This window comes from Salminus brasiliensis, chromosome 17 (genome assembly GCF_030463535.1).
Source record: "Salminus brasiliensis chromosome 17, fSalBra1.hap2, whole genome shotgun sequence".
Taxonomy (NCBI): Eukaryota; Metazoa; Chordata; class Actinopteri; order Characiformes; family Bryconidae; genus Salminus; species Salminus brasiliensis.
In genome coordinates, this window is record NC_132894.1 from 7,152,648 (window position 1) to 7,213,595 (window position 60,948).

Consider the following 60,948-nt stretch of genomic DNA (forward strand, 5'->3'; position numbering starts at 1 on the left):
AAGCAGGATAAAGCTTATTTTAATAGGCTTGACTTCGGAAGAACAGTGAATAAGCAGGTGTCATCTTGTGAAAAAACTGTGGACTGATTAGCAGTTTAGTCCATTGCGGCATGGCTGTGGAAAAACATAGAGAGATCTATTTCCATTACGATCTCCTAAAAAGCTAACGCAGCGGTCAGAGTGGGTGACCAGTTATACTGCACTGGGGATGGTTGGGGAAAGTAAATGGTATCTATAGAGACTTTGATTATCTCATACTGTGATATTACCTCATATTTAAGGTACAGGTTACAGCATACCAATGAATGAAGATGACTGAAGACTGTCGTTGCAGTTAGTAAACAACACATAACAGGACCCTAAACGTCCTTGTACTAGGATGATGTAAGGTCAGAACGTCTAGGTACAGGGGGGGTGGGCGACCCCACTGTTAGGCAGTGGCCGACATCCAGATCAGTGCTGTTATTTAAAGCTCTGTCCTTTCAGATGCCAACTCAGTTCAAGCTGCAGTGCTTCTGGTCAACAATGCAAATTCATGTGTCCTAATTCACCTCAGTGGAACTCGATGTAGTCGGTTTCAGAGCTGACACCGGTCAAAAAATATTTATTGATTTATATGTTATAACGTATACAGTTTTGCTATTCATATTACTTAATATATATATATATATATTAAAGTAAGGTAATATATTTACAATTTACAATTTGATCAATTTTACAGTAAAATTAATTAGGGAAATTTTACAATAAAAAAAAGTATAAAAATAAGAGATTTACAATTTCGAAAAATCGCAGATATAGAACTATAGTAGATAGTAGATATTAAAGTAATAATAGTAGTATATTAAAGTAAAACATTTTTCAGCATATATAAATTGTAACCTTGCATGTGTGTAATGATTTACCAACTAGTAAAACACACACACACGCATGGGGTGTATTTTCATTTTTCTTTCGGATTAAAAAGGTAGTGGGACTTTTCCAAACTGGCTCACTTGAACCTGACTAAGTCGGCTGATGAATAACTCACACCACCTGAGGACATTCAAACCAGAACCAAATCAGCTCCTGAGAGCTCCACTCAAAATATGCACACATACACTGAATGGACAAAAGTATTGGGACACCTGCTCATTCATTGTTTCTTCTGAAATTAAGGGAATTAAAAAAAAAAAGAGTGTAACCTGCTTTTGTTGGAGTAACTGTCTCTACTGTGCAGACCACATCTCATCCCCAACTCCCCAACTCATCCCGAAAGTATTGGATAGAGATGGGATCAGTCCAGAGAACACAGTGCACATTTGCACACCTCAGTGCATTTGCACATCACGCATCAGGTAAAGTAACAATCCGACCCAGTGTTTCTTAGGCTGTTTACACTATCTTTTGAATGTGACCTCTATCCGACGTTCATCTGAACAGTTCATGCTCCTAAACTGACACATATGCGCTCAAAAGCTATGCCTCACATGAGACTTCGGTTTCATCTTCACCAGCATCACAGGAGCCATCAAAGAGTTCCAGTGGTCAACAGCTGGGCTTATTACTCAGAATGTGTTCGAGCTTGCTGTAAAAAGGGCTTGTCATTCGTCAATGGCTATTTTTTTGTTCTTTTCGTCAATGTTCCTTTGACGTTGCAGCAGCTCCCTCCTGTGGCTGCGTTCAGTCGTTTCTTTAGGAATTTCGATATGTGCCTTCTAATTTATTTTGATCAGATTGTCACCCCAAACATTTATGGGGTCTGTTACCTTGCTATCCTGCCACTAAAAACCTCCCTTATTGCCATCTGTCTTCCATTTCCCGTTCTCCTTGGATTGATGCAAAGGTTGCATGAATTCTGATCTGGCTGTTCAGACTAAGTCGCATTGCTGCGTATCGGATATGTATCGGATTTCAATAGCACGTATTGCTATTGATTCAGACCGCAGGCAAATCGGGTTTGTTTCTAAGATCAGCATTGAGATCGGATTTCCGTGTCTTGAAAATCAAAAACCTATCTGCATGGGTTGCTGTGGTAACAACTTCAGCGTCAGTAGCTAACATGTGCCGCTCTTCTTGGATCCCCCCACTTCCGTCACTCTGGAATTGATGCGAGACTATCTGTACAAATCTGATTGTAATCAGATTTCATGTGGTTTCTGGCTGTTCAGACTGTCAAAAATGAATCCGGATACAGAAGATATGGCACAAATCAGATAATTTGGACAGGCAGTCTGAACATAAACATAAAAAGGCCTAAATTGGAATTGAAAATGTCAGATCCGATTCACACTGCCACACAGAGAACACAACCGTGTCACATATGATGAACAAGATGGGATTTGAGCCACTTTTACCTGCTGTGTAAATGTAGCCTAAGCAGGCCTCCATTCTGAAGAGTCTTATTGATTAGCTGCAGCTTATTCTGTCCACTCGACGATGTTTTATCTGAAAGCACTGCTGTATCTGGCTAATGCTACGTGCTGAAACACAAGGTTAGCAAAGAATGATAGAGAGAGATGCTTGAGGATTGATAATAATTTCCTGAAGCAAAAATGAAAATCCAGAACTCTCTTTATCAGAACTTTTTGTGACCTACATCATTATGATTTGAATTGGCAGCAATAAAAGGAAAAGATGCAAATTATTTAAACATCTGCAAATGACTTCAGTAAGCATCACTTATACGAGAACATTCTTCTGAATGGCATCATCTTCATTATCATCACCACCAGTGTCGAGCTTTACATGCAAATTGGGTTCGGAACCGGTTTAGAGTAAGCTGGGTGAAAGTGGCATGGAAAACTCCATCAGGGATGACCAAGACTTAAGAATCCACCTTCCTCTGGTCACTCACACCCAGCCAAGATGCTGGGTAGGTTTCAGGTGGGCATAAGCTCTATTAGGGTTTGTACATATGTTTGTACTGGGATCCCTAAATAGGCCCTATCATTACAGTCCACCCTAATCACACATGAGTTCCATCCAGATAGGGCCTATGTTTAGCGCCTCCTGGTCCCCTCACTGACCCTGGTGGGCCCAACATGGAAGAAACAACACCACACTGAATTGGGACTGAAGATCTCGTTACTAATCCTGCAGAAGTATTATTAAGTGACAGCTCACGTATAGAACGAGTTCAGTCTCACAGGTGAGTCATCAACACACTCAGCATGTACTCACACTTAGCATGTACACACTCAGCACGTACACACACTCTTCTCAAATGATTCTGCTGCTCTGCCAGAATTTAAAAAAGGATATGAACTCAGAGCTCAGAGCAAAGATGTTTATGTGAAGCATCTTTTTTAAAATTGCCACTAACGCAAAGCCACTGATATTTCTCTTCTGCATCATGCTGAGTGATGCTAACATGGGGAGATCCTACCCACTCAGAGAAACCAAGGCCAGTTATGCTGTACTGTGGCACTGCTGGGGATGGAACTTGCAACCTCCTGGTAGACAGAACGTGGACGACTGTGCCATTTGAGAGAACCTTGCTTTTAATCTTCACCATCTTGATTCTATCTTAAACCTCACCCTTGAAATCTTCACCCTTTTAACAATCAGCCTCTTAATTCTAATCTTTAATCATAACCCTTATCCACTAAACTCTAACCCTCTTGACTTAATACTCATTGTCTTAACCCTCACCTCTTTATTCTTACCCTCTGAATCCTCACCCATTGAATCCTGACCCTGTTAATCCTCACCCTATGAACCTTTACCCACTTAATCCTCATTCTTTTAAACCTCATCCTCTTAATTCCCACCCTTCCAATCACCCTCTAACCTCTGAGCCTTTTAACCCTCAACATTCTGAACCCTGACCCTTTTAACCCTCAACATTCTGAACCCTGACCCTTTTAACCCTCAACATTCTGAACCCTGACCCTTTTAATCCTCACCCTCTGAACCCTGACCCTTTTAATCCTCACCCTCTGAACCCTGACCCTTTTACCCTCAGCCTCTAAACCTTGACCCTTTTAAGCCTCCCTCTCTGAACCCTGACCCTTTTAACCCTCATGATTCTAAACCCTGACCCTTTTAACCCTCAACATTCGGAACCCTGACCCTTTTAATCCTTACCCTCTGAACCCTGACCCTTTTAAGCCTCCCTCTCTGAACCCTGACCCTTTTAATCCTCGCCCTCCTTATCCTCACTCGCTGAACTCTGAGCCTTTTAACCCTCAACCTCTTAATCCTCACCCTCTTGAGCCTTACCCTCTTAATCCTCAACCTGTAAACCCTCACCCTCTGAACCCTGACCCTTTTAATCCTCAACATTCGGAACCCTGACCCTTTTAATCCTCACCCTCCGAACCCTGACCCTTTTAATCCTCACCCTCTGAACCCTGACCCTTTTAACCCTCAACATTCGGAACCCTGACCCTTTTAATCCTCACCCTCCGAACCCTGACCCTTTTAACCCTCAACATTCGGAACCCTGACCCTTTTAATCCTCACCCTCTGAACCCTGACCCTTTTAATCCTCACCCTCCGAACCCTGACCCTTTTAACCCTCAACATTCGGAACCCTGACCCTTTTAATCCTCCCTCTCTGAACCCTGACCCTTTTAATCCTCACCCTCTGAACCCTGACCCTTTTAATCCTCCCTCTCTGAACCCTGACCCTTTTAATCCTCACCCTCTGAACCCTGACCCTTTTAACCCTCAACATTCGGAACCCTGACCCTTTTAATCCTCACCCTCTGAACCCTGACCCTTTTAATCCTCACCCTCCGAACCCTGACCCTTTTAACCCTCAACATTCGGAACCCTGACCCTTTTAATCCTCCCTCTCTGAACCCTGACCCTTTTAATCCTCACCCTCTGAACCCTGACCCTTTTAATCCTCCCTCTCTGAACCCTGACCCTCTTAATCCCCACCCTCTGAACCCTGACTTTCTGACCTTTTGAACACTGTGGTTGGTTTTCTCTGAAGCTTGATTATTGTCTCTGTGAAATATACTGTAACGTGCATTTCATTCACATTTTCCCATCAGCCCCTGTCCCCCAAAATGTCTGTCCATGGGACAAAACACCTTCATCAGCACTGTGGTGAAACAATATAGAGAACAGAGAACCTCGGAAACACAGAGAACCCTGCTGTACAGGCCATCATTAAAACTGAATCAACCCTGATTTAATAATTAAATCAAATACAACATTAAACCAAAACGGACATGTGAGCGAGGTTCTGTGTGTCCGGAACTAACAAGCACATAAATAGCAACAGATAACCCGGCTGCAGAACAGAACAGACTGACGGACGCCTTACCAGTGATCATCATTCAGGCTGCATTTCATTCTGAGCTGATAAAATGGTTTGATTTCTAGAGAAGCTTAAAGGGACGCAGCTTAGAGACGCTAAACTAGAATTACTCGAATCAAATTACATCGTTTCTTTTCCAGACAAGGACAAAATACTTGCAAACAACTTCCCCAAAACCGAGATCAAAGACCAGTCCAGAACTTTTTCCTCTGAACAGGAAGGGAAGATGCTTTCAGGGGAAGCTTGCTAAGCACACATCACCTGCAAAGGTAAACAGCAGACAGGTGCGTTTACTGTTAAGTGCTGTAACGCACAGGTTTTTCCTGATTCCTGAATGTTTCAGCTACTGTGTGTGTGTGTGTGTGTGTGTGTGTGTGTGTGTGTCATAATTCCAGAGTGTGTCCATGTTCCAGAGAATTTCCTTAAGAAAATGTGTTGCAAACCTGCCAGTCCTCTAAAAATCGGATTAAATATAGATTGATGAGTCGATCAGCTGCAGCATTCCCTCACTGAGAGTTCACTGTAATGCATTTACCTGATGTCTCCAGAAGACCCGCAAATCTGATCTCAGAGGCTAAACTTGTTATGTTTACTTTATATTTCAGGGAATTCTTATCCGTGGAAAACCTGCTCCAACAGAGACGCTTCACAGCAGCACTGACAGCCGAGGGCGCCCAGCACAACCACTGCAGCATGTTAGCATTTACGAGGAGAGCTGAAAGCCCCTTTAATGAAAACATCAAGAAAGTAAAAAAGCCCTGACAGTACTGCCGTCACCGAGTTGAGTGTAGCTAATCCTCTACCTTGTTGACCAGATCCTATAAACACTCCAATAATACGACATTGGAGCAGAGCAGATATCATAGTTTTTTCGGATTGGGGATCAGGTTAGAATCCAGGTTAGATTTTAGATTAGAATTCAGATCAGAGCTAAAAATTAGGGTCAGATTAAACTTCTAATTTGTTGCAGATTGGGGTTCATTTTAAATTCTAGATTAGATTTGAGGTTAGAGTTCAGATTAGATTTGAGGTTTGAGGTGAGTTCAGATTAGGGTTCAGATGAATTGAATACAATAGAATATAATTCAAAATGGTGTACATATTAGAATTTAGATTAGAGTTCAGATCTAATCTAAGAGCTTAGTTTGGGTAAATTAGAGTTTAAATTGGGGTTCAGAGTAGAGTCTAGAATGTATTTAAAGTTAGAGTTGATATTATAATCCAGATTAGAAAAGAGGTTAGATCTTAGTTTGGGGTCATGTGATTAGATCACAGAGTGGGGTTCAGATTAGAGTTGTGATTAGATCACAGATTGGGGTTCAGATTAGAGTTGTGATTAGATCACAGGTTGATGTTTAGATTAGAGTTGTGATTAGATCACAGATTGGGGTTTAGATTAGAGTTGTGATTAGATCACAGATTGGGGTTTAGATTAGAGTTGTGATTGGATCACAGATTGGGGTTTAGATTAGAGTTGTGATTGGATCTCAGATTGAGGTTCAGATTAGAGTTGTGATTAGATCACAGATTGAGGTTCAGATCAGAGTTGTGATTAGATCACAGATTGATGTTCAGATTAGAGTTGTGATTAGATCACAGATTGAGGTTCAGATTAGAGTTGTGTTTAGATCACAGATTGATGTTCAGATTAGAGTTGTGATTAGATCACAGATTGATGTTTAGATTAGAGTTGTGATTAGATCACAGATTGGGGTTTAGATTAGAGTTGTGATTAGATCACAGATTGATGTTCAGATAAGAGTTGTGATTAGATCACAGATTGGGGTTCAAATTAGAGTTGTGATTAGATCACAGATTGGGGTTTAGATTAGAGTTGTGATTGGATCTCAGATTTGGGGTTCAGAATAGGATACATATTAGAATTCAGATTAAAATTCAGATTAGAGCTCAGTTTGGGGTCAGATTAAATTTCAAATTAGAGTTAAGACTGGGGTTCAGATTGGAATCCAGATTAGAATTTAACCAGATCTGAGTCATTTTATCTAAGTAAAGATAAAATACATTTTTAGAAAATGTATTATTTCAATCAAAGAAATTACAAGATTAAATAAACATTAGTTAGATTAGTTAGATTAAAGAGCCTATAAAGGGTCTCTCCTCACAGGTTTCAGGTCTGAATGGCTGTAATTAACAGACCTGAGGTTATTCCTGTTACCCTGCAGAACAGCATGTACCACACTGCCCCCTGTCAGTCAGTTCTGGAAACTAAAGGCCAAAATGTGTGTGTATATTTATTGTTATTTATTTGTTTATTTGTTTATTTGTTTGTGTGATGGTTGGGTTGGTGTGATACTAAAGAGACAGTCTTTCTGGCTGTGTCTAAAACTAAAGGTAGTGTCCAGCACCTTCTTAAAAATTGTATAAAATATGAAAAATATTTTTCACCTTCTGTAAAGTACGTAAATACACAACTGCTCTGTGGAAACGCCGACTCCAGCATTCACTGAGAACCTGACAGCAGACGGCTGATATACAGTCAATCTGCAAAGGGTTCTTTGAGCAGTGCCTTAGAAGAACCACTTTTGGTTCCATTAAGAATTAAAGATGTCTTTACATCTAGCGAAGCGTCTTTTAACCTTTCATCAGTTCTTACTTGTAGAGATATAAGGGCACATCTTAGGGACCTTGGGGAATGGACCACCCCAGGTGCTCAGTGTTTAAGAAATATAAGGGCACTGTTTAAGGACCCTTTGGAACTGAACACCCAATGTTCAGTGTGTTAACTGTAAGGAAGACTTCTTCTTAGGGACACTGCGGATTAGAATGCAGCGTAGGTCATGTGTGTGCCCTAGGAAATATAAGTGCACAACATATCTACCTTGCTGATTGGATCACACATAGTGCTCAGTGTATAGGCTGTAGGGATATAAGGGCATTTCTTATGAGAAATACACAGCACCCGGTGCGCTTGTTTATAGTCCATAGCAATGATCACTTCGCTTGGTAGGGACCATGCAAAAGGGAATGCAGCCCAGTGCCCAGTGTTTGACTAATGTTAGGGCACTGCTTCGGAATCCTGCTGAATGGAACACACCCCGTGCTTAGTGTGTAAGCTTTAGGGATATAAGGGCACTGCTTAGAGACTCTGCAGAATGGAACACAGCCAGTGCTCAGTGTGTAGACTGCAGGTACGATGTGTGCACTTCTTAGAATGCACCCAGTATGTATTGTTTAGGGAGAGTAAGGGCACTCCTTAGGGACCCTGTTGGATTGAACACACTCAGTGCTCAGAGTGTAGACTATAGGTATGATGAGTGCATTTCTTGGCACTGTGTAGCCCAGTACTAATTGTTTAGGGAGTGTTAGGGCACTCCCTACGGACCCTGTGGAACTGAACACATCCAGGCTACAGGTACGATGCATGCACTTCTTAGAATGCACTCCAGGTATGATGACTATAGGTATGATTATAGGTGCATTTCACTGGGACCATGTAGCCTGCTACTCAGTGTGTAGACAGTAGGGAAGAAATGCTAACTGCTACTGAATGCTATGCACCAAGTAAAAGACAGTAGGGAATATCAGTGGATATGTGCCCTTCTTAGGGAGCCTGCAGAATGGAACACAGCCCACTGGTCATCTTTAAAGGATTGCAGGAGCACGGCTAAGATCCTCGTGCCCGTGAGAACCCTTAAGTGCACTTGTTGGAGGCGTGGAACACACCCCTGGCTTTGCTGAGCGACCGCGCACGCGCAGATCGCTGTTACCGGAACTCCGCACCCAGCCGCTGCGTGCCCGGTAGCGCATGCGCACACAGTTGGAGCCCAGCCTGTGGTCGGGGCGCGTGCGGGTGTGTTTGATTTTGCCAGACGCGCAGCGATTCATCCACTACAACTTCTTATCTCCTCCATCTTTCACACTTTAAACCTAGACGGCTTTAGTTTCAGACAGGCTGAGGGTCACCATGGGCTCCTGGCAGATTTATGTGGATAATCTGATGTCCGACGGCTCGTGCCAGGACTCCGCCATTGTGGGCTATAGCCCGGACTCCAAGTACGTTTGGGCGGCGCACGAGGGGGGCACGTTCAGCAGCATCACGGTAAAGAGCCGGGCACTGTGGAGGGCATGGGGTTCAGGGGGCTGTGGGTGTGTTCCGTACTAAAAACATCAGATATGAGATTAGATCTTAGGACTAGCCGGCTGTATCACAGCTCTTTGTGCTTCAACTAATCGGAATTGACAGCAGATCTGAATTAACTGTTCATTTTTGTAGCAAAGCTGAATTTGGCTCCTAATTCGAATTAGCGATCCGGTCCAGCTTAAATGTGTGAAATGGTGCCGCAGCTGCAGTCCGGCGCCTTTTTCATTCGGATAAGGAGCAAAACTTTAGGGTTTCTTTTGTTTACTGTGTTGTTTGTCACTCCTCTGCACTCTTTCTGCTCTGCCTGCACATCTGTCCTGTTTAGCTTTAGCACAGCTAGCCAGCACAGAGGACAACAACCCGCCGGTGATGTCATTTGTTTTAATACGGGAAAAATAAACCGGTCCAAATATGTGTTTTGTTAAAGGGGAATCCCACCGATGTTCCTAAATTCTCCTAAATTCTCTGCATAATTCAGAAGTGGTGTAAAGTGTTTTTTGGGTGTGAAACGGGTGTAGAGAAATATACCGAGTGGTATTAATAATGATGGGTGATTTTTTTTTATTATTATTATTATTATTATTAATTATCGTGATAAGAGAGATTTTAGCTGTTTAAAATATTAAAATCACTTGAAATCCTAAGGTATAATTTAATAAATATTAAAATATAAAAAAGCTGTAGGCTGAATGGGCCGGGCTAGACTGCTGTACCGTGAAGGGGCGGGGCTAACTGGCTGTAGGCTGAAGGAGCGGCAGATGTGGGACTCTGCAGGTAGCAGCAGTGGGCGTGTCGAAAGGAGAGTGGGTGTGTCAAGTCTGAATAAGTGTAGAGCATTTCTTCCACTAAATGTAAAAAAATAATAAATTAAGATTTGATTATTAATATCTGCTCATGTAATTATAGATATAGGCTGAACGGGCGGGCCTTAACTGCTGTAGAAGAAATAGGTGAGGATAAATGGTGCTAGACCCTAATGGGCGGGGCCAAATGGCTGTAGCCTTAATGGGCGGGGCTAAACAGCTGCAGGCTGCATGAGTGGTCAGTGAAGGTAAAACAGCTGCAGGCCTTTTCTTTTTTGTTGTGTACAGACTCACTTGCAGTGGTAATGTATAATAAATAATTGCAGTAACTACAGTTTAAATGACTTTTTAAATACATCCCACATCTAAAAAATAATAATAATAATAAATGATAATTATATGTCAGTATTAGTCTGATTAGGTGCACTTTTACACCTGCCTTGTTTGGTGCAAACCAGTCGGTTTGTGTTTTTGACAGGCGTGGTCCCTCCAAAGAGCTGAACTATGGGCCGCCAGGACTCCCTTGGTCAACATTTGTCTTTACACACCCTCTCTTTATACCTTAGGCCTAAACATGACATTAATTTCTAATAAATTACTGATATATGTATGTGAGCCTTGTTCAGATTGGCTTGCCCTGTATTGTGGTCTGGGCTAAAGCACGCCCTATAACTTCAGTCTGAATGGGCACAGCAAAACTAATGTAGACTGGAAGGGTGGAGCTATACCGCTGTAGACTGAATGGGCAGGCCTAAATGGCTGTGTGCTTAATAGGCGACCTGAACTGCTGGCTTCTGAATGGGTGGGCCTGAACTGCTGTAGACTGAATGGGCTAAGCTAAACAGCTTTAGGCTTAATGTCACAACATTACACTCATAGAGGGCTGCCCAGGAAACTCAGCTCATGGGGTAACTGATAAGAACTGCTTGGACAAAGACACAGAAACACAGATAAAATCACAAGCACAGAACATCCGACTCCCGTAAGGGCGTATGTGTTATAATGAACTTGCGACGGGGCACAGATGTGATCGTTTAAGCCAGTCATTGCTCTCCGGACATGGTATTTATAACAGTTAAATGTGACCTACCTTCTATCACTGAAATGACTGGTTTCAGTTATTCTCCCTACATGTATTGGACTTTTTGTATAAGACAATCAGTGGACTAAAGCTCATTCACCCAGTTCTTCTTCTTTTTTTTTATTGTGGTTGGTTATTTTTATTGAGCAGACTTGAAAAAAATGCCCAAATATTATCAGTACATGAACTTCTCAACCCAAGGAGAACAGGCAGACTCTTGATTACTGCTCCTCTGCTCTCAAGGACAGCAACTCACTCCCCCCACCAAGCTGAAAAACCCTCAAGTTCTCAGACCAATCTATCAATGGAGTGAGGAGGCTGTGTAGGAGTCTAACACCTCAGGACTGCTTTGAAAACCCAGACTGGCACATATTTCCTGGTGCTGCTGGCTCTAACCTCAGCGGATACACTGACTCCATTGCAGGCTAGTAAATCAGTAAATGCATTGCTGACATCTTTCTAAAAGGTCAAGGTAAGAGCTCAGATCTCTGCCTACAGCTTTAACAACCTGGTAACCCACAAGAAGGCCAGATTTGACCTTCAGATGATTATCAGGCTGTTTAAAAGGGACTACTGGGACTACCAGACTGTCATACTCTGCTCATTTCGTTGCTGTAGAACTCCCAGTGACTGCACACTAACCATTTCTGTGCCTGAGAATGCCAGATCCTTTAGTGCATCTTATCCATGCAAGATACTTGGTCATGATGGCGTCTATAGTCAAGTCTTTAGCCAGCTGGCAAAGGTTTTCAATTTATTTTTAACCTCTAACTAAGATGATCTGATTCCCACATGCTTTAAGAGAACCACCATTGTTCCAATTCCCAAGAAAACCTGCCATTACCTGCCTGAACATCTACCACCCTGTTGCACTGGCATGAGCCTCCATGAAGTGCAATGGGTGGCTGGTTAAAGCCCATATCTCTTTCTTCCTCCAGCTACCATAAACCCTCCCCAATTTGCATACCACTCAAATAGATCTACGGTCGACACCGTCGGCCTGACCGTGCACACTACCCTCACTCACTTGGACAGGAAGACTACAGCTCAGCATTCAACACAGTCATCCCTGATGTGGGTCTTAACACTCGTCTCTGCAGCAGGATTCTGGACCCATGGAAACGGCTCCTCCTCCACAGGGGTTCCCCAAGGCTATGTGCTTCCCTGTTTACACATGACTGTATAGCCAGACACAAATCCAACACCATCTACAAGTTTGCTGATGATGCGACCATCCCAGGCCTCCTCACAGTCGGAGATGAGACCGCCCACATAGACGACGAGGTCAGTGCTCTGTCAGAATGGTGCAATGACAGCAATCTCTGCCTCAACATCAGCAAAACAAAGGAGATTACGGTGGACTGCCGGAGACTGCAGAGGGCACTCTCTACAATACATCAGTGGAGCTAAGGTGGGCAGAGTCAGCAGTATATACCTCACTGAAGTCCTCCCCTAGATTCTCCACACCAACACAGCTGTGAGATCTGCCAGTCAGCGCCTCAAGATGTTTGGTCTGCATCCTGACATCCTCACCAACACTAGTCTACAGAAAGCATCCTCACGGCCTTACGGGACTTACTGTCTGGTGTACGGCCATTTATGGCTGATCGATGTGTGTTCATCGGGTTTTTCCTGCGTATCAGGGGTTTATTGGGTTTTCTGTATTTCTGGCCCTCTGTTGATGATGATCTGTGTTTTTTTTTTTTGTAGCCCACAGAGATCGACGTGTTGGTGGGGAAGGACCGGGAGAGTTTCTTCACTAATGGCCTCACGCTCGGCTCTAAGAAGTGCTCTGTGATCCGGGACAGCCTGCTGGTGGATGGCGATTGGACGATGGACATCAGGACAAAGAGCCAATCGGGAGAGCCGACATTTAACGTTTCTGTAGGCCGAGCAGGAAAAGGTGACTTTCTCTGACTTTCCTAAAAGCTGAGCATCTAAAGCTAGGATTTTATTTAGAGCGGTGACTTTTAGCTGAAATTCAGCCTGAATTTATTCATTTCATTGTTTTAGTCTTTTTACAGAAGTCGAATCTCCGGGTTTGTGTCAGTTTAGTAGATCAGCTGTGAGTTTTTGGGGGGTTTCTATTAGTTTAGCTTCACTAAACCAGACCAGTAGCCGACAGTTCATCTGCAACCCAGGTTTAGATGCTAAGACTAGAATTAGTTCTCTAGATAATCAGTAAATCCTGCACCAAAAGAACGGGTCAGTTTGATGATGACCGTTTCTCAGAACGTCAGACTTCTGAATTTTGTTTATAACCATGCCTGAAGCTCCGCCCTCTCATTTCTTACCTCCTGTACATTTTCTTCATTCTTCTTTTATTTCCTTTAACGAAGCCCCCCTTCCAGTTAATATCTGTTCTACAAGCGAGGGTCTGGCCTCTACAGTCTCTGAAGATCAGTGTCAATCCTGTCAATCAAATTAATAAGAAACTTGTCTGATTTTATTAAACCTCAAATTAAACCTAATATATAATAAAACAGTATTACTATTTTTTGTGCTTTACTGGATTAATCCAATCACAAATGTATTTTTGTCAGATTCATGATAATTGGCTCTCTTCTGGCTCTCCTCAGTATGGACAGCGCCCCCTAGTGTATGTTGGCATCTAAGCTGATGTTTAACCCTCTGGAGTCTACGAAAGTGCCGGCTCCTCAAAATGTTCATCAGCGTTTCTATTAACATCTTTGCACTGATACAGTGCAGAACTACGGTTCAAACATTGCCTCACTCTGTAGAGCCCGTCCTTTCAATCGAAACGTGACGAGTGACCAGTCTGTGAGGACGAGTCGAGATGCTCGTCTCTGCATCTCGCCGTGTCAGACTGGTGAATATGTAATTGTAATTGGTGGAATCATGCATTCGTCTATGGGTTTGCGTGTAACTGACCAGTTGACACTCTCAAAGTCGTCTTCTGCCTCTCGCCGTTTGTACACTATTTTATAATATTTTTATATTTACATTTTTAAATATAGTAAAAAAAAAAATACATATATTTATTTATACATTTCACTGCTTTTGTAAAGCTCTGGTAAACACACTTCAAGCAACATAACATGCTGCCCACATGAGTAAAGGTATGTTTTAACAAGAAATCTGAAGAATTTCTGAAATCATACTCAGATTTTGGGTCAGAGTATCTCGTCACACGGTGCTCTAGGTCACATTTTTATGTAAAACGTGGGTACTATCTCATACGCTTTTAAAAGTGAAAGTAAGAAGACATGCAGAACTCAAGACGGAAGGTTAAATGAATCAAAATGACTAAAATAGGTTCAATGTTAAAGACACTTTCATGTCAAAGTCTCAAACTAAAACCTCTGGGACAAATTTATAGATTTTCAAAATGTATATTTATTATAAATTTCTGAAAACGAGCTTCTCTGCTGTATTCTGTTCTGCTGATGTATTGATCTTTGTCTTGCTGGGATCTCCTGACTGCACTGCTAAACTGTCCTGCCTTTTCTCTCTGTCTTTTCTCTTTCCCTTTCCTTCCAGTCTTGGTTCTTGTAATGGGGAAGGAGGGGGTCCACGGAGGCGGACTGAATAAGAAGGCATATTCGATGGCGAAATACTTGCGGGATTCGGGATTCTAGTTTAGTTTCACAGCTGAAGAAAAAAAAAACCACACACACACACACACGAATGCAGAATCAGAGTTTGGGACGTTTAGAGACGCAGGAGGACGTAGTTAATTCCTGTAGCGGGAAAGTTTGTTTTTGTTGATTGGCTGTTTTTGTTTGTTCTTTGTTCTCCGTGTACTCCAGCGTTGGTTCTAGTGATGGGTAAAGAGGGAACGCACGGCGGAACGCTCAACAAGAAAGCTTTCCACATGGCTGAGTACCTGCGGAAGGCTGGATATTGACCACGTCGCCGTCCACCAAAAAAAAACAAACAAAAGCAAAATCCACACAATACATGCTGCTTCACAGGCCACACACACACTCATACACACACTTTCTTTTGGCCCTGTACCACCCCCACCATCACCACCATCCCCCAAGAAATAATCTTTGCTTTTTTGGGCCGGAATGGCAACAAAGAAATGAAGGAAAACTTTAAATGAAGTACCGTTACAGTGTTTTAGCGCAGTATTTTAGCGCTAGTTTGCTAAATGTCTTAAAACCCGTCTGATTATTTTTGTCCATGCTGTTTCTGATTATTTCAGGGATTCAGGAGTTTATGGCCGTTTTCACACCTATTGTTGATTTGCTCAGTTATCAAGGTTGTAAACCTTTAAACCCATTTCCTTTTGGTTTGGTTGTTTTTTCACACAGGAAAAAAAATTCTCTCCATTTATTGGTCAGAGCTGTCTGGGTCCTGGTCCTGGGTTCTGGATTAGTGCAGATTTAACGTTTTGTTCATAGCTGTAGTGATTAATTATCTGAGCAATATACCGGCTTACACTACCGCTAAGCTCAGACCTACAGAGTAAATGTAATAGCTGAGTCTGATCAAGGTCAGATCTCATTCTCACCACAATCAAACCTCTCCAGAGTTTGTTTGGCACCGGGCTGAGACCACCTCCTCTCAAGGGTCTGTGCGGTAGTTCTGGTTTGCCACCGAGTGTAAATACTGTACTCGCACCTCCCCGAACGAACCTGAGTCCGATTTAACCTTAAAAAAAAAAGTGTGAAAACGGCCTTAAACTGAAGCTTCGGCCAACTGAGTCTCATCCCACCGTTTAGCGTCGATCAGGACGTTCCATCACTACAGTCTTCTTCATTTCAGACACTTAAAGTAAGAGTCCAGTTTCAGTCTCAGTTTGGATTATTTACAGTTTGTTCTTGCTGAAGGATTACTGTTGGCCTTATATTTTACTTTTTTATATACATTAAACACTAACACACACACTTGACATATTGCGAAGAATGAAGGCTTGCACTGCAGTTAACTTTAGAATTTTTTTATACAGATTAATTACTGCATTTCTAATCCCATGTGTGACTAAACTGGGGAATAAATCGCCTGGTTAAAAAAAGGAAACCGTACCAAACGTGGAACCTAGCTGTTCAGTATTGAAGCTCAGATCCAAATAAAACACTAAACTAAGTAGGTAGGTAAGAAGTAGCGACATGGTTGGATTAGTAACCTTCTGGTTTTGGGGGGGTTATCAGAACAGGTTGATTCTGTGCCACGAGGATTAAACGTGAGGACGCTGTGGGGGGTGGATTTTAACGACTTGAGACGGAGATGTTTGTTTGTATTTTGTTCGAGTTTGCACAGATTAAGAAGTTGCTGCTGATTTCAGCTCATTTTTCCCTCCAAAGTTTGACATTTCTGATTTCATATCAAACGTAGAAAATGCCATGGAGTGAGTTCACTGTTTACAAAGCGATCCAATAAATTTATTCCAACCAGATAAACTCAGAACTCGTTTTCCTTTTTCTGAACGTTGACATTCGTGCATGTTGTGGTTTGATTAAGTCTTTTGAAACAAAAAAAAATCACTTTATTGATGAAGTGAAAACAGATTTACACGAGTGGACAAAAGACTTGGACAACAAAATGGATCAGATTGTAACAGATCAAAGTTTCAAATACAGAAATAATGAAATTACGTATTAAAATAAAATAAAAAAAACGTACAGAATGACAAATCAATTACTCATGAGGGAGCACGCTGCACTGAATCTCAGGGCTGGCTTTTCAACTGTTCTGTGTTTCGGTTTGACGGCCGTTTAAAAAAAAATTATAAAATGAGAAAAAAGCACTTCATTCCTACACCAGATCCAGTTTTGGCTGAATTTGGTTTCTGTCCATTAACGTTAGCTTCGTTCAAACAGTTGTTCGTGCCGAGCGATTCTCCCGGATCGTTAGTCAGTTTGGCAAAATTATTACAAAGTAATCTCACAGCTGAAACTACAGTTTGGAAACATTAGTAAAACGGTACTAGATAAAAGATGAGTTATGGTTCTCCAGTCAGAACCCTGTTTATAATTTAAACACTGCTCAGATTGCAGATGTTTAGACTCTGCGCCCCCTTCAAATGTTTTCAACTTTACAGCGTTTGTTAAAGCGTAAAGTTAAAACCTCACTGCACAACTTTACCTATATATTAAACCCCCGCCATTAGCATATCTTTAATCAGATGAGAATTATTAATGTCAGAGTGATTCGCATAAACATACAGCGGTACACAAACACACACACACTGCGGTTATTATTATTCCAGTGTACAAGGAGTGTTTTCTGATGGTAAGCTGAGTGTAACGGTCACGTCCCGCTGAGCATGCGCAGCGTTCACTCACGCCGTGAATTCTTTTTTTCCCCTCTGCAGAGGTAATTCAGCAGAGCTGGAGCATGTGTGGGTGTGTCTGTGTGAGTGGGTGTGTCTGAGTGTGTGTCTGTGTGCGCAAGAGAGATGAATTTAAACAAGCAGTGATGAAATGTTTCTCTGAAAGTGCAATCCCCACCCCGATACCCACCCACCGCCCCCCTCCCGTCAGTACAGTCTGATTAGTTTGGGCTGCAGTGTTTTAAAGTCTTTAGTTTAGACTTGCGCTTTAAGCCTTCGCTCCGTCACCTGACGGTCGCTCCTGCTGCAGCTGCACCACCACCGTTTCCACGGTAACCTCCTCCTCGCTGTCGCTGGTGTCCATGTCGCTCTGCTCGTCGTAGTTGGAGGATTCCTCGTGGTCCTGTGGAGACAGCGCTGTCGCCATGGTGCCGAACGAGTGAGCGCTGGTGGACGCCAGCGAGCGCAGGAGCGGAGTGTTTTCCGAAATCTCCTCGTTCTCCTCCGGGCCGCTGTCTCCGGAGTCAGAGTCCGAGTCTGAGTCGCCCTCGGATGGAACCACCTTCTGCTTACACACTGGACACGTCTTCTTCGTCTTGGTCAGCCAGGGGTCCACGCACTTGCAGTGATACGCTAAGGACCACGAAAGAGAGAGAGAGAGAGAGAGAGAGAGAGAGATTATTTCCAATAATAAACAGCACAGTGTAGCACAGTACTATAGTGCAGTATTAGCAACAGAGGTATGGTGTTAAATACAAGCACAGCGTAGAAGAGTAGTGTATAGTGTAGCACAGCAGAATAGTACAATGTATTGTTGGTGTTGTAGCTGATTTGTGAAGCATACAGCTGTATGGTGTAGTAGGGTGGCAGAGTCTGTTGTAGTGTAGTAGTATAGTGCTGAATACACGCATAGTGTAGTACAGTGCTATGTATAGTAGGATATCACAGTACAGTACAAAGTAACGTAGGTCAAACATTCTACAGTTGTCAGTTTTGTATGGTGTAGCATGCAGCGGTATAGTGTAGTCTAGTAGTGAGAGTGAGTGAGTGTGTGTGTGTGTGTGTGTGTGTGTGTGTGTGTGTGTTGGTGTGGTGTTGGTGTGGCGCAACAGATAACACCACTACCTGGCATTGAGCAACCACACCATGTGGGAGACAGGGGTTCGATTCCCGGTCTGGGTGACTATGCTGTGCTGTGCTACGCCAATAACACTACATTGGCCCACCTCTGTAAGTCGCTCTGGATAAGAGTGTCAGCTAAATGCCATAAATGTAAATGTAGTAGTGTTTTCTACAAGCATAATATAGTATAGTACAAGTACAATGTAATGAAAAGGTCTAGGTAGCATGGTTGGGAAGTAGTTTAGCATGGTGTAGCATACAGTAGTGTAGTGTAGTACAGTGTGAAGATGTTTAACTGACCGTGGGAGCACGGCAGCACTCGCAGTTTTTCTCCTTCTTCATACTCGTCTAAACAAATCGCACACACGTCGTAAGAATCACCTGCAGAGACAACCAGCAGAGTAATGAAATCCCTCCAGTTTATTCAGACAGTATATTCCCAAATACTTGTCTTACACAGTCTTATGTTATTATAATTAAAGACTAGAAAACGTTCAGTCTCACAAAAAAACAAACAAAAAAAAACTGCTGGTTAAATAATATGTTAACTTAATAATTAAATGAATAAGCCCTGAATAAATAAACAGACGTTGCAGGAAATTCCCATTCAGCGACTATACTAGACTCATTAATCCTAGTCCTTAAAAAACAACAAAGGTTCTTGACTGAAGAAACAAAGTATATGTAAAAACATTATGAACCCTTGAATGGAGCCCTGTGGTACACCAGATTCAGTACTCAGCATTTAATCATTATAAAAATTGAATTTTAAAATAGAATTTTACTACTCTGCATTTTCTGATGGTGGAAGAGCCAACTAAGTGGCATTTAACCTGATCAGATCTGAGACCTAGAACCTTCAGAAAGAAAAGACGCAGAAGTAGAAGCAGCTCAGCAAAGAAATGTGAAGAAAATTTGGGATTAGCAGCTCTGTTCACTATTTACAGCAGAATTCCATTAGTGATAGTCTGACGACTTCTGATTGGTTAGGAATGCAGCCTTGTGTCTAAATTTAACCAAGTTCATTGCTATGTGGGAGACTTTACAGATTATGATCTTCTGAATAATCATCTCAGTAAAAAAACAAACAAAAACACAGTGACCGAGTTGATCTTAACACCGCCTCTGACTGTGTGCCAGACGGATGGGCTGCTTTTCCTTTTGGAGAGCGTCCTGATGATGGTAGAAAGTGTGTGTGCTTGTGTGTGTGTATGTGTGTGTGTAAGCAGTGGAATTCATGCTGCACTCCAGGAATTCCAGTCTTTCCTGCAGGAGGAGGTGCTGTGGGTGTTTATGCGAGTTATAAACGAACATGTTTTCTGGCAGAGAGCCGCAGGGCTGCGCGTGGCCTTGTATGGAGAAAGAACCTCACCAGGATTGTTCTGCTCCACAGCAGCGGCAGACCACTGCTGAAGACTGGAGCTGCAAGCTAAACCTCAGCTTCTAAATTTCTAAGAATATTCTTTTACATGCTGTTAACAACGAATCCATAAATGAAAAATGTCAAACAGTCTGTGGCACACAGATCAGCCCAAACAGCACGCTGCTGAAGAGCTAATCCGATTAAAATATAATTAACTAATTACTCACCAGACTACAGACAATTAAGCACTTAAGGAATTAAAAGAGTATTACACTCATCTCTCATCTGTTCTGTGTCTACAACACACTCACACACCCCCCAGCTGCCAGGGGGTGCACCACACATTACACTGGGTTTTACTCATCTTCTTAATCTCATTTTAAAACACTCCACTAAACATCAGTTCTGGTAACCAGCAACTCTTAAAACCTAAACAAGGCTGCTTTCCCAGACATGGATTAAACTTAGACTGGGACTAACCTGCCACTCTAACTTGTTTACAGAGTCATGGCGGAAACCAAACAAATAACTGAAAAAGACAGTATCAGAGAACAGCTTGATGGTGAAGGAGAAGGTTAAGGGGTGAAGGTTGAGGTAAACAGTGATGTGGAGAGAGTACACTGAGAAGGTCGCTCAGACAATAACCTGATCAATACTTATTTAACTGAGGCTTCACTGTGTCCCATAATCTAGCCACACATTGACTCTCGTTACGAGTGGTGAAGAAAAACGAGAAAAGTCCAGAACTACTGTTGAATTTAGTGCCACGTTACCTTTCTTATATTTGTGAATGGGAAGTTTCTTCAGCTGGTCTTTGCGCAGGCGGCTCCTCCTGGCCCTGTGACGATCCTGAACAAACTTTGTGATCTAAACACAAAAAGAGAGCAGCCGATTAAACCCAAACACCCACAGCAGCGGGGATTTCTAAAGCTTTGATAAACATTTCTTGCAACCCACCATAAACACCACAATGAGGATGAGGCAGATTCCAACGATGATGAGGAACGGGATCAGGTAGTATTCCAGAGGTAAGCTGAAATCTGGCATGACGATCACATGACCTCTAAAAACAAAATGAGCAAAACTTAGGTTAAAAATGTTAAGGTCAGAGCTGGGGGGGGTCCAGTCAGTGTGTGTTCAGACAGCAAGTTTTAATCGGTTTAAGCAAACCCTGGTGCGATCGCTTTGTTAGAACAAGTGAGAACAATGCCATTAAAACCCTGGAGCACCAAACAAAATAGGTCAGTACATTTCCCAAAATTTCCCAAAGTGACGACCAAGTGTAAACACATGTGACTAAAATTTTATTAGGATACAATCCAGATACTAGTTACATGAAGTGACCAGGTGTAAACGTAAGAGAGTCAGACTCTCTGAACATCTGCTTTGCACTAAAGCTGTTTTTACTTTCAATTTAATACACACACACAACTGCGCAAAATGTGTGTATTGATTGTGTGTGTGACATTGTGTGCAAAATCTAATGTGCATTAATATGTAACATGCATTTTTTAAAATAAAACATATTAACAAACATATCACAGTTACTGTCACCAATCACCTGTGACTTTTTATCATGTTTCTATTGCGTTTAGAAAAAAAATACAGTATGAACACAAAACACTCCTGAACCGATTCAGAACCAATTCTGAACTGAATCTTCTTCTGCTTTGGGCCAGAATAAGTGAAAACGTAATGCAGAAGTGGTTAATAGAGCCCTCTGCTGATTTAAGTCTCTTATTAAAATGGGTTTTTTATTTGAATGGGGAGAAAATACCGCACACTCAGGAAAACATTAGGACTCATATGTGTTCAACATAGGTGTTATTTTGCACAATAACACAGTAATAATAATAATAATAATAATAATGGTAAAGCAGTCAGATCATATTATATGTTTGTAAACCAAATCTACATTTTTAACAGCTTTTGTGTAGTTTTACACATGCTGCAGAATATAAATTTGCGCTAAACTATTGCATGCAAGAAATAAAAAAATGACCGTATTTGTTAAATTGAACCTTCTACATAGGTTACCATCTGTGTATGATTTCATTCAGAAAAGGAATGTGCATGGGTCATTTTTATGGAAATGCATGTCAGGATGAGTTTAGTCATACTGCCCAGACCTGAGTGGAATACTCACCCTTTCTCATAGGTGTACTCCTCCTTAAGAGCGTTGGCAGCATCTTCTCCGATGAACACAGATGGAATGTCTATCTGCTTCACAATATCCACTATAACACACACACACAGAGAGAGAGAGAGAGAGAGAGAGAGAGAGAGAGAGAGAGGAGAGAGAGAGAGAGAGAGAGAGAGAGAGAGAGAGAGAGAGAGAGAGAGAGAGAGAGAGAGAGAGAGATCAACACTCAAGACTGACCAAAGTAGACCACTACATAAACACTTAACTGTTTTGAAGAGCAACTGGGTGATTTCCTGATTAACTGATTTATTTGTTAAATTTAAAAGAGCCCAAAAAGAGTCTCCCTGAGCTCCACATATGAAGTCCGTGTGGGTTTATGAACCAAAAATCTTGTATTTTTACACAACCGTTTTCCAACCTCTCTTTATCCCAGGCTGTTTCTCTTTGTACCTTTACAGTAATTGGTACACCACACAACGTGTCAAGTCGTAGCAGAGCATAAAAAGAATGGGTCTCTCACACTTCTCAAATGTGTTTTGCATTAACTAGCAGATATGCGCCACCATTTGCGCCAAAAACGCCTTTGGGTGAGGTTGTGGGTGTAAGGAGTCATCGTGGTGGGCACAGAGCACAGCACATTTTGGAGGATACTCTACGTGTAAGGCAGATGTTTGGCTTCTTATACAAACTTCTGTTCCACCTTAAATGGTGCTGCAAAATTGGACAAGTACTGGCGCCAGAATGTAACTGCTACATCATTTAAGGCGAGGCGTAATGTTTAAATAAGAAACTGCCTAAGCATCACACTTTTCCTGCTTGGTTTCCATTGGCTATTGAAGGGACCATTTAGTTTAGAGTCGGTAACCAGAGTACAATACTAGATTACGTTCAAGACCGGGTCAAAAAAACGTTTGATATGCTCCAACTCTGAGTCCAAGTCTGCACCCCTCACACATTACTCAAGTCTATCTCCAACTGCCGAATCTGAAGTCAGACGGGCACCAAAAAAAAAAAAAAAAAAAAAATAATAATAATAATAAAAAAAAAATAATAATAATAAAATATCATAGTGTAACCCTGGCGAAGGACGGCTGTGTAAATTAGCTCTTTTCTGATTAGCTGCCTCATTAAAGAAAAGCAGAACCCAGACTGAAACCGTCCAAATAACCTCAGCACATGTTGGCGTGAGTGTGCGTGTTGGACTTACAGTCATTAGAGCCCATACTGATCAAGTCGTCAGAGTCCACATTGTGAACAATAGCTGCTTTATATCCTGCACGCTGAGCATGAAGAACCTGCAGAAATACACACATACACACACAGAATGAACAACAGAGAGAATGCAAGAGAGATCACAGAAATTGGAGAAAGAAAAACAAAAGAAAGACAGAAATATTTACAATTTTATAAAACAAACACTAAAATCACAGCTAAAGCTGAACTCTAAAGCTGAGTTTATTACACCTATCAGCAAACTTTAAACAACACTAGCTTGATAAAACAGACAAATCCATAATCAATAGAATGATCAGTTCTATACTCATCAGCACTTCTGTGCTGTGAGGAACTCTTGCTCTGCTGAGGGGGAACTCCTGTGATGCAGAAACACCAAATAAGGAATCAAAGAGTATGGACATGAGAGCATGCACACACCTACAGTCTCTACAGTCTCTGAGCTAATTCTCACAGTGTGTGTAACATTGTGAAGGTCACACATTTTACACAAACAAATGTGCTCTAAAAACTCAAAATCTGCACTGGATAAGTACAGCAATTAAATTTGTTACTCTGTCAGTATTAAGGACGTTCTGACTGATCAGAGACCAGCAGGTGGCGCTAATCACTCACAGACAGACAGGGTTAGCTTTATTACACCAGGGTTAAAACACACACAGAGCGGATTGTACCTTGATGTCAAAGTTACAGTCGAAGCGTTTGATGAGGACAATGAAGGTACTGGAGTTTTCCCGGCCTCTGATTGGTGGAGGCTCGATGGGTTCACAGGCGTTCTCTGGCCTAGCTCCAATAAGGAAGCCCTTGAAACAAAAAGAACCGATCAGATCCCCTAATATGAGGATACAACATTCATACAGACTTCAAAAGGACACAATCAAATCAAATAATAATAAAAAAAATTCAAATAGACAAAATCAATAATTTCTTTTAAAAAACTAATATATATTATATATTATATATAATATATATATATATATATATATATATATATATATATATATATATATATATATATATATATATATATATATACACACACACACACACTGCTACACACACACAACCAGGCTGAGAGACAATTTAAGTACTTTAAGTTCTGCAGCGCCCCCTGCTGGCACCTCTCTGTACCACAATGCGGGGAGAGCATTTGAGTCCCAAAATATCGAGTTTTGCTTCAGGTTTATCCCTAAAGGTACCCCTTGGATGCTCAACATTAAGTTGGCAAATTTAAACACCATCAATAAATAATAACACTAACAACATCAAACTTATTCACAATGGTTTATTTATCACCTTCATTTATTCATTGCATGACTGTACTCTGTTTACTGCGTTTACTAAATCAGGGCTGAAATAATTCCCCCACAGAAATGATGCTACAGTCTGACTTCTCCCCCTCAGCCACCCTGCTGCGGCTCAGAAAGTAATTGTGAGTAATAGTGTAATCATCACATTCAGATCTTTACCAGAACCCATCTAACACCCCCACCATGCAGTTTAATTTATAACAGAACAGGGGCGCTCCTTGGGTTGGTGTTTAAACCCACGGTAAGGAACAGATATAGTTCTTTGGTCCTGATTGTAAAACAGTAATAAAGGATTAGTGTACACAGGGAGTCACAAGGAGAGCACATGAGCGTCGAAACAGGCCAAAATACCTCTTACACAGCAGTCTAGCCATAATAAAGGCCGGAATAAAGCTGCATTACTCTGAGCTGCTGTACATTTATGGCCTTTCCCTGTGAACACAGCTCTGTCTACAGGTTAAACCCCCGGCAGTCTGACTACTGCACTCTATAACCTGTCTCCACAGTCTACATTTCTCATGTTTTCAGACACGTTTGTGTAAAGCTGCACATCTCAGAAGTGAGTCACTGACCACTGACCTTGTCTATTTGGAGTGGCTACTTGTAAAACTCTTAATAAACATTTCAATGAGCCAAAATAAACAAAGTCAATTGTCTGTGAGTGTGTCTACCTGTAAAACTCTAAATAACATTAAAATAAACCCAAATAAATATAAATACTTTGACCAGCAGGTAATTGAACCCCTCACTCCCACCAACCCAGCCCAACACAAAGACTTACAGGGCTGATAAATTAGGTTGTGTGTACATTATTTCTTTCTACTGAGAGTTGTGTTTTCCTTTGAGAATTTAATCAGAGTTTAACTGGCTCACCTTGAGCCCCTCGCTGGGCAGCCTGTATCCGAACCTCGCAGGCAGGTCATCAAAACTCTCCGTCTTATTATCCACGGAGAACTGAAACACACACACTGCTGTTACCCTCACACTCTTAGCTTCTGTAACCTACTCACACTTAAACTTTACTATGAGAGCGGGAAAGTGTGAGAGTGAGTGAGTGAGTGTGTGTGTGAGAGAGAGAGAGAGAGAGAGAGAGAGAGAGAGAAGATGGCGAGAGACTCACTGCGGAGATATCAGCCTCCACAGGCAGCAGGTTGATGAAGGTGAAGATCTGGATGGTGAAGAGTGTGTAAATCTGCGCTGCTGACAGCATTAGCACACCCAGAGACAGCAGCATCTTCACAGACACACACGAACGTGTGCAGGGTCCACCTAAAAAAAACATATATACACACACACAGACACACACACACACACACACACACACACCTGCCAATTAAGCTATGAAGAAGTCACAAATCTAAAGTTCAGGTAGTTATGGGTAGGGTATGTCAGTGGGTTTGGAAGTTGATGGGTATAGATAAGTGTTGGTATGCATGTCAATGGGTATGAAAGTTGCAGGTATGAAAGAGTATAGACGGCAATGGATATGGTTACTATGGAAACGGAAATCTGAGAGTATGGGTGGGTAGGGATGTTGGTAGGTATGGAAATCTCTGGGAAATCTCATTGATGGGTCTGGAAAGAAATCTGAGGGTATAGATGGGCAGGGATGTCAGTGGGTATGGATGACTATGAAAGTCGATGGGTATGTAGGAGTATGGGTGTGTACGAAAGTTCACTGGTACGGGTCAGTATGGTTGTCCATGAGTGTGGGTGCTGAAGGCTGCAGAAAATGCTGGACAGGATGTGGGAGGAAAACAACAAATCTGATCTGATAACAGACCAATCCTGATACAGCACACACTCCCACTGTGTGCTTTAATGTTAGCAGTGTTTCTTCCTGTGGGATACGGGAGTGTTTGAGTAGTTTGATCACAACAGCCTATATTTAGACGATCATCTGATTAACACGTGTAATTTATTTTTGTGTCAAAACTGTTGCAACTAAAAAAAATCCTTACTTGCTTAATTTTGCAAGAATTAGGTTAACTGCGTTGAACAGACTAACAAACCCGACGAATTCAATTCCAGTATGTTTTTAGTTTATTTATGTGGCATCTAATACTAATGTAACCAGACTACTACAACACATATAACTGAATTGTAGAGTTGGACGGCAGACGCCTCAGTGAGACACAGGTACACATTCAGGTTACCCGGTCATACTGACAGGCAGTCTTAGTCAGAACTAGGCAAAAATAAAGGGACTTCATTTTCATAAGGGACATTTCATTTTTGGTGATACTGATTGTGCTCTGAGCCACCATATAAACGGTTCAGGGGAACGGGACGAGATCTGGAAGAGCCAGGAATCTCTCGGAGAAACCTGTTCACAGGTCAGGAGGGTGGTGCACCTTCCACTGTGCAGCGTTGCTTACAAAACATGATTTTCGGGGAACAGTCATGAGAAGAAAACGTTAACTTTAGTGATCTCGTCACAAAACTCAACGTACTACAGAACAGCTACAGAAGTCAGATAAGTTATGGAAACACATACTGTGGTCTGTGGGCATTTTAAGCGGGTTATGAATATTTGGTTGCGAGAAACAGAACAAAAACTGGTGTGATGACTGTTCCTGATTTCAACAAAGATTCAGGAAATGTGCCAAAAGCAATTGAAGAAAAGCTATAAAAAGCCTCGACCTTTCAGAACTTCCTGATTTTGATGAAATATTCAATTGGAAACAACTGTACTTTCAGTCACAGCAAGACTAAAGAAACTGAAAGTGTTTGATTAGAAGATAAAGGATAAAGGATAGCAAGACTTAGCTATTATTGATCATTAAAACTGGTCGATTCTGTGGACTGAGACTAAATCATACATTATAAACCTTCTCCTTTTCCATTGATATGTGTTTACTAACAAACCACACGGTAAAGGTTAGCAAACTTTACTAAGATGTAGCATTACAAGCAGAAGCATGTATCTATAACAATAAAAGTAATAATAAGCAAATACTTCTGACCAAAATCTTAATAAATTAAACCCCACCTGAACACAAACGCAGCGCTAAATAAAGAAGCTAGTGCTAGCTAGCTAACCGGGCTGGCCGTGGGCTAAAAACACACCAGTTACACAACCCCTAAAACCACTAACCACAGTAAAAACAGCAGAATAAACACCATCAAATGTATAATTTACCCCTAAATAACATACAATAACGAGTAGTTTCAAACATTTGCAATTAGTAAGGGTCTATTTTGGCCTCACTCCGTTTCACCAGCTAGCTAGTAACGCTAATGTCAGCTTAGCTAGTGCTAGCTAGCTAACTACCAGCTAGCGGAGCAGCGAGTCTCTCCGGCTTTAATGGAATAAAAAGAGCTTACCTTCACATTAAAGCGGCAAAACAGCGGTTTACATTAAATCATATCAACTGTTCAAGTCCCAAGTTCCTTCCTTCAACACAACACTCAGCTACATCAGCCCAACTGCGCATAGGCCAAGCTGCGGAACACACCATCAACAACCCCAACAGCCCAGCAGTGTATTCACTAGATAGGGCGAACCTTGGCTCTCTGTATGTACACTACCCCTTGATTTGTACACTACCCCTAGACTTCTGTAGAACCTCTTGGTTTTACGACATATGACGACACACGGCTAGTGGTTAGATACAGTATATAAAATATACTGTAGTTTTGTATAATAAAATACAAAAATATGATTTTAAGGAAATCAAAACATGTCTAGGGATAAAAGGAAGTTGGAGATGTTGATTGTGTTAAAAAGTTAGTAGGTTTTAAAGAAATGATCTTAAAGCAGCAGGCACACCATCCTGCACATCTCACAGCAGCCAGCACACCAACCGCCACATCCTAAAGCACTGGCACACCAACCGCCACATCCTAAAGCACTGGCACACCAACCGCCACATCCTAAAGCACTGGCACACCAACCGCCACATCCTAAAGCACTGGCACACCAATCGCCACATCCTAAAGCACTGGCACACCAACCGCCACATCCTAAAGCACTGGCACACCAACCGCCACATCCTAAAGCACTGGCACACCAACCGCCACATCCTAAAGCACTGGCACACCAATCGCCACATCCTAAAGCACTGGCACACCAATCGCCACATCCTAAAGCACTGGCACACCAACCGCCACATCCTAAAGCACTGGCACACCAACCGCCACATCCTAAAGCACTGGCACACCAACCGCCACATCCTAAAGCACTGGCACACCAACCGCCACATCCTAAAGCACTGGCACACCAATCGCCACATCCTAAAGCACTGGCACACCAACCGCCACATCCTAAAGCACTGGCACACCAACCGCCACATCCTAAAGCACTGGCACACCAACCGCCACATCCTAAAGCACTGGCACACCAACCGCCACATCCTAAAGCACTGGCACACCAATCGCCACATCCTAAAGCACTGGCACACCAATCGCCACATCCTAAAGCACTGGCACACCAACCGCCACATCCTAAAGCACTGGCACACCAACCGCCACATCCTAAAGCACTGGCACACCAACCGCCACATCCTAAAGCACTGGCACACCAACCGCCACATCCTAAAGCACTGGCACACCAATCGCCACATCCTAAAGCACTGGCACACCAATCGCCACATCCTAAAGCACTGGCACACCAACCGCCACATCCTAAAGCACTGGCACACCAACCGCCACATCCTAAAGCACTGGCACACCAACCACCACATCCTAAAGCACTGGCACACCAATCGCCACATCCTAAAGCACTGGCACACCAACCACCACATCCTAAAGCACTGGCACACCAACCGCCACATCTTACAGCACTGGCACACCAACCACCACATCCTAAAGCACTGGCACACCAACCGCCACATCCTAAAGCACTGGCACACCAACCGCCGCATCTTACAGCACTGGCACACCAACCGCCACATCCTAAAGCACTGGCACACCAACCGCCGCATCTTACAGCACTGGCACACCAACCGCCACATCCTAAAGCACTGGCACACCAACCTTCACATCCTAAAGCACTGGCACACCATCCTGCACATCTCACAGCAGCCAGCACACCAACCGCCACATCCTAAAGCACTGGCACACCAACCGCCACATCCTAAAGCACTGGCACACCAACCGCCACATCCTAAAGCACTGGCACACCAATCGCCACATCCTAAAGCACTGGCACACCATCCTGCACATCTCACAGCAGCCAGCACACCAACCGCCACATCCTAAAGCACTGGCACACCAACCGCCACATCCTAAAGCACTGGCACACCAACTGCCACATCCTAAAGCACTGGCACACCAACCGCCACATCTTACAGCAGCCAGCACACCAACCGCCACATCTTACAGCAGCCAGCACACCAACCGCCACATCCCAAAGCACTGGCACACCAACCGCCACATCTTACAGCAGCCAGCACACCAACCGCCACATCTTACAGCAGCCAGCACACCAACCGCCACATCCTAAAGCACTGGCACACCAACCGCCACATCCTAAAGCACTAGCACACCAACCGCCACATCCTAAAGCACTGGCACACCAACCGCCACATCCTAAAGCACTGGCACACCAACCACCACATCCTTAAGCACTGGCACACCAACCGCCACATCCTAAAGCACTGGCACACCAACCGCCACATCTTACAGCAGCCAGCATACCAACCGCCACATTTTACAGCAGCCAGCACACCAACCACCACATCCTAAAGCACTGGCACACCAACCGCCACATCTTACAGCAGCCAGCATACCAACCGCCACATCTCACAGCAGCCAGCACACCAACTGCCACATCTCAGAGCAGCCAACATACCAACTGCCACATCCTAAAGCACTGGCACACCAACCGCCACATCCTAAAGCACTGGCACACCAACCGCCACATCCTAAAGCACTGGCACACCAACCGCCACATCCTAAAGCACTGGCACACCAACCGCCACATCTTACAGCAGCCAGCACACCAACCGCCACATCTTACAGCAGCCAGCACACCAACTGCCACATCCTAAAGCACTGGCACACAAACCACCATGATTTACAGAAGCTGCCACACCAACCGCCACATCTTCCAGCAGCCAGCATACCAACATTCAGATACTTTTGTGCACACAGCAAATGCACACACACACACACACTGTCCTGTCACTGTAGAGAAGTGCTGCCAATAGAATAGGCCTCTCTGGAGCAGATCACTGGCACCATGCTGCCTAATGCCAGGTGTGAGCTAGAAGGGTATAAAGCCCCAGAGCAGCACTGAGCTGTGGAGCAGTGGGAGAACTGTGTTCTCTGGAATGATGGATGGTGCTCCATCCGATACCTTTGGGAGGAGTTGGGCAGCTGGGGATGAGGTGGGGTCAACATCCTGACCTCACTAATGCTCACTAATGTGTTTAAAGGAGATCTCGCCCCATCTGCAGAGCTGTAGGATGAACCAGGCGAGAAAAGGGCGTCCTGATGTCTCTGGGAGTGCTCAAGTGAGCCGGAGTATGAAAACAACAAACACACACTCACACACCTTCAGTGGCACCCCCAAAAAGTGCCACAATCTCAAAGTGCCAGGTGGCCTGCTGGCAACTTTAAGATGTGCCGGGTGGTATGCCGGCTGCATTAAGATGTGCCGACTGAAGTGCTACCAACACATGGCAGCTGGGTGCTGGCCCCAATATAAGTGACAGGTGGTGTTTTAGTATGTGCCGGGTGAAATGCCGGCACAGCACCCGTCAGAAAAGGATTTGAAGTTCCATCTCGAGAAACTTACATGGCTCTACATGAACTGCCTCTGGTTCAAGTGGCTAAAATTTTGTGCGATAGCGCCATCATCTGGATTAAAGAGTTCTGCCCCAAGGACTGTCCTAAACTAAACATCATTAAATAAATAAATTCCCAGATTATCAAACTCTCCACAGCTCTGCAGCTCCTAACGCGAGCCTACTCGCAGGCAGGGTCCCTCAGACTAAAGGTAGGATGTTTCTGCACTGCTGGCCTGCGTCTAATAGTTTTATGGCCTAGATAGTGCACTACGCAGGGAGCAGTGAGCAATTTAAGACACAGCCATGATTTATCGGTCTTGCATTTTAAAGTCCCGCCTCTTTCTGTTTCTACCAATCAGGTCGCGGAGCTCGGACTCCCCATATAAGGAGTATTATTACCATAAAAGGCAATATCATCGTTCTTTATATGGAGGAAAGTAGATCCGGTTCTAAACATCCGAACACGTCCCTGTGCGACTAGGGATGTTTAACTGGACTGCAGTCTGTTTTATACATTTAAATGGAACAGAACAGAACATTGTGTAGTCCAGATTGCATAAACCATGGTTTGATGATGCTGCAGAAAGTGTTGGGTAATGTAAGTGGTCTATTGGGAACTATCTAATGGGGCGGATGCACGCCAAGCGATCGCCGTTTGAATGGGTGGAGCTGATGGTGTGATGCGGTTTGATTGACGGCTCTTCTCGCTAAACTTTGTTCGCTGTTGTGAGCGGCGGGTTCACCACGTTTAATTTTTTTTATATTTCTGTGTTTATAAAGCGCTTCGCTTCGGATTACAGAGTTAAAATGTGTCCATGTCGGTAATAATCCGGATTAAACGCGGTTTTCTCAGTTTTGAACTCTGTTAGCTTGTGTTAGCCGTTAGCACGGCGGCCCGGTTGCAGCTAGCTAACTGTGATGTTGGGGGGAAGTGAGGCGGCTCTGGGAGCGATGAGCTCCGGGATAAGTCTCCCTGACGGCGGCCGGTTCGACAACAGGGCCTGCGAAACCCAGGTGACTCTGAGCGGGTCGGAGGTGGACTCCGAGTCAGGGGAGGAAGAGGACGCGACGGTGTCTAGCGGGGACAGGAGGGGTGTGAAGCGGGAGAGAGCCGAGCCGGAGGCCGGAGCTGCGGCGGCGGGGTTCGTTGTCGCGGGCGGAGCAGCGGGAGCCAAACCGGGCAAAAAGACTCGAGGACGGGTCAAGATTAAGATGGAGTTTATTGACAACAAGTTGAGACGGTACACGACTTTTAGCAAGAGGAAAACTGGCATTATGAAGAAGGTGAGGGAGTTTGTGAGGAAGCTAAAGTTGGTTGCCACTTTTTCTGATTTTCCGTTCCACCTTAAATGGAGCAGCAGCCTCAGGCGCCCCGAGGTGATTTAGTGTAACCGCCGATGCGACTGCAGCATCATTTAAGGTGGAACTAAGAAGATGCTGGTTAGCTTAGCATAGCTGTAGCATAGGTTACAGCCTACAGCATAACCAAACAACACTAGCTAGTTTTACTTTAGCTAGTAAATTAATATTAACCGTTTAAGTATTGCCTACACTTAGTTACATGTTAGCAGATTAAAATAAGGCCTATTTTCTGACCTTATGTGTACTAGTAAACTTTAATATTAATGTATAAAGAATGACTTTCAATGAAGTTAAATGAAGCACTGCTGAAGTTTCGGTGTAGCTACACATCAGTGTAAAAGTGGATGTGGACAACAGCACTTTACTCATATCCCACTGTATCCTACTGTTTCACAATATAGTTATGAGCATGACAGTATTTACCGCCTTCCCCCTTCAGTTATCAATAGTTATCAATAAAAGAAAAACACCTGTCTGTCCATCCGTCCATCCATCTGTGTGTAGGGTGATTTCACACTTTCACAGCTTTCATCCTGGCTCAGTAAATCAGACCTGTGAACACCACCACCCATAATGTAGTGTTATGTAGATGGAGTCTAAGTCATCAGTGCTGAAGAGGACCAGAAAGAGGACCAGAAAGAGGACGGTCTTCACTTTAGAGTTCACTTGCAGTGTGAACACGAAAAAACCCACAAAAGATTGTTGCAGTTTGTTCGGTTAATCTAAAGCAAATCGTATGTGAAAACATCTCTTGAGTTTTCTAGCTAAACTGAAAAATCTTGCTTTGTGAAATACTCACGAATTCTGGCTCACGAAGTAGGATTTATTGCATATCCAGCTAAATTTGAGCCCAATTGAATGTGCTTACATCCAACCTGCTCCAGGACAGGTCTGAATTTTGGATCTTAAGCAGCGACTGGATCGGTCAGGACTTTCTCTCTTTTTCTCTTTCTCTTCTAGGCATATGAACTGTCCACTCTGACCGGTACGCAGGTGTTGTTATTAGTGGCCAGTGAGACGGGTCATGTGTACACGTTTGCGACGCGGAAGCTGCAGCCGATGATCACCAGCGAGACGGGAAAAGCACTGATCCAGACGTGTCTGAACTCTCCGGATTCGCCGCCCCGTGCCGACTCCTCCACTGACCAGCGTATGAGCGCCACCGGCTTCGAGGAAACGGACCTGACCTACCAGGTGTCCGAGGCAGATGGCCAGTCGGATCCTAAGGTGAGTTGTATGCTGCTGTTTTTAATATGGCTGAGCAAAGTCTGCTGAATCTGTGTGTTTCTGTGGGATATCTGAGAATACTTTTGTTTTTTTTTTCTGGGTGGAAATTATAGGTTAATATAACTTTCCTCCACCCCATGGGGCATGGTGACCTCATTTAAAACCAGGAGACGTTTAGAGGCAGTAGATGTGGTTGTTTGGGTGAGTTGTTGGTAGGGTGGTTAGGTGAGTGTGTCAGTGGGCGAGTGGGTCAATAAGTCAGTGGTTGGATGAATGGTTAAGTGGTTGGGTGGGTTGATCAGAAGTTGCAGTGTGTAGGTCAGTGGTTTGGTGAATGGGTTAGCGGTTCAGTAAGCCTTACTGTGATTGGGTGTGTTGGTCAGTTGTTCAGTGGCTGGATGGTTGAGCAATAAAGGTTTAGGGCTTATTCCTATAAATTTGATTGGGCTGGAAAAGGTTAAACATTCTTTGATTGTTTTTGCCTTCATTATTCCTGATGTTTTCTCAACACAGACCATGAATGCTCTGGATGCTCTGCTGAATGTTGTGTAAATGTTCTTTTGTGTGTGTGTGTGTGTGTGTGTGTGTGTGTTTATATCCTGTTTGACCCTATGAATAAATTTAGATATTGTAATGCTACATGCAGTTTAATTTAGTAGATAAAAACATTCAGAATGTGTTAATAGTAAAATAGATAATGGTAGATTGTATTTCACACCAAACCCAAGTGACTTTGTCTATATCTTAGTCATTACGTTAGCCAAAACAAATATACATTTCTGTCGTCTGAATGATAGTGACGCGGGGCTCATCTCAAACTTCCGTTAATTTGAGGTTTGTTTCAGGACCTGATGAAGCCGCCATTCACCACAGCGAACGTGTCCACCTGCAGCACCAACAGCACCAGCCAGTCCTCGCCCTCCCAGTCCCCTTGTTCTTCAGCTGCTCTACAGACACAGAGCACTGGACCACCACTCTCCAGCACCTCCTGCTGGTCAGTGTCAGCAGGCATGAACTCACACACTGTGGCTAATTCTAACAGCACGGTGCTGAAGGCAGGGGCCACTGCAGCCGGAGTGGTGCAGTTACCCGGGGGATTCGCACTGATGTCTGGTGAGTGCACAGTTGGTAAAGCTGTTTGTGTAATGTTTCAATGAATTATTAATTAAAGCACTCTTGCCTGTTTCTTTTACTTAAATTGGTGGGTTAATATTAGTGTACATGCTGTAATGATTTAATAGGGTTGCAGTTCACATTAGTCCGCAAGAATTACTACTGCTACTGATCCACTACTGGCTCGTCTTTATGATGCTGGTCATTTAAATGTTCTGTACAGTACCCATGTTCTCATTCACAAGTAATTTACAGAAATATGAATGTAATAAAAATTAGAAGAGAGCTTCACACCCTAGTTCATACAGTTCAAAAATAGCAAGCCACCATTCAGGGATAATGTAAAATATGGGTCTTCCCAATGGGTGCTGTATAGCACACAAAGGCATGTTCTCTGATCTTTGTCTCTGTGTCAGGTGGTCCAGCCTCTCAGCAGCTACAGACCATCCAGGTTCACACAAGTCCTCCAAGCAGTGACAGCAGTCCTGAGATTACCCAGAATTCTTCCAGCCCTACTGGTAAGGCAACCAAGCAGCTGCAAGCTGTTCTGCTTCATTTCAGTGAAGCTCACTTTTCAGTAAACTTTACAAACACCCAAAAACCTACATCCCTAAGCAACCACCTGGATCAACGTCACCAGGAAATGTACAATTTATTTGTAGAGGGTTCCCACTGCACAAAATTATATGCCCAGCATCTCCCAGGCATTCTGCTTGTCTAGAGTTCAGTAAATACGTCACATATAAGCTTCAGATATCATCTAATGTAATCTAATACACACTGTATCCAAATGTTAGTGGACACGCTTTCTAATGGATGTATTCAGCTACATTAAGTTATCTAGTCCCTGTAGAGAGATGCAAATAGAATTGGACTCTCTGGAGCAGAAAAACATGAACCTAATTAGCACCATGCCTAATACCAGGTGTTTGCTAGAGGGGTATAAAGCCCACCAGCATATAGCTGAAGAGCAGTTGGACGGAGTTCTTCAGAATGATTGTGCTCCATCTAATACTTCTGGGATGAGTTGGGGAGTTAGGAAATTAGGTGGGGTGGTAATCATTCAAAGTCCTAAACAATCAAATCCTTTCATTAATGTTCCATAATCTAGTAGAAAGCCTTCCCTGGACGATAGAGACAGTTACTCCAACAAAAAACGGAGGAAACACTTTTTAATACCCTATTCAGAAGAAACAATAGATGAGCAGGTGTCCCAATACTTTTGTACTTCCACATAATGTATATGATGTATCCAGTGTCCCGTCAGTTTCAAATTTCACACCATCGGCTCCTCACTGTTACAGGTTTAAGCCAAGTACAGCTACAGATTAGCTCCATCTGTTGCTTGTATGTGATTTACCCATCAGATTTCAGTCGCTACTCTGGTATTCTGTTTATTTGTTTGTTTACTCTTTTTTTTTTTCCCCCACTTCCTCTCTGTCACAGTAAGTCAGGCTGCCGTAGTGACATCTGTGCCTTCCTCGCTGGCGGGTCATGTCATGTACCCCAGCGCAGTGATGTACGCCACACCCACCTCAGCGTTGCCGGACAGAGGCCTCACAGTGTTGAACCCATTCACCCCACCTGCAACAGCCATGCACGTGGCCCACAGCCAGCCGCAGGAGTCCGGTTAGCGCTACTGCTTATTTTTATTGCTAAATAAAAGAAAGATTTCATTATGTTGTGCTGCGGCGTTACAGTGAATGTACATATGTTTCTGCATATCTTCAGGTGCAGTCCCTCAGATGTTCCTAACGGGTCCTCCTGGAACAGTGCAAATTCCCGTCTCTGCTGTCCCCCTGCACTCGGTAACATTGCTCTTGTATTTGCTATGTCATGTATGTGTTGGATTGGTCCCAAATTCTTGTTCTCACAACCATAACAGTACTTACTTAAGTTAATTAACCAACATTTTAAGTAAATGTATTTACACTGAATACACTTTTTACGTACATTTCCTGAGAGCTTCTCATGTAGGGATCACTGTACTTTCACTGTATGTGCAAATTGTTGTGGGCACCCCTTTTAATGAGCGCACTCAGCTACTTTAAGTTGCACCCATTGCATTTGACACAAATGTGCAAATACACACACACACACACACACACACACACACACACACACTCACAGCTTGTCTAGGCCCTGTAGAGAGGTATTTCAAGGAGAATGGGACCCTCTGGAACAGATAAACATGAACCTATTGGCATCATGTGCTGATTATATTGGCAGTATTGGCAGAAAAAAAAAAGCCCCCCAACATTAAGCTGTGGAGCAGTGGGACTGTGTTCTCTGGAATGATGGGGATTTGGGGTGACGTGGCAGGGTGATCATCAAACATCCTGATCTCACTAACGCTCTTGTCGCTGAAAGCAATCAAATCCTTACATCAATGCTCCAGAATGTAATAAAAAGCCTTCCCTGGGCAGTGGAGACTCCAACAAAAGCAGGATAAACTCTTTTTAATACCCTCTAATTCAGAAGAAACAATAAATGAGTTTGCGTCCCAATACTTTTGTATTTGTAGATATCTGACATCATCAAACTTGTCATGTCTCAATTGTAACCAGTCTCTTATCAGACATTGTGCACTGAACATTTTTTTATATCAATAATCCAAGATGATCATTTCTGATTGTACAATCATTTAAAGCGTTCAGAGCTGGTGGTTTCTTCTTGTATGATCATTAAAAAAAACATATTGGTAGTTTTGTGTCATCTTCACAACTCATAGCACCTCATATTAGAAATTTCTTAACCACTGTTGTTTAAAGAGCCCCACCCTGTCTTTTTGTTTATTTATTTTTTTATTCTCTAATAATTTAAAGAGCTGAAATCCGGCATGGTCATCTTACCATGGTTATGTTGAGCACAATGCAGTTTGCTGTGAAGTGTGAATGTTAAGATGCCTTGGCATGAAGGGATGTGTAATGTAAATGTATAGTAGTGTTTTTAAGCTGTGTACAGGTTGTGTTTTTAGAATGCCAACATAACTAATAATTTCTCAAGTATTCAGATTATTAGGGCCAGTCATAGTGTTGTGGTCTATTTATCACTAATCTTTAAAAAAAAAAAACTGATACATTTTTGTGATGTTATTCTAATCTTGTTTCAGATGCTGATAAATCAGCAGCCTGGGAGCAGCAGCAGCACCACCACTCTGACCGAGCTCCGGGTGGTCAACCTGGACAATCCAAAAGGAGACTGACCTGAACGGCACATCGATTTGACCACACTTTCAATCAGCCACGCCATCAGACTTGTATTTATTACTGCATTTCTGCTGTATGGGGGCATTCAACGTGTAGGATGGTGTGAAGCGGGATAACTGAGTGCTGGCTCTACGTGTTGGGTGGGACGCGGGACAGATGATCATGGATATTCTTCTGCTATTTCTCTGCTCATGATGGATTTGAGCTTCCCCTGCTTTCACCGCTGGTGCTGTTGGTTCGGCCTTTTTTACGAAAGTGCACACAGTTGGAGTATGAAAATCTGCAGATGTTCAAATGCTTGCAAAAACAGTTTTTTTTTTAGTTTGTTTCGTTTTAGATCATTGCTGAAACATGACTGTTTTTAAATCCACACGTTAAAAATAAGGGCACCTTATCATTGTCCGTTGCCACACTAGGTGTGATGTGCAGAAAGCAGGTTGTGGTCTTGGGCCGGTTTACCAACCCTGTTATTATCAGCCTGTTGGCAAGAGGCTTCATTCCATGCAGTTTGTGCCAAACTCTCAGCTTTAATCTGTTATTTTCAGTGCCAGAAGGATTTGAATCATGCAGATTTAAAAGCATTCCACCCTGTCTGTACTTTAGTGGTGTTCATTTCATCCTCCCTTTCGCTACAGTCAAAGGAGTGTTCTGTCGTTCTTCGTTCTGTGAGAAGAACAAGTTAATCTGCTCACGATGAGGATCGGAACAATAACTTCAGTGATCGACTAACGCCGGTACTGGAAGAAAAGGGTGTTCTGGTTTTCTTAAAAAAACAATAAATAATAATAATTAGCTACAAATAATAACTAATACTTACCAGATATCAGGTTTATTCCTACTTGAATAAGTTGCAGATTATTTGGGTCAACTCTGTATCAGATGATTAGATTTTATAAACTGTTTCTGATCACCTCAGATATACTCAACACTTTTAGAAAGTTTAGTGGGCAAATCTTTAGGTTGTGCCTTCATTAGTTTCTGTGATATGAAGGCTTCAGGAACAAGGGTTTGGCTTTGATATATTTTAAAATTAGTTAATAACTTCGATACCCTTAATGTTAAATGTATAAAATATAGTTTAAGATCTATCTGAAAACTGAAGATGCAGAAATGTTAAAATACTGGAGACAAGTTCTCAATAGGAGCAAATTTTCCACTCTATATCAGTTTTGATATGAATCGAAACCTATGTGCATCAACATAATCTTACTTGTTTCTTTTTTTATATATATATTTTTATCATTAAATTCTGTTAGTTCTTTTCCCCCACTGTTTGTGTACATGGAGAACTCAAACACAGAACCAACTGAGCAACTCGAGCCGCTTATATTATTGTTCATTAATCGTAATCGAGGTAAAATGTGTGTGTGTGTGTGTGTTTGCTACCACAGATGGGTAAAACGCTGAGGACACATTTCACTGTACATAGTGCAGTGACAAATACTTGCATCTTTGCCTAAACAGACTATAAAAGGTACATTGAGTAATGGAGGTCAGAGCTTCAGTGGAAATACAGAGAGATATAAAAGTATTTGGGCATCTCTGTATTTTCATTAGAACAGTCAGACCAATAATAATGCCTGAAATATCCGCTTTCTCATATCAGAGGTCCAGATATTTTCACATGTCAAAGATAAAACCTCCCAGGACAGTCTGAATCAGGGTATGTTGAGGCCACACCTCCTTTAAACATCTCATCTATTTCTAAACTACAGCAGATACAAACCTAATATTTAACACTGCTAAACCCACTGACATTATCTAGGATGGTCAGTCAGGAGGTCTTTCACGCACATTTGTGTGTCTGTGTTTAGAGGCCAGGCTTCAGCGGAGCATAGTAATAATATTAATATAAATATCACCTGGTTTGTGTTTCTGTTCTTACCTGCTCTTAGTTCTGACAGAGGAAAATTAAGACGGGTTAAGGAATGCTCAGATTTCTGAAGACCACAGACAGTATTTTTATTCCCCAGTATTTCTAGAGTGTCAGACTGCTTACAACGAAGAGGGATGCAGATTTGTTAGTCAGTGGCATCCCTCACCCAAGATGTCGTAAAGTGGAAATTGCAGAATCACAGAGAACAGTGGTTATCAGAATAAATGCTTTAATGTAAGTCGAGACAGATGGCATACATGTGATCAGTTCAGCTGTGTAGCCATCAGAAAGATCAAAATAATGTAGGAAACAGGAGAAGTGCTTCAGCATTCTGAAAGATTACAGACCTGATCTCATTTATTGTGATGGAAGAACATCTCTACCATCTGCTAAATGTGAGATTTTGTGGTTATTGGAGGGTTCTCTTAATGAGGGTGAGCATACACTTGGTGCTCCTGGAGTCCCACTCTGCATTTTCCCACTACTGTTAAAGCAGAAAGAGACAAACAGACGCAGCAGATGTTAGGGGTGTGTATTGGCAAGAACCTGGGGATACAATACGCATCAGAATACAGAAGTTATGATTCAGTTTTTGCGATACTGTAAGCAAATCAAAATATTGTCTTTTTCATGAATCACATTTTAGGAAAACCCTTAATAATTTATGCCATCATATGCATAAAATCTGAGTAAAAGAAAAGTTGACTTCATCCAATCCCCAGAACAGTGGGGTCTGATAACTGTCTGCCACCAATCTTTGCATGTAAACTATTCACCAAAAATACTGTGTCAATACTGTGCTTCAATACAGTATTGCAAAGCGTAATATCACAATACTTCAAAATGTTGATATTCTTGTACACCCCTAGCAGAGATATATGGCTTCAAATTCACCTTTACAAAGAGACAGTCCAAAGTCTGATCTGAGTCCAAGTTAAGTTAAGATAACCAAGATAAATATTAGACCATAAATATATGGACCATATTTTCCCTCTACCAACCTGTTCACTTGTATATAACACTCCGCAGCTCTTAGCTGGAGAGCTGCGACTGTGTGTTAAGAGTTAGCAGACAATAAATGTGAGAGGTTCTCTAAACGAAACTGAAGGTTTCATGTCTACGCGAGTTGCTTACATTCTGTGTCTTAGCTGTGTTAGCTTGTCCCGTCTGGACCATCTGGTGCTAACTCTAGTTTCATGGGTTTCCTAGGTTAAAAAAAAACGCTTGGCCACAATGAAAATGTACCCATCACTACATCTGTTGTAAATGTAGTCTTGAACAGTGGTGCTGCAGTTTCTGCAGAGTGAAAATAACCTGTTTAAAGACTTGCCAAGCCCTTTCTGATGATGTATCTTGAAGGTGGAAGGAGCTGCATGCAATGCATGCTGGGTATTGTAGTGAGATTTCAATGAGCAAGAACACAAAGCATATTATTTCCAGCTCTGATGAGGCTGAAGGAGATGAAGCTGCTCTAGGATTTCGCACATCACCACACTGTAAACTGTAGTTTTAGGCCGGACTGTCCTTTTAAAGGGAAAGGAGGCTGGGTTTGGGATGGAAAAGTGCTTATTCATTAATATTCCGTTTTGTTTGGGTATTTATGCACTTCAGGTTAGATAAGAGTTGTCTTTGTCCTTTATGTCTCTTCATGTATCGTCTTTTTATGCTTATGCACAGTTTTATCATTTAGCTGTATTGAGGAACTTTGTGTGTATGTGTGTGTGTAACACTAAAAAGGCTGAATGTAAGTTGCACCCTGTATCCACTGTGTGTCTAAACACCGTTTTATCATTATTCAGTTCTGACAATCTGAAACTGGCTGAATTATAAGTTCTTTATTGCTGTGTAGTTTCTTTCGCACTGATTGAACTCTTTTCACAGACTGAGCTTTCTTTACTTTAGTTTTCTTTAGTACTTTAGTTTAATCCTAGTTTGTAGTGAAGTTAGTTTACAGAGATTGTAGATGCTCCAGTACCAGTGTGCCAACAGTAAGACATTTATCCAGTTAAACAGTGGCCAGTTTATCAGGTCTCTCGTTTTTTGGGTTTTGTTTTGGGTTTTTTTTTTCTCTCAGCACATTTTTTTCTTTTTTAATTAAAAGGCCTTCATGCACTTCTGGAAAAGCAAGCCAAGTACTCATTATTTGGTTTGATGACGATGATGATAATAGGATGATTCTTGTTACACACTGGCTGGGATTTGCTAGTTTCAGTAAGAAGAATTTATTGGGTGTTTTGTTTTTGTAAATATTTTTAAAAACATCTGAAAGATTATTAAACACCCTTGTAACTCACATGGTTTTATAATAAAAGCATAATTTTTTACAATTTGATGTATTTTTAATGTTTGTTTTAATAATAAACCTTTTACCGCTTACTTACATGCTGTTACACGTTATTAGGTAAAGTGTACTGTTATTTGATTAGTTATGGATCATCACTGATTACATCAGTTACACAAAGGAAGGGATCTTCAGGAATTCTAGAAAGCTGGATAAACAATTACATATTAAAATTAATTACATTTCCTGATTCAGTTCTATAAACTTTGGCAATACTTTGGATATATGTGCTAATTGGGTATTGGGACATTTGCGCATTCATTGTTTCTTCTGAAATGAAGAGTATTAAAAAAAGAGTCTATGTGTTTAGAGACTGTCTCTACTGTCCAGGGAAGGAGGCTTTCTACAAGATTTTGGAGGCGACTTGCTGTGAGGATTTCATTGTGTTCAACCACAAGAGTGTTATTTAGGTCAGGATGCTGACCTAAATAACTCCTCTCCAACTCCTCTGCAACTCTTCAGCCCACCCCAACAGTACTGAACAGAGCACCAGCCATCATTCCAGATAATGCAGTTCCACTGCTCCGCACCTCAATTCTTTGGTGGGGTGAGGGAGGGGGTGGATTTCTACCCCTCTGGCCCACACCTGGCATTAGGCATGGATCCAAGAGGTTCATGTTTATCTGCTCCAGATAGTCCTATTCCATTGGCAGTACTTCTCCACAGGGACTAGACAAGCTGTTACTTAAGTGAGCTGAATTCATTTCTTTAGAAGCGGTGTCCACAAACATTTGGACATATACTGTATATTAGAAAAATACCCAGTGGCAGGTGAAAGATGCAAAAGTTCTGCTGTTGGGAATGGTTAAGTGAATGGAAGATTCACAGATAGGCACAGTTTGCTGTGCGACAGGTCTGGAGTCAGCAGGTAATATGCTTGAGACATGCTTTTACAGTCTCAATCTTTAATCTTTAACACAGTCTCAATCTTTAAATCTAAGCTGAAAACTTATATGTTTAGTTTAGCTTTTTTTCTAACCAGCTGCCACCTACCAGTCCGGCCAGCGGGTCCCCCCCAACCCGCCACCACCCATGGCTCACCCGCCTGCCGCTGCTGCCTGTTTGGTGGCCGTGCTGAAACCTAGATGGACTCGTGTCTGTCTGACACTATTATCACCACTATTAACTTTCTGTTCTATCTGCTTTGGTAATTTTATCATTAATGTTTAAATAGTCTGGCCAGAGGAGGATGGGTCCCCCTTGTGAGTCTTGGTTCCTCCCAAGGTTTCATCCTCCAGCTCTGAGGGAGTTTTTCCTTGCCACTGTCGCCGTTGGCTTGCTCATGGGGGTCTTTGACCCTTCATGTTATTTCTTCTTTCTTTTCTGTCTCTGTCCTTTATTAAGTACTAATTATGTAAAGCTGCTTTGTGACGACAACAGTTGTAAAAAGCTATACAAATAAATTTGACTTGACTTGACTTGACTTTTATTGAGACCAGGTTTGGCAAATGCTTTGATCATGTTAATTTGCTAAATGCAGATTATACATTTCCAACAATAGACTTGATCCAGGGCAGAAATGCTGATATTTTAGCAAAAACATTTGGCAGATTGGGTTGGTCACACATGTTCTTCTGAACAAAGGAAGTAATACCAACTGCGGTATTCCCACACACCAAAGGACCTCCAGAGTCTCCCTGTTAAATGACATGAAAATGAACATTTTTAACGGTCAGAGTTTACATACTACAGGTTTATATTGTGGTCTAGGTTAAGTGAACCTTCTGAATATTCACATACCATGCAAATTCCTCCTGGATGAAGTGTGCACACCTTCAACTGGTTTACATACGGCCACCAGATGCGCCTACACTCGGTGTCGTCTACAATTCTGACGACCGTCTCCAGGAGTCGGTCACTTCCGGGTTTAATGGTTCCTGTTTGTCCCCATCCAGCTGCACTACAGATGGTGTTGGCTGGGATGTCCAGGTATCTTTGAGGGATGGCGATATTGCGGATAGTTGGTCCCATTGGTGCTGTTCCACTCAACTGTGGCAAGATTTTGTGAGCAAATTATTAACCAAGTCACTAATAGTCACAACCTTGATGCTTCACCACTGCAAGTAACTCTAGGAGCTCTTGATCACATTATTAGTGGTGAGACTCTGTCCTGGTGTTCTGGCGGACGTTTGTAGTTCTCATACATTTATTATTATACTTTTATTCATATTTACCTTTAAAAGCAAAATGTCATAGTCACAATTATCTGGATTATAATATGGATGGAGGTAGTAGGATTCCACTTCCATTTGGACAGAGCCTCTGCCGTCTTTCAGATCGTGAGCACCCAGCACTGCCGTAAGCCTCTGTCTGCTGTTTAGAGGAACATTTGAAATGGTTAGCTGAAAGAATGCAGTCGTTCACATTGCACAAAATAACCCACTGTACACTACGTATAAATAGTGAATTATGCAGAGGGTTCACCCACCATATTTCTCCTTAAACTGTAATGTACACTGCTAAGAATAAAAGGGCTACGAGGGGTTCTGAGAGCGATGCCATAGAGGAACCATTTTTGGTTCCGGAAAAAAAAGCATTTGTGTAATTAAGAGGTGTGTGTGAAGAGCCTTTACAGATTTAAAGAGGTGAATGGTTCTTCAAACTCACAGGTCATTTTAAGCATTTTTAAGCAGGAACATCATGAATGTATTGGAAATGAAAAGCTCACCTGTCCCAGCAGTGGGCAGCAGTCATGACGAATTGGCTGGACACAAGAAAGCCACCACAAATGTGGTATCCAGACACTTGGATAGAAACCATGTAGGGTCTGGAGTGTGGTCTCGCCTCAGTGCCATTTATGATACCAACATGTACACTGGCTGAGAGAAAGAAGGCGGAGGGATATAATTCTACCTTTTATCTCTTATTCCAGTCACACACCAAAAAAATAAAATAATTATTACAGGTAAAAAGGATGTTTTTTATCTCCTGTAAAGTTGCCATTTTGGATATACAAGGTTTTGTGGGACAGCAGCAATTTTGGCCTATCTAGATTTGTCTAAATTTGTCTGGAAATCTAAAAATCACACGAAATCTGATTTTTGAAAATCAAATCCAATGCACATTCAAAGATGGTTCGAAATGCAATTAAAATCAGATTTGTACAGATGCGTCTCAGCCTGGCCGCTCAAATTGGATGCTCGGATTTCAAAGTTTCTTTTGCATCACTCTTGCAATGCGGCAGACACTGACCATGTTCAATGCAGAGCACCCCATCCCTCCTGCTTCTGCAGCTCATTAGGGCCTACGCCGTTACCACATCAACCCATGCAGACAGGTTTGTGATGCCAGAATACGCAACTCTGATCTGATCACCATTCATCTCACCAGATCTGATTTGCAAAGCAAATCAGATTTGCCTGCAGTCTGAACATAGCCAACTACAGTCCAGATGACCCCTCACTTTGCCCCAGCACACACCTGATCCAACTCAGCAGGTGATAATCAAGCTTTTCATGAAGTCAGTCAGGTGTCCCGGTAGAAGGGTGCAGGCATTCAGGTATTCTGTGCAGAGAATGGTTGAAGACCTGACATTTTGCAGGCGAGTGGATCCTCAGGATGGAGTTGAAAACCAAAGCTTTGTATGCATCCTATAATTGCATGCTGGACGTTCAAATTGTAAGTGTAGGAGCAGAGCACAGAAAGCATCTGTTGGTGATTCTTACCAGAGTGTCCCAGGTACGGCAGCAGAGCAGTCAGCAGAAGCAGGGAGACGAGAGCCATGGTGCAGTAGACAGAGAGTGTGTTCTTCTTGATGAAGACGACGGGTTTAAAAAGCAGGATCGGAGGGGGCAGTTCACCACAAACAGTTTCTTATGGTTTGCTTTGTTTCTCAACAATGTTCGTTGTTATGGTTTGCTTTGTGTCATTTACAAGAAAAGAGAAGCAGAAATCCTACCAATGTAACCATGGAACACTAATACATAGTCCTATGGTTAAAGTTGAGGCTAGTTGAGAAACTGGTGTGAGGCACATACAGCATACAGCATGTGAAATGAGTATTGACCACATCACCAATGTCTAAGAAAAATATATTACTAAATATATTGACCAGAGGTTGGTAACAACCCATCCAATCTACAAATGCAAACCAAATCAAACCATAGATGTCCATAAATAAAGTTCTGTGTAATAATGAGAAATGACACAGGGAAAAGGTATTAAACACACTTACTAAAATGTATTTAATACTTCATACAGAAGTTTGTTGGTGATGATCGCTTCAAGGCGCCTCCTGGATGGAGAAACTATCCCTGAAGAGAGAGGTGAGGACAGCGGAGTCCATCATAGGCTGCAAACTTCCAGACCTGCAGGACATCTACCGGTCCCGCTGCCTGAGAAAAATCCAGAAGATCCAGTTGGACTGTAGCCACCCAGCACACGGCCTGTTCACCTTACTGCCATCAGGCAGGAGGTACCGCAGCATCCAGGCCAGAATGAACTGTTTCTACCCACAAGCCATCAGGTTCCTGAACAAGCTGTGAACCTTTCACCAACACCACTGCACTCTGACACTTTATTATTAATACTCTATATATCACTGCTATGGACAACATCACTAAGTCACTTCATACAACAGGAATAGACAAACATACATATTTATATTTAGCTCCACTCTCTTCACTCACTACATATCAGAGACTCTGCAGATCCCTCCTGTCTTTGAATATTCTGTATTTGATGTATATTTTGTATTTATTTAATATAAGTTTTATATAACTTTATTTTAATATGTTTAGTATGTATATAGTTTTGTCCTCCTGTAGAGCATCAACCTGAGCCTCACCACAAGCATTTCAATGCATAAATGTCCTGACATGTTGTGCAGATGACAAATAAACCTGAAACTTGAAACTTGGGATGGAGAAACTAGTCGCATGCATTGCTCAGGTGTGATTTTGGCCCATTCTTCCACACTAACACTCTTCAAATTCAGAAGTGTCTATGGGCGCCTTCTATGAACGCTAAGCTTTTGTTCCTTCCATTGATCTCCCTCTGCGCACCATCAGGCCCCTGCAACTTATCCAGAATGCAGTGGCACGGGTCGTCTTCAACGTTTCCTGTAGCTGCTTCCCGCATCAGATTCAGAACCTTGATGCTGGCCTACAAAGTCCAGAACGGACCAGCCCCTCCTTACTTGATGGCAATGGTCAAAAGCCGCACCAAGAGCCCTTCCAGCTTTAAGTATGGCTCGGCTCGACCTGCCATCCCTCAAAATTCACGGAAGACAAGCGCCCAGGCTTTTTTCTGTCCTGCACCAAAGCGGTGGAACGAGCTTCCCCTGGGTGTCAGACTGAAGACCCTCCTCTTACTTACTTAATACTTGGGCGAATAGCAGAGTGGTCTCCTTACTAACTTGTGTTTAGTAGTGTCTAAACTTAGAGGTATCTTTAGCCTTTTTAAACTGGCTGAGGTTTTTTTGGGGTAAATAGCAAAGCACTTTTGTAAGTCGCTCTGGATAAGAGTGTCTGCTAAATGCCTTAAATGTAAATGCAATTGGATTCAGATCAGCTGATTAGCTGGGCTGTTCTAGCAGCTTAATTTTCTTTCTCTGAAACCAACTGAGAGTTTCCTTGGCTGTGTGTTTTCATTATTGTCTTGCTGAAATGTCCACCCTCGTTTCATCTTAATCATCCAGTTATATCAAGTTAAATCATCCAGTTGTATCAAGAATGCCTATCGCGCGGTCACGCGCGCAGCTGTCGGGCTCTCCGATCACAGCCTCGTTCACCTCATTCCAACCTACCGGCAGAAACTCAAAACCAACAAGCCGGTCATCACAACAGTGAAGAGGTGGACCAGTGGAGACATTGAGAAGCTGCAGGGCTGCTTCGAATCCACAGACTGGGCTGTGTTTGAGGAGGCGACAGATGGACTGGACGAATACACAGACACTGTGACGTCATACATCAGTTTCTGTGAAGACAGCTGTATCTCAACTAAATCACAGGTGAGATACAGTAACAACAAACCCTGGTTTACTGCTGAACTCAAACAGCTTCGGAGGGAAAAGGAGGAAGCGTTCAGGAGTGGAGATAGAACTGTCTTTAAGGAGGCCAAATACAGACTGGAGAAAGGGATTAGAGCTGCGAAGAGCAAGTACTCAGAGCAGCTGAACAGACACATCACTGCTAACGACCCATCTTCAGCCTGGAAAGGCCTACAGCTTCTCACTGGTCACAAGGTGAGAAAGACCCCCCTCCTCCTGAACGACCGACACCTCACCAACGACCTGAATGAGTTCTACTGCAGATTTGAACTCACAAAAGACAATCAGACCGTCTACCACCCATCACCCCCCTCCACCTCCACCCCCACACTGGCCCTCTCACCTCTGCCTCCTGCTCATCTCTGCATCAACCGGCAGGATGTTCACAGGCTCTTCAGCAGACAGAAGGTGAGGAAAGCCCCCGGGCCCGACTCAGTCTCTCCATCCACCCTAAAACACTGCTGTGACCAACTAGCTCCAGTGTTTACAGACATTTTTAACAGATCACTGGAACTCTGCTCTGTTCCAGCCTGCTTCAAAACCTCCACCATCATTCCAGTTCCCAAGAAATCCACCATCACCGGACTGAATGATTACAGGCCTGTCGCCCTGACCTCTGTAGTCATGAAGGTCTTTGAACGCCTGATCCTAGCCCACCTGAAGTCCATCACAGATCCCCTGCTGGACCCCCTGCAGTTTGCGTACCGAGCAAACAGGTCTGTCGATGATGTGGTCAACCTGACCCTGCACTTTATCCTGCAACATCTCGACAGCCATGGAAACTATGCTAGGGTTTTGTTTGTGGACTTTAGCTCGGCCTTTAACACTGTTGTGCCGCAGCTTCTTCAGGCCAAGCTCTCCCAGCTGTCAGTGCCAGACTCCATGTGTCGGTGGATCGTGGATTTTCTGACAGACAGGAGACAGCAGGTGCGGCTGGGGAAGCACAATTCAGACCTCCGGACACTCAGTACTGGAGTCCCTCAGGGTTGTGTTCTTTCACCCCTTCTCTTCAGCCTCTACACTAATGACTGTGTCTCCAAAGATCCAGCTGTAAAGATCCTGAAATTTGCAGATGACTCCACTCTGGTGGGCCTCATAGCCAACGGTGATGAGTCTGCTTACAGAAAGGAAATTGAGCAGCTGGTGTCCTGGTGCAGCAACAACCACCTGCTGCTAAACACAGAAAAGACTGTAGAGATGGTGGTGGACTTCCGACGTAATCCACCCACCCTTCCCCCCCTCCACATCAACAACACTGCAGTATCAATGGTGGAGTCACTCAAGTTCCTGGGCACCACCATTTCCAGAGACTTGAAATGGGAGAAAAACACCATCTCCATCATCAAGAAAGCTCAACAAAGAATGTACTTCTTGAGACAGCTCAAGAAATTCAACCTGCCACAGACCCTGATGATCCAGTTCTACACAGCGATCATCGAGTCCATTATCACAGCCTCCATAACTATCTGGTTTGGTTCCTCCACCTCACAAGAAAGAACCAAACTCCAGCGCATCATCAGGACAGCAGAGAGGATCATAGGATGTAACCTGCCATCACTTCAGCAGATCTACTCCAGCAGGACGAGGAAGCGGGCTGGCAAGATTACATCTGACCCCTCACATCCTGGACACCTCCTCTTCCAGACACTCCCCTCGGGTAGAAGACTGCGGTCCATCAAAACCAGCACAACACGTCATGCTAACAGCTTCTTCCCCAGAGCTGTAGCGCTCCTCAATCACAGTGGTCACCTCCCACTGTAAACCTCTAAACTTACAACTGAACTGTACCAAACCGGACTGAACAGTTATTTGCACTCTGCCTATTTTGCACTATGACTATTTGCACACCTGTACAGATGTCCTTTTCTTTTCTGTAAATATATTTTTCAGCTCTTTATTACCTTTATTACCTTTAGTACTTTCTACTTTTTTTCTTTAATTTATCCCCTACCCTATTTATTGTTTAGTGTCATTTTCCTTTAGTTTAAGACTGTGTTCTGTGTTTCTTTGTTACTTGTCATGCGTGTTGCTCTCACCAAGACAAATTCCTTGTATGGGTAACATACTTGGTGAAATAAAGAGATTCTGATTCTGATTCTGATTATATAAAGCGTTTCAGTCCTGTATGCTGAAAAACAGGTGTTTTTGGGGTGATATGCAGTGCCTTTTGACCTCCAAACATGATGTGTATTATGATATCCAGAGAGTTCAATTCTGGTCTTACCTGACCAGACTATATTCTCCCACTACTTTACAGGCTTGTCTAAATGTTGTTGGGCAAAATTTTGTTGAGCCTGTTTTTCCTTCAGCAATGGAGTCTTGTGCGGTGAGACAGGCTATGGCTGTTGAGTGCATTACTTATTGTGTAATATTTCTTTTAAACAATTGTACCTGCTGATCCCAGGTCTCTCTGTAGCTCTCCACAGGTGGGCTTTGGCTCTTGGACAACTCTTCTGATAATACGCTTCACTCTGTCTGAAATCTTGTGGGGAAAATCTTGCACCTGCTCGTGGCTGGTTTATGATGAAATTATGTTCTTTCCACTTCCGGATTTTGGCCCCAACAGTGTTCACTGGAACCTTCGGTGGCTTAAAAATTCTTCTGTAACTAATGTCATCAATATGTTTTGCAACAATAAGGTTGTGAAGGTCTTGAGAGCTCACTGCTTTTACCCATTATGAGATGTTTCTTGTGTGTCACCTTGGTAATGAGACACAACTTTATAGGCCATCAGTTGAAGCAGCTGATATTCATTTGTACTACGTTGCAGGATTGCTTTCTAATTCCTGATGGATTTCAGCCAGTGTTGTGACTTTCCATGACTTTTTGCACCTCTCTTTCTGTGTGTTCAATACTTTTTCCCTGTGTCATTTCTCATTATTACACATTATGGACATCTAGGGTTTGATTTTGTCTGGGTTGTTGTCGACATCTGGTGAGAATTTCATGTCAATAGAACCTTTAGAAATATATTTACTTAGGAAATTGGTGACGTGTTCAGGTCAAATCTCTGGGAATGTACTAGTGGCACAGAACACCGTTCTTACCAAACATATTCCTTCATTTGATGTTCATGGAAGTCCAATCTTTCCTGCAGATTTTCAGTTGGGTTCAAATCTGGACTGAGTAGCACTGGTTCTGTGTATGTTCATTCTTCAGTTTGTGTGTAAAGTCTTTACTAAGTCCTTAGTTAACACTAGTCACTTTCAAACTGTCCTTTTACTAAATTTGGTTGCACCACAATCCGTATAGTGTTTACAACTAGCTAATGTGCACCCTCACTACTCGATTTGCGTCCCCTGCCCAATTTGTGCTAGGTAGTGCAAATTGAGCAGGGGACGATAAATCTGGTAAACAGTAGTCTGTGCTACCCACAACACAACAAAGAGCTAACGTTAGTAGGGCATTTAAATAGATGTGACCATTCTGTCCTGTTAGGCAGGAGGGTGCTTTAGCGTAAATTAGCTTATTTTAGCTAGCCAGCCAGACACATGCTCCACTAACTGCTATAGCTATATATAATCTATTTTATAAATTAAGCCAAAATGCTAAGTTATCTAAGTTATGCCAAAGTTATCTGACTGTCGCTATCTGATCCGCATCCCTTTGCCAATTTGCACTCACAAATTGGGCAGGGGATGTGAGTTCTTGCTTTTACATGACAATGAATATTAAAACCTGTCAATCAACACACGGATTGGAGGCATGGATTGTAACAGCACAGATTTCTTACATTCTATGCAAAAATAACAATTCAAATAAATAAATAATCTCCATAAATTTTCAAAACTGAGTTAAATAAAATTGAATACTCGCAGATATATTTGTGTGCTTATTTGTCTTGATCTTTCCTTGTATTGACTGAAAATGTAATGAAATAACTGTCTCAGCTTTAAGGCAGGGTAACGGGTAACGGCTGCATCAGCCAAGAAAGTGGACAGAAAATCGGCACGGCCTTAGCGGTATGTCTTAGTGAAAATTAAATTAGTTTATTCAATTATAAAATGTATTATTTATACAAATATGTCCTAGAATAACTTTGTGTTGTCGTGTTTGTGCTTGTGCTAATAATGAAACCAGACCAATCGTAATGTCTGACATAGTCTGATGCCTTTTGCAAGACACAGAAAAATAAAAACCCACATTATTATACTTAAAACAGTTTTTGTTACATCACAGATACACATTTGCAAACTTGGTGGTGGAGTCTGTTGAACCCACATCATCATAATTATCTAAAGGATGTGGGCTGTCTCTTAACACCAGATGTTGAAAGTGATTCCTGTCATCCTCATGCTCAAAGCGTATCAAATGAGTCATATTTTGGCTGTCATCGGTTTTCTCACGACTAGTGTGTAACTTGGTGTAGTAGTACCAGGAGTAGAGTTATAGTATTTGTAGCTTCTAGCTTCTACAAACTTACTGGTTTGTGTGGTGCAACTCGATTTAATGTAGTAATGAGTAAATATGTTACAACAAGCCTCCATTTACACTCGCACACAACTCTTGCAAGTGGGCCCTGGTTAACATAATGGCCATAACATATGGTTTATATCTTTTCATACTCATCAAGCCCTTCAGTGACCCCTTATGCCATGCCTATGAAGATAGTATCAAACAGAAAGAAACTCTGATCATAGAAAAAAGATAATCAGACAGAATAACTTTGCACTGACTTTGCATTGACCCTTCCCTCTGAGGACTAGCAGATCCAAATCATCCAGGAAAACACCCTTGTCCAAATGTTCATGGACACCATTCTAATGAATGCTTTCAGCTACTTTACGTTGCACCCATTGCTGACACAGAATTGCAAATGCACACACACACACAGCTAGTTTAGTGCTTGTTGAGAAGTATTGCCAATAGAATAGGACTCTCTGGAGCAGGTACACATGAACCTATTGGCACCATGCTGCCTAATGCCAGGATGGCTACAGGGGTGCACCCCCCCCCCCCCCCCAGAATTGAGCTGTGGAGCAGTGGACCTGTGTTCTCTGGAATGATGGATGGTGCTTCATTCAATACTTTTGGGATGGGTTCAGGATGAATGAGGTGGGGTGGTGATCATCCAACACCCGGACCTCACTAATGCTCTTGTTAATGAATGGAAATCAGGTTCTTACAGCAGTGGTCCAGAATCTAGAAGAAAGCCTTTTTCCCTGGACAGTAGAGACAGTTACTCCAACAAGCAGGATAAACTCGTTTTAATGCCCTTGATACAGTAAATGAGCAGGTGTCCCAATACTTTTGTCTATATTGTGTATTTAAAAAAATCGAATCAAAAACTCACTACCTACTCACTAACTATTTAGAGCTGGACCAACCTAAACCCCACTCTAAGGAAACTAGGAAACTGCTTACCATATACTGGTTTTCTCATGTGGTCCCTGTGCCTGGTCCTTCATCAGCCCTACTCTTTACCCATTTATATCCTGCCACCCTCTGTTTATTAAATTCCAAACAGAGCCCTTGGGGGTATCTTTTAGTTATATTATATTAACTATAATATTAGTTACATTAGTTGTATTCTTTTCTACATCATTTCTGGCACAGGAGAAGCCTGGAAGCAAGGAACACTGAACAAATGCATAAGAGTAAACAATGAAGACGCCTCAGAAATATGCTTGAGAAATGCTTTATTGTGAAGAAATTAGAAAGGTAAATATGTCCTTTTAACTGTTGCGTCATGTTAAATGCAGACTACACATATTTTAATACTGACTTGATCCAGGGATAAACCACAGATATTTTGGTATAAACATCTGGCTTGATGGGATTTTCACATGTGTTCTCGTCTCCAAAGGAAACAATCCCAACTGCAACATTATTACACACCAAAGGACCTCCAGAGTCTCCCTGTTAAACAACACATATTCTTTGAGTTCATATGGTGGGTCACGTCAAATGGAGAAATAACAGAATACACATATTCATCAGATCATCAGATTCGTCAGATTTGTTCATACCCAGCAGGATCCTCCAGGGTGAAATGCACAAACCATCCTTGGGGTTAAAGACATGTCCCAGAGATGGTTACATCTTCTCTTGTCTATTATCTTGGTTGGTGTCTCCAAAAGTTGGTTACTTCCGCTTTTATTGGTTCCTGTTTTTCCCCAGCCAGCTATACTGCAGGCTGCATTGGGCGGGATGTCCTCATCTTTTTTAGGGATGGTAATCAAGTCGACAGTTTTGCTCTTTTTGACTGTTTCTTTCAACTGTTCCAAAAAATAATAGCTAAATGATCCACACAGCCACACAGTGTGATAGATGAAGCCACATCATGCTACTGTAACCCTGACACTCTAGGTTACAGAACTACTGCACATCTTTAGCTTATTTTATTATTACATGTAAATAAAACATTGCATGGCCTTGCTCAGGGGTCCAACAGTGCTAGCTTGCCAAGCCTGGGTATTGAAATCACACCCCTGTCATCAATAGCCAGGCGCTCTAACTGTTGAGCCACTACAGCCCTCAATGCGGGGTCATTAACCATAGTTGGATTAACTGGCATTTTGGATTTTCCGAAGTCCAAGCAGGAAATTTTAACTGGAACGCTCCCACAAGTGGGATTTCTCTCTCTGAAAGTTCGGAGAGCCTACCAATCCCAAGTTCAATATCCAAGATGGCTGCAGCACACATGCACAGTATTAAAACCAGTAGTATTACACAGTTTATTGGGATCTTAATAAATAATTGTGCACAAAGTACTGTACAGTGTCTATGTGTGGACGTGTTCCCATGATGTTTGGATAATGCATTGTTATCAACTGGTATTGCTAACAATGCTAACCTGGGACAATGCTAATAATGAACCTGGGGCATAAAAATTGGCACATATTTAGGTTAGACTCACCATAAAACACTGGTAAAGTATTGTCAAACCAGTTGTGGAAAACCTTCTATTCCTTTACAAGTCCATCGCGTCACCTTTTCCTTTGTTCCTATGTTTATTCATCCACTCAGCCATGCTAGCAGTCAGCTATTATTGCTGGCTGGAAGTGCTAGGCTAAAAGCTGACCTTACCATGTTCTACTATAATCTCTTCAGCTAGCTAACAGCACACCATGCTGACTGGACACTGAGAGGACCCAGAGAGGACAACAAGCCTCCCTTAGACTAAGCTATGCTATGTTACGTTTTGCGGCTACAGTGAGCCACGGCGTTGAAGTAAACCCGATAATCAGAGCACCACATGCACACCATCAAAAGAAAAAACAGTGTGTTTCACTTAGAAGCAAAATAACAGGGTGGTGAAAAGACTTGTAAAACCACATCTGAACATTTTCTACCCCCAAACAAATTTACATACTTGCTGTTTATATAGAAAACTACTTAAAATACTCTGTGACACCTTAAAGCCTAAGCTCCACTCCCAAGACAGCAAACTGTCTCATGATCTCTGGAATAATGGCATTTCATTTTCAAAATAACATTTACCTGCAAAAGCATGATATCATAGTCATATGTGTTATCGTGACGGTACTGTGGGTGGACTTGATACTTCTCTACTGCAACACGGACAGTAGCTTCGTTCTTGTCTGACAGATCATGAGCGCCCAGCACTACTGTAAAGGTTGGTTTTCTGTTGAAAAAAAAAACATCTCGCTGATTAAAAATGCCAAAAATACCTATGCCACAAACATTACCATATACAAGACCAAATATATCATTAAAATGACATACTGACATAACATTACATAACACATACTGGATCTCTCATGAGATTCAAATGACAAATTTTCAGATTTCACAGTCAGATTTGAAGGTGGTTGGTAATCATATCAGGAGATAAGAAGCTTACTTATTCCAGCAGTGCGCAGCCGTCATGACGAGTCTTTCAGACACAAGGAAGCCACCACAGAAGTGTATCCCATTTACTTGAACAGAGACCATGTAGGGTCTGGAGTGTGGTTTAGCCTGTGTGCCGTTCACTATACCAACATTTACACTGGCTGAGAGAGAAAGAAGGTGGATTGCTCACAATTATGCATTAAATTTTTACTTTTAGGTAAATTACTTTCAACAGACCACTTTTATTTAATGTGAAGTGTCTATAAGAAGTATTCACCCCCGTTTTGTTTCCCTTTTATTGCTTTTATAAATGGAACATATTGCCTTTTTTTAACAAAAAAACTCTTTACTGTCTAAGTTAGAACTACATTTTCTACAAAAATATAGAATGTTTAATAAGTGATTAGTGCATCATTTTTTACCCCCTTAAAAGTGACTGACCTAATTTAACAGAAGTCCAGGAATCTGGTACCAATGGTCTCACGAATTAGTGAAATAATGTCTCAAGTGACAGTATAGTAGTATGAAGAGTCTGTCTGGAAGGCCCAGTCACTGGTTAATCAGTATTCCTGGCTACAAATACACCATTAAGGCAAAAGAACTTCCAACTCTGAGAAAAGCATGGAGAGTGTATGTCAGGGGATGGATACAAATTAAAGTCACTGAATTAACAGTTAAATCAATCATCCATCCATCAATCCATGAAGAAATGGAAGGAATATGGCCAAGGAGCATGGAGCAGGCCATCCTCACAAACTGAGTGACTGCTGGAGATTAGTAAGGGAGGCCACCAAGACACTTATGGGTCCATGAGTCCATTTATAATGTATATACATATATATTGCAAGAAACATGACGTGCGAATAACACTAACCATCATCAAACATTAAACCACATTTAATCTTTGCCTAAGAAGTAGCTCTGTTCAGGTGACCCTTACCAGAGTGCCCCAGGTACGGCAGCAGAGCGGCCAGAAGAAGCAGGGAGATGAGAGCCATGGTGCAGGTAGGGAGCGTGTATTTTCAAAGAAGGAGAAGTGTTTAAATACTGGGGTTGGCAGGGGGGTGTGGGCTCTGATCACCACAAAGTTTCTCTCTCAGGGTTTGATATGTGTGTTTACACAGAAATAAAGACTGCAATTCTCACAAACGTGATACAAGATTAAATGGGTAAAAGTCTACTTGAGAAACCAAAACCTTTAATGCTATTAAAGACATTGTGAAAGTGCTGTGTGCTTGTGAAATAACACAGATAACACATATGTTTAAAATCAAGAACAGAAGATCAAAAATAGGAATGAAAAGAATAAAAACTAAATGAAAAGATGAACAGAATTGAATGCATTGAAGTTTCCAATAAACGCTAAATTCAAAAACGTGTTTTTAAGAGAGCACAAAACGCAACACAGATGCTTTGCAGAGATAAACAGAAACCAGGAAGGTTGTGAGAATTTCCAAATTAGGGCACTTAGAACAAGATAGGCCTTAGCTGTGTGTAGGGAACCAGAGCAGAGAGAGTTATAGCTGAGTCTCCTCAGGAGGGGGAGATATTGAGTCATGTGTAACACTTGCCAAAACATGGACATATAAAAAGACACACTTTATCAATATTTTTAAATTTTATATAATAAACATTACACTTATTTACATTTTACACTGAATCTGAGTAAATATAACCTACCTGAATATTTAGGAGGAGTTGTGTTAGCTATCTGCTAAGCTGCAAACATTACCCCTTATATTCTGTTCAAAGCCTGTTAACTCGGCAGCCGTCTTTGCAATGCTACTGGGCAGTTATTTCCAGTTAAATAACGGTGTAGAGACCAGGAGACCAGGAGATCAGGTCTATGAATGGGGAGAGACCAAAATCCTGGAATCTACTTTAAACCTCAGATAAAATCTAAGAAAAACCTCAGGAATAGCATGTAGCATTTGGCTCTATCACTACCCAATTCATATGAGTGGTGCAAACTTACAAAGGGTTGCGGACAGTTCTGACCCATCAAGGTATGGACTCCACAAGACCCCTGAAGGTGTGAAGGATGTTAGCGATTCTTTAGGTACTGTAAATTGTGAGGTGGAGACCTGCCTGAAATTTAGAGGTGCTCTGATCCAGTTGTCTAGCCATCAGAATTTGGTTCTTGCTCAGATTTTTAGGCTTGTTTGTATTTCCTTGTTTCTAACACATCAGTTTTATGGCTGATTGATGCAAATACACAATGTAAAGTACAAATTGGCAATCTCATTATTATTATTATTATTATTATTATTATTAGTAGTAGTAGTATGATTAGGGCCTCCCAGCAGTTCACAAACAACCTTACATACAAAATATCAGAAACAGAAACAGACACTGGATGCAGCAATGATTATGCTTGAGAAATGCTTTTATTGAGTTAAAGATTGGCAAATGCTTTGGCGTTGTTAATTTGCTGAATATAAAGATTACACATTTCCAACAATAGACTTGATCCAGGGCAGAAATGCAGATACTTTGGTATAAACATTTGGCAATCTGGGTGTGTCACATGTTCTAGCCTCACCGAAGGACACAATACCTACTGCAGTATTATTACACACCAAAGGACCTCCAGAGTCTCCCTGTAAAACACAGATCAAGGCATTAATGTCTGAAAACAATACTCAGCAGAATGAACATACTCATCAGTCAGTCTATATACATACATTGCAAACTCCTCCTGGATGAAATGCGCACACCTTCAGCCGGTTTACAAACGAGCCCCAAAGACTCCTACATTCTATGTCGCCTACTATTCTGACATTTGTCTCTAAGAGACGGTTACTTCCGGGGCTGTCGGTTCCTGTCCGTCCCCATCCAGCTGCGCTGCAGGCGGTGTTAGCTGGGATGTTCTTGTTTCTTTGAGGGATGGAGATCTGGCGGACAGTTGTTCCGATTGGAGCTGCTTTGCTTAACTGTGGCAAAGGGTAACAGACAGATCTAAATGATTCACTTCAAATAGTCTGAAATAGTCTGACATTCTGTAGTTTGCTGTGAAATAGTGGCCTGTTTCAGTTCATTCATGTACCTTTAAAAGCATGATATCATTGTTCAAATTCCTACTGTTGTAGTTCGGATGGGGGTGGTAAGACTCCACTTCCATGAGGACTGAGCCATCGCTTCTGTCCCTCAGATTGTGAGCACCCAGCACTGCTGTAAGCCTCTGTCTCCTGTTTAGAGGAGCATTCGAGATGTTTAGCAGAATGAATGCACTTGGCAACAATGACTGTCATTGAGTAGGGTGGTATAATGGTAATACTGCTTATGATTTTGATGGTATCTCAAAATAGCTGATGCTTGGAAAAACACTATGAAAACAAAGCTCACCTGTTCCAGCAGTGGGCAGCCGTCAGAACGAATAGGTCAGACACAAGGGAACCACCACAGATGTGGAATCCGTCTAGCTGGATGGAGACCATGTAGGGTCTGGAGTGTGGTTTCGCCTCTGTACCATTTATTATACCAACACGAAGACTGGCTGATAGAGGAAGATAATGGAGGGGTCTATATCACACCTTCTACATCCTATTATTTTTATATGAATTGGTCTCTTACAATCCACCAATTTTTCAAACAGTGTGTACATAAATTCCAACTGATGTTACTCTATAAGGAAGGCATAAGAATCTGTGCATTGGTTAGTTTACATAGCAAAACTCTAACTTGATCAAAATTGCAGAGCAGAGCGATGACTTACCACAGTGGCCGAGGTACGGCAGCAGAGCAGCCAGAAGAACCAGGGGCAGGAGGGCCATGGTGCAGTAGGACGAGAGTGGGTTCTTCTTGATGAAGAAGACGAGTTTAAATAGCAAAGTCGGATGGGTCAGTTCACCACAAAAGCTCTTTCCCATGATTTGCTCAGTGTCATTTACAAAAAAAGAGAAGCAGTGGGCGGCTTACTAAAAGCTGTGGGCACAGACAGTTGATACATAGATACATGGTGAAGGTTTGTTCAGTTTGAGGCATGTTGAGAAACCGGTGTTTCTCAGAATATGTTAAATATGTGTTGTAGGTAATAGGCTAGATTAGTTTAGGCTAGATTAGTTTAGGTATTGTTAGATGTTAGTGCTGCAGATGATGGAATTCTCATAGACGGGTTGGAAAATTGGGTTGTACTTGTTGGAACAGTGCTGAAATGCTTCAGGTCTTATTTAGAAAGCAGGAGTTTCTTTAGAATTATTGGTAAAATGTTGCGATATACTGTTGTTAGGTATACCACGATATACAAATGGATGGTTATCATATCGTGTACATTTGCTTAATATCAGTATTGAAAAAAATGCCACTAAACAAGGAATCCCACCAATTTCTTGTAGTATTTTCAGAGTTTTCAATTGTTCAATGGAGATTAATGTAGTGACTTAAGCACACCTTGTTTTTATTCTCAGCTAAAACAGAATAATTTAGACCTGTCTGGTACACTTTACCACACATAACTAAAACAGTTCCAAAGGGACCAACTATCTGTCCGATCTCCATCCCTCAAAGGTATGCATACTACCCAGCCAACACTATCTGCAGCGTAGCTAGATGCGGATATATAGTAATACTGCATATATTATAGATGGGAGTATAGTAATACTGCAGTGGGTATTGTGTCCTTCGGTGAGGCTAGTACATGTGACACACC

The 60,948-nt window shown here is 42.3% G+C and overlaps 6 protein-coding genes across 8 annotated transcripts; 2 read left to right on the forward strand and 4 right to left on the reverse strand.

Moving 5' to 3' along the window:
- The first annotated feature begins 9,033 nt into the window (after positions 1 to 9,033).
- On the forward strand, positions 9,034 to 16,609 carry LOC140537726 (profilin-2-like). Of its 2 annotated transcripts, none has more exons than XM_072659925.1 (3): positions 9,034 to 9,314; positions 12,951 to 13,143; positions 15,011 to 16,609. In XM_072659925.1, exons 1-3 carry the CDS (start codon positions 9,180 to 9,182, stop codon positions 15,106 to 15,108), a joined length of 426 nt encoding a protein of 141 aa, XP_072516026.1. In that variant the 5' UTR covers positions 9,034 to 9,179; the 3' UTR covers positions 15,109 to 16,609. The 2 variants fall into 2 exon arrangements, with proteins under 2 accessions (XP_072516026.1, XP_072516025.1); XM_072659924.1 differs by having other exon boundaries at positions 14,742 to 15,103.
- A 63-nt stretch (positions 16,610 to 16,672) lies between these two features.
- Positions 16,673 to 28,141, reverse strand: rnf13 (ring finger protein 13). Its single transcript, XM_072659922.1, has 10 exons — positions 27,980 to 28,141; positions 25,773 to 25,921; positions 25,526 to 25,606; positions 24,017 to 24,145; positions 23,317 to 23,404; positions 22,113 to 22,203; positions 20,924 to 21,029; positions 20,740 to 20,833; positions 18,904 to 18,984; positions 16,673 to 18,114 (listed from the first exon to the last, which is right to left on the reverse strand). Exons 2-10 carry the CDS (start codon positions 25,884 to 25,886, stop codon positions 17,750 to 17,752), a joined length of 1,149 nt encoding a protein of 382 aa, XP_072516023.1. The 5' UTR covers positions 25,887 to 25,921; positions 27,980 to 28,141; the 3' UTR covers positions 16,673 to 17,749.
- A 3,943-nt stretch (positions 28,142 to 32,084) lies between these two features.
- On the forward strand, positions 32,085 to 42,500 carry srfa (serum response factor a). 2 transcript variants are annotated; one of them, XM_072660671.1, is made up of 7 exons: positions 32,085 to 32,670; positions 33,709 to 33,975; positions 34,821 to 35,088; positions 35,505 to 35,606; positions 36,535 to 36,717; positions 36,820 to 36,896; positions 38,201 to 42,500. In XM_072660671.1, the coding sequence occupies exons 1-7, from the start codon at positions 32,305 to 32,307 to the stop codon at positions 38,291 to 38,293; spliced, it is 1,356 nt and encodes a 451-aa protein (XP_072516772.1). In that variant the 5' UTR covers positions 32,085 to 32,304; the 3' UTR covers positions 38,294 to 42,500. The 2 variants fall into 2 exon arrangements, with proteins under 2 accessions (XP_072516772.1, XP_072516773.1); XM_072660672.1 differs by having other exon boundaries at positions 35,514 to 35,606.
- A 1,495-nt stretch (positions 42,501 to 43,995) lies between these two features.
- On the reverse strand, positions 43,996 to 46,237 carry LOC140537748 (mast cell protease 4-like). Its single transcript, XM_072659974.1, has 5 exons — positions 46,180 to 46,237; positions 45,183 to 45,333; positions 44,689 to 44,827; positions 44,255 to 44,503; positions 43,996 to 44,151 (listed from the first exon to the last, which is right to left on the reverse strand). The coding sequence occupies exons 1-5, from the start codon at positions 46,235 to 46,237 to the stop codon at positions 43,996 to 43,998; spliced, it is 753 nt and encodes a 250-aa protein (XP_072516075.1).
- Positions 46,238 to 54,206: 7,969 nt separating this feature from the next.
- On the reverse strand, positions 54,207 to 57,298 carry LOC140537747 (chymase-like). The gene is made up of 5 exons (XM_072659973.1): positions 57,241 to 57,298; positions 56,311 to 56,461; positions 55,947 to 56,091; positions 54,473 to 54,721; positions 54,207 to 54,362 (listed from the first exon to the last, which is right to left on the reverse strand). The coding sequence occupies exons 1-5, from the start codon at positions 57,296 to 57,298 to the stop codon at positions 54,207 to 54,209; spliced, it is 759 nt and encodes a 252-aa protein (XP_072516074.1).
- A 1,446-nt stretch (positions 57,299 to 58,744) lies between these two features.
- LOC140537746 (granzyme G-like) lies at positions 58,745 to 60,073 on the reverse strand. Its single transcript, XM_072659972.1, has 5 exons — positions 60,016 to 60,073; positions 59,646 to 59,796; positions 59,347 to 59,488; positions 58,985 to 59,233; positions 58,745 to 58,900 (listed from the first exon to the last, which is right to left on the reverse strand). Exons 1-5 carry the CDS (start codon positions 60,071 to 60,073, stop codon positions 58,745 to 58,747), a joined length of 756 nt encoding a protein of 251 aa, XP_072516073.1.
- Between the last annotated feature and the right edge of the window lie 875 nt (positions 60,074 to 60,948).

Coding starts and splice junctions, on each gene's coding strand:
- LOC140537726 (XM_072659925.1), top strand. CDS start 9,180: ATGGGCTCCTGGCAGATTTATGTGGATAATCTGATGTCCGACGGCTCG. Junction 9,315..12,950: donor GCACGTTCAGCAGCATCACG/GTAAAGAGCCGG, acceptor TTTTTTTTGTAG/CCCACAGAGATCGACGTGTT. Junction 13,144..15,010: donor TGTAGGCCGAGCAGGAAAAG/GTGACTTTCTCT, acceptor CGTGTACTCCAG/CGTTGGTTCTAGTGATGGGT.
- rnf13 (XM_072659922.1), bottom strand. CDS start 25,886: ATGCTGCTGTCTCTGGGTGTGCTAATGCTGTCAGCAGCGCAGATTTAC. Junction 21,030..22,112: donor GAGTACACCTATGAGAAAGG/GTGAGTATTCCA, acceptor TTTTGTTTTTAG/AGGTCATGTGATCGTCATGC. Junction 18,115..18,903: donor AGTGCTGCCGTGCTCCCACG/GTCAGTTAAACA, acceptor CGTGGTCCTTAG/CGTATCACTGCAAGTGCGTG.
- srfa (XM_072660671.1), top strand. CDS start 32,305: ATGTTGGGGGGAAGTGAGGCGGCTCTGGGAGCGATGAGCTCCGGGATA. Junction 32,671..33,708: donor AAACTGGCATTATGAAGAAG/GTGAGGGAGTTT, acceptor TTTCTCTTCTAG/GCATATGAACTGTCCACTCT. Junction 33,976..34,820: donor ATGGCCAGTCGGATCCTAAG/GTGAGTTGTATG, acceptor GGTTTGTTTCAG/GACCTGATGAAGCCGCCATT.
- LOC140537748 (XM_072659974.1), bottom strand. CDS start 46,237: ATGGCTCTCGTCTCCCTGCTTCTGCTGACTGCTCTGCTGCCGTACCTG. Junction 45,334..46,179: donor GCCGTACCTGGGACACTCTG/GTAAGAATCACC, acceptor TCTTTCTCTCAG/CCAGTGTACATGTTGGTATC. Junction 44,504..44,688: donor ATGACATTTTGCTTTTAAAG/GTAAATATGAAT, acceptor ATCTTGCCACAG/TTGAGTGGAACAGCACCAAT.
- LOC140537747 (XM_072659973.1), bottom strand. CDS start 57,298: ATGGCTCTCATCTCCCTGCTTCTTCTGGCCGCTCTGCTGCCGTACCTG. Junction 56,092..56,310: donor GCTGCGCACTGCTGGAATAA/GTAAGCTTCTTA, acceptor TTTTTTCAACAG/AAAACCAACCTTTACAGTAG. Junction 54,363..54,472: donor ACCCTGGAGGATCCTGCTGG/GTATGAACAAAT, acceptor GTTGTTTAACAG/GGAGACTCTGGAGGTCCTTT.
- LOC140537746 (XM_072659972.1), bottom strand. CDS start 60,073: ATGGCCCTCCTGCCCCTGGTTCTTCTGGCTGCTCTGCTGCCGTACCTC. Junction 59,234..59,346: donor ATGATATCATGCTTTTAAAG/GTACATGAATGA, acceptor CCTTTGCCACAG/TTAAGCAAAGCAGCTCCAAT. Junction 58,901..58,984: donor ATCCAGGAGGAGTTTGCAAT/GTATGTATATAG, acceptor TGTGTTTTACAG/GGAGACTCTGGAGGTCCTTT.